Consider the following 72,089-nt stretch of genomic DNA (forward strand, 5'->3'; position numbering starts at 1 on the left):
TGACAGGTGCTATGTCAATGAACGCTAGCCTTCCTAATAGCTTACAGCTAAAAATGTCTGGATTGCTTTCATTTACTGGAGATCTTTTTCTACTTATTGAGTTCTGATTTATTAATTACCCTAGTAAAACAACACATTTTTTATATATATATTTACCTAGAAATAGGGTTATAATTGAAGTATTTTAGCTAATGATATATTGGCCGGGGCTACAACAGGTGATTAACAATAACTGTCCTGTTTAGATTCATTTTATAAATCTGGGTAGTTTATAGACTCCCTACTTTTCCTGTCATTGTCTCTGACTAGCTAAGCCTAACGTAAGGCTCTGAAGCTAAGGGGAATGGATACATGAAATTTTATGCCATTTTCACTTGAGTGCATTATCTAGGAGACCTCTTCCTTTGGTTCCTATCTCATTAATCAATACATTTTTGGTGGTAGAAACAATCAGGAATCAGTTTCCATTCCATAAAGTACTGATAGAATTTCATTCACTATCTTTAGACTGTAATTTGCACGTAATATACATTGTATATGTTTTATTATGTTTTCTCTTGAATTAATGGTCTTATACTACAATTTCCCATTTCCATTCTTGTAGTAATATTTAAGAGGCTCATACCCCTTTTCAGTCATTCAGAAGTCTGAAAGGTAGGGTTTATGAGATAAAAATGGAGGGGACTACACTGACATTAGTCTAAACATAGTTGCATGTTAATTCAGGGAGACGGATATGAACTAAGATTACTATGCCAAAGAGGAGGTATTTAATTTTTTAATAAAGGTCTTGCTTTACAATTACTTTTATATAACCTAGATGTTATCCACTGCATTTTACTTACAATACTCTGGCTTTAATTTGCAGATGTTTTTTTTTTTCCTTTTTTTCAATAGTTTTAAAAATTGATCTTGGATGCTTTATAGCATTTTTATATATATCTACACACACACACACACACACACACCCTTCAGTAGTATAATAGGGAAAGCCTCTTAAACAGGTCCAGACATCAGCTGTTATATTAGTGCTTGCTTGATAAAGCTTCTCTATTCTACAGATAGTTTGCTTCTGAGGATGCTAAGGCTTTACAAGATGCACTGAGATTTTGATAAAATCTCATCAGAGCCTGCTAAAAGATCTCGTTTATCTATTCTGATTGGCTTGATTACATTGATTAATGAAACACTGGAGAATTGTATGTGATGGGGATTAAATAATGCAATTAGTTTTAATAATTTGACTAGAAAGTAGAATTAAGTTGGAAAAAAGGAGAGCAATGTTCAGTGCACAGTATTTATGATAAGTCATAACTCCTTGGTTTACCCCCTCGGAATGGTGGCATTTTACAGCCTCCCAGCTGAATGAATGTTACAAGGAACTACAAGTCAGCAGTCTTCAAAGGTTAACACCAAGGTTAGTTTTAGTTCTGAAGAATAATGTGCATGTGTAGTTGGCTTGGTAAGAGTGGAAACCATAGCAATCATCCGAGGAGTCTTGTTAGTACTGCACTAGATAAAAAGTTGGCTTGCTGGTTACTGTACTTATCATCTTGTATTCATTTTTCATTTGCAGGAGAAGAGGTTTTGTCAGTTAAAAGGGAATTTATTTGCTCGCAAGGGGTTCAATAGAAGCAGGAATCTGATTCTGCAATGGTGTTCTATGCAACAAGATGGTGGAACAATTAACATAGCAGCTAATCAGACTCACTATAGCGCCAGCTCTTTGCTTTAGTGCTTGAGGCTCAGTTTTTGTAGAGACTCATTGAGGAGGACCCTTAGTTAGTGTAAAGTGCCATAGCTTCGCTGAAGTCAATGGCGGTATGAAAACTCACACCAGCTGAGGATTTGTTCCATTATGACCTATCTTGTGAGAGATTGAAGGCTTGTGAGATTCAGCATTAAAATCAGCATGGAGGACAACCAACATTGCCATGATTATGAGAGGCAGAAAAGTAAAGAGAAGCAAGTCTACCACCAAAAAATCTAAGAGGAATCAAAAGAGGCTAAAGGAGAGAAAGTTACATTTCTCATATTAATTGGTTACTGTCCAATTTGTGCTCAGTTTACAAGTGAAAAAGGATGGGGTTGTTTCTAGAGGCCAGTCCTGTGAACTCCCTCGGGAAATCTCAGCATTAAGATGAATCCTTTCCTTCTCACACATTCTCACTACTAATAAAGATCCTGCAGGTCAAATTAGGCCCTCAGTTATACTTGTGAAACCCTACTGTCTTCATGTACATCCATAACTAGACCTGTGTGAATAATGGATTTTTCAGTTTGCTGGCAGTTCAAAAAAATTGGGGAAAAAATCATTTTGGCTGGAAGTTGAAGCTAGACAAGTGCAGATGGGAAATAAAGCACAAAATTTTAACAGTCAAGGTAATTAACTACTGGAAGAACTTCCCAAGGATTGTGGTGGATTCTCCATCAGCGGCAATTTTTAAATTAAGATTGAATATATTTCTTAAAAAATGTGTTCTAGTTCAAACAACTTAAATCAGGGAAGTCCTCTGGTCTTTATTATACAAGAGGTCAGCTTAGATGATCACAGTGGTCCCTTCTCACCTTCTTATCTATGAATAAAGCTTTTTTTTTTTTTTGAATTTTTGACAAATCAAAAAGTATAAAAAGAAATTGAGTCAAACAAAATGTTTTGTTCCCTCTGAAATGAAATATTTTGTTTCAGTTTTGAGCATTTTTTTATGCTTGACCTTTTTTAAAATTAAAGAAAATTTCAAAACAGTTATTTTGATCTGAATATTGGAAAAATTTAATTTAGAAAAAGTTGACTAGAAATGTTTAGACTTTTTCAGAATGTTTGTTTCTTTGTGTGCTTTTAAAATTTGTTTTTTGTTGTTTTTTGTTTAGTTTTTTGCTGATGAACAATTTGATGAAACTGACACAAAGTGGCAAAATGTTTCAGTGTTGCTGAGTCTGCATTTTTTTGCTGAAAAAGTTACAGACAAAAAATTTACCAAAACCACCAGTGTAAATCCATTGCCTTCACTGGATGTGCACAGATGGGAGTACTTGGACAAGAAGGGGTAGAGCCCAGCTCACCTCCTGTAGTGCTATTGGTTTTGGAAAACTAACAGGAGTAAAATGGCATAAAAACATATTTTTGTCACAAAAGCCAGCTGATCTGACTCTGAATACTCTGAGTAGAGAGCTGCTCAATAAGAAGGTGCCTTCCTCCTCCCCGCCCCCAGCAGAACTGCACATTAAACTATTACATAGTTTGCTTCAGTAGACTTCTCTGTTAACTTATTCCATAACTTCACCATACCTCCTATGAAATAGCTTTTCTAGCATTCCTTGCTTATGATTTATTTCTGAAATGAAGATCAGAACTGTCCCCTGGTATCTGAATCCTTCTCTGATGATGTGCAGAGACAGGGTATGTTATTAACTCTTTTAATGCTGAATTCCTGTCCATAACCCTGTGCCCCTGTTTTTAATGGCTATTGATTGAAATGCATAGAACATTATTACAGGCCAGATATGATCAGGCAGCATTCGAAGTACTGTATATGCAAGCCAGATTGCCCTGGCATGGCTTCGTTGGTGTTAGTGAAGTGGTTATCTTGGAATCAGGTCTCTTGGTTTCTGTTCCTGATTCTGTTCCTACCTGTCTATGTGATCATGGACAAGTCACCTCTCTGTTTCAGTTTACCCATCTTTAAAATGAACATACTAGTGTTTGCTTCCCTTACAGGGGTGTTGCGATTCTTAATCACTCTTCGTAAATGCCTCTGGAGAGTCTTGCATGAAAGATGCAGTACAAATGCAAAGTGCTATTATCAGAGATTGAGGTCTGACTGGTGTTTTGCACACAGAATATCAATTCTAATGGGCATTTATCTTTCTTCCTAGCTAGGTGTAGCTCCATATCTTGTTTACTGTAGCTGTGCACTAAGCTGTTACTTCAAATCATTTTCCTTGAATAACCATGACCAGTAAACTGCATAACTGCTGTAATGAATACATCACTTCTCCCTTATAGTATCATTCTTAGAAAGAAGATGCTACAAGCATCAACTGCACAATTAGAATCCAGATCTGATTTTTGAGGTAGCAGGCAGCCAGGACACTGAGAATCAGATTCCAGCCTCCCCAACCCCAAAGTTTATGGGGGTTTGGAGTCATGTGTTTTTTATCTGGGGCTCTCTCTCTATTGGGAAGCAAATACTCAGAATCAGTGACCCACAATCCAATGAATATACTCCACTTTGCAATGTTAACCACTTTAAATTAGACACTTTTTAACCAGACTATGGTCTGGTACCTGTGATAGATACTTAGATGCTGTGGTGGTCAGCATGCTGGAAAAAAACTAAATAGACTAGGTTTTACCCTCACTTCCTTTTGATGGCTTTTCTCTTTCTATGTGCTCTTAGCTAGTGCACAGATGGTCTAGCAGCCAAGGCATTGGACTGGAACTCAAGAGACCTGGATTTTATTCAGGGCTCTGCTAGGTGACCTTGTCCAACTCACTTCCCCTCACTGTGCCTACATTTCTCCTTTGTCCATCTTGTCTATTTAGATGGCTAGTTCTTCAGGGAGGAGCCTGGCTCTGTGTGTCTGCACAATGGGGCCCTGATCTCAGTTGGGTCCTCTGGGATTGGCTTTAATACTCATAATACAATATTTTGGAACTATTCATAAAATAAACCCCTTTAAAACCACCTTGAAGTGAATCTGGTACATGCTGTCATGGAACTGGATTCAGAATCACAACCATTTGACTCCCACTTTTTAAAACAAAGGCAGCAGCTTTGGTCTTACCAGGCCGTGGAAACGAGCTCGTGACTTGGCACAAGCATCTTTACATGCGCGCGTATTCAGTGCAGCCCAACTAGCTCATGTTTTTATGCAGTGCCGTCACCCTGGTCGGTGAATGCAGGATTTGAAATAGACTCTTCCCCAGACCCAGTCAACTCATTGTAGAGTGCCGCCAGCCCAAATGGTTTATGAGTCATGTTCACGTGGGGTTGAAGCCCATAATAACATGAGAGCGGCCATGCCGTGTAAGTCCAATGGTCCATTTACCCCAGGATCCAGCCCTTCGACGTGCTTCAGAGGACACGAACAGAACAGGCACCCATCGAGTGATCCGTCCCTCCCATCCCTCCAAATGGCTGAGATAAGCTACCTGGTCCCTTAAAACAGGCACAGTATGGTCTGGTTTTATGAAATGTTTGGGCTTTGAGCGTGCATGCATGGCCTGCACGGTTTGCCACAGGGAGCTCGAGTCTGAGTGGGGGCTGTGCATGGACGCAAGCAAGTGACGAATACCGGAGGGTAGTCTGCATTGAAGAGAAATGAGGCTCCAATCCCTTCCCCCACACTGTCAAGAGCCCAGGGAAAAGGGCATTGGAGCATGAGTAGAGAAAGGGTGTGGCTGGAGAGATATGGGTTTAAGAGTGATTCTCACCCCGTGAATGAGGCACTTACACTGTCACACTTACACTTACTTCAATCCCCTCTTTGCCCTTCCTCTTGCTGCGAGGGAGTCAATTACTTGGCAGATGCACAGCAGCGCTCTCACTAACATAGGCTTGGGTTCAAATGCATTCCTGGCTCTGGCCATCACTTTCATCTTGTGCGCCTGGGTGCAATGCTCTGTGCAGCTCCAGCGCTGGAGCCCTCTTATCTTGGGAGGGCTTGCCAGTGTATGAAGAACTGACATTCGAGCTGCTCCATTTCAACGTGAAGGCAAATTTGAATCTGCATTCGGACATGCCACAATGCTTGTGCGCAAACAATGGGCAAACGTGAGCACAAGCAGTTGGAAAGGTAACTAAAGGACTGGCAGTGTGAACACAAGCGCAAGGATGGTATATGCCCTGGTTTTGCAGGAGCAACAGGGGTGCTAGCCTTTGAAAATTTGACTCAGATTGTACTGCAAGCTGTTGTTTGCAGGATACTGGGGTAGGCTGGTGGCAGCTTGCATGAGCGCTGTGCCTCTAGAACCACTGTGAAAAGCAAACGTGCAGCTCTTGAGGCCATGCGAGAGTAACAGAAATAAATGTTCTATAAAATAATATAGTCAACTGCTTATTTGTGGTGTCTCAGACAAATAAATGGAAGTTTAATCAGGGAAAACATGCCTTAGCATCAGCTAAACCACAAGGTTTCTTGACTAGAGCTCTGCCGGTCTGGGTCAATAACTCCGGTGCTGTTACAATTTCAGGTTCTGCGAGCAATCACAGTCCAGCGAGGGCAGCACTTAGGCTGATAGGTAGCAATCCGGCAGGCAAAAGAGAATAGCCAAAGTAGCTATTAAAAATGATCATTTATTAAGTCTCTGGTAATGGCTCATCCCTGAGTCTGGTGCTGCTGTGTATCAGGTTTCTGCTCTGTCTTTGTTCTGGATAAAGCAGAGATGATGTTAAATTTAGGAATTAATCCAAAAGGGTCTGGGATTTAATATCACCAGTTAATAACCCCAATAATCCCTCACTGGGAAAGTGAAGTTCCCTCTTCCCATACACCAATTGTTTAATTTTTTTCCCATTTGAATATATGTTCATTTCATGTACCAGGGCTAAAATAAACTTTCAAATTGATAGGAGGGCCGGAGAAAGGTTGGAAGGCAGGAAAGGAAACTAGAATTGTGTCAGCTTAGTACTGAGACAGGCATGAATAGACGCCAGTGAAGTTTTCATGGGTCTCCTTGCATTATTTTTCTGAACAAATCCAGAGTCAGTCTGAAGATAATAGGAATGTTGAGTACTAAGTAATACATTGACAGAAGACATGACTCCTTGCTGGCAGAAGACATGTGTGCATGACTTTTATGGTAGCTCGGACACTTGCAGTAAGAGCCTGGTAGTTTGGGGAAAGAATTAAACTGTCAGGAGGACAAGCTTTGATATCTCATGACTGAGGCTGGAGAAGACTATGTATGTTATGGATGTAACATATCTGGTCTCCTTTTGTAAGACATACACCTCCAGCTCTCCATGCAGGTTAGGAACAGTTGGGGGTTTTGGCACCTGAGAAGGAAATTTGAGATTCTGGGGTAAACACATTAGCTGAATGTTTCTGCTAAAAGAATCAGCTGTGAAAGTTAATAACGGCGACATTTAAAATGCCAACTTTAGGTTTCAGAGTCAACATGCCACAGAAATTAACAGAACAGTTCATCCCTCTCACAGCTAATACTGCAAGAACAAAGAAATTTTTTTTCTAACTAGTATCCCTGTAAACTGAATCTGGGATCTGAGTCATGTTGGGTTCTTTCATTTTTGCCTATCGTAATAAAGGTTCTGCATGCCACACTATACCTCAGGAACACCTATGAACAGGTGTAAGTAAATGGCTGGCACTGTAAATATTACTTATTACCAACTGCATCCCTAATGTGCTAGTTGCAGGCTCAGAAAGACTACACTATGTTGGCTTGCACTTGGTTCATGTTTTCACGGGGATTTGAACAACCATGAGAGTTGGAGAGAGAACCTTTTCTGAGAAACAAAAGCTTAAATGCTGAGCACAAGTCTGCAGCTGGGGCAGATTGCATGAGAAATTCTGCAGTGGTGGAATCACAGAATAAAGGAGACCTAGGTGTGTCTCTGAGTACATACAGGGAGCTGATCTTAAGAGTAAAAAGGCCTCATTTTAACATACTGACTTTCCAGAGCAGAACCCCAGTTTAAGATATTAAATAGTCTTCTTTCAGCACCATATCAAACAGCCTTTCGAAGTAGCAAAGTGACCTCTGGGAATGAGGAGGGAAGGTAGAAGATGAAAATAATTTCCCAGAGTTGATTGTTACTTTATAGCCCTTCTCTTTTCCTCCTCCTTATGTGACTGTTTCTTATACTCAGTTAGTTAGAGCTGCTTGCCTTAGTAACTTTAAAGCTATTGCACTGAAAAAAAAAAGTCTAAAGATAAGGCTTCATAGAATATATTCACATAATACATTCACCAGTGCACTGTGGGATAACTGAACTATCGACACATAAGCCCTTCCCAGTCATGTTTCTTTGTTCTGGCATACACCTTTTAGGCTTGTATTTAGCCTAGGGATTTTATTAGAAACAAAGGTTGTTACACTGCAACTTGTATTCCTGCTGCCAAATTGCCTCCAACTCAGGGTTCACTTAAGTCTACACCTTTATCGGCAGAAGTAACATTAGAAATGATGGGGTTGATGCAGCTAGGTGCTGTATCTGAGCCCATGGGAGTAATCACATGCTTAAATTTAAGCATGTGCTTAAGTGCTTTGCTGGATATGGGACAGAATACGCACCATCTTGCTGGTTCAAGCCCAAGCTGAATAAGGGGAAATCAGGATTTGTAAATGTCTCCAACGTCCAAACATTCTGGTAACATCCCTGTTTGTTTAAGTCACACTGTATGCTGATCTGACGTAGTGTTTGTTTTTAGGGGGAGGAAAGGGGAACAACAGAAAATGATTCTGCATTTCTGGGCATCCCATTGTTTGAGCTCTAGAGATGACAAGGTTGAGTTCACGCAACCGCTGTTCACAGTCTTGTGGAATACTTTTCTCTATTACTACTGAAGCAGGATGACGCACTTTCACTTGAACATGAGATTACTTCTGCTAGAGGCCTCCACCAGGCACCGTAACACTCAGCCATAAAAGAGGTACAGAAGGAACAATACAAGTATCAGAGACCTGGGTGTGACTTTGCGTACAGACAGGAAGCAGATCTGAGGAGTAAAAAGGCCGGGTTTGCATGCATACTAGGAACCAAACTGCAGCCTATGCCCATTCCGAATAGCTGTTCTGCTTCATGAAACCCCTTTCTTGCGTTGATGATTTTTTTTCTTTACTGCTATGAATATTTTTGTGCATATTAATTATTATATTAATTAATTATATTATATTATATTATATAAACTTAGGAGCAAATCCTGCAGCCCTGACTGAGGCAAAATTGACCTTAAACAAATGGCAGTTTTGCCTCTCAGGACTGCAGGACCTGTTTATAATAAAGCCATGGCCACCAATATGCACTATTTACATGTTTCTGCTTATACATTATGGCGGTGAGTGATCATTTTATTTCAAATGAGGTAAATCTAAGAAGACTAAACTCCCATCGGAGAGTTTTTTCTCCCATTTACCTTTCATCTGTAGTAGATTAAAAGATTCCACATAACCATCAACTGCATTACCGAAGTTCCCACCATCACAGCCATATATTCGTGCTTTCTAATTTGAAGGAGTTAGCAATAATGCTGTGGGCTGAAATTTGGCAGACTCAAGCTATCTGCTTAGGAGTGAGTTTTTCAAACGTAAGGACAAACTCGCCACGATTCCCTTTGAGTGCTTGCTGAAAGCCAGGAATGAGGGAGACAGAAGCATACTGGATGGAAGTCTGTTTGGCATTTGTATGACTAAAAGCAAACAGCTTAACACGTTAAAATGAAAATGTGTGCGACTTTAGTGAATGGTGTGAACCCCAGGCCTTTGGGGAACATTTAAAAATAAAATGTAAGCAACCAGGAGTTCCAGCTCCGTGGGGAAATAGCTGCCTTCTGGCACTGCAGGTCCCAGCAGGTTGCAGATCCTGAGGCTGTGGGAAGACAATGATCTATGGTATTCAGGCAAATGATCAGCTTGCGAGGGAAGCCCAAGGGGGTGGGGGTTGGGGAGGAGTGAGTGGCTGAATGTTGAGGAGCAGACTGCCTTGTTCACCGCTTCTGATCCTCCTGCCTTTCAAATTCCCCTTTTTGGCTGCATAGAAAATGGAAGGCACTCCAGTTCCAGGAGTGATTAACTCTGCTGCATAACCATGATTGATGGAGAAGGGGGCCGTGTTCCAGTGTTACAAGAGTTAAAAAAACAATAAAACTTTCTGAAAGGGCTCGGAAAGCGAGAGGATGAACATATTACGTACATGCATAGTTCCTTTATTGACCTAGGTCCTCTATTGTCTTCTTTAGGTGACAAGCCTAGCTCGCATTCTAGACAAACAGAATTCCTTATTCTAGTCATTTGCTGCCCTACGCCATACAGTACTATCGTGGCAAAGTGTTGGTATAAAGTGCTCTCTCTTAGCCACTTTAGGAGAGGATTTTTTACCTACTGAAGAGTTCAACAGCCAGGTTCAGCCATGGTCCTTTTAGTGCTCTCTGAAATCCATGTTAATATCATGCTAAAGAATCTGAGGTCCTACCCAATATCAGGCCCCATGAGTACACCTAATAAGAGATGTTCCAGAGGGGTAGCCGTGTTAGTCTGTATACAGCAAAAACTACCAGAGTCCTGTAGCACTTTAAAGACTAACAAATTTAATTTCTGCCGGCATAAGCTTTCGTGAGCTGCAACCCACTTCGTCAGATGCAAGAAATAGAAATCACAGATAGGGGGTATATATATACATCCACGGGTAAGAAACAACAATGGGGCGGACAAGTGCTAACAAAGTCCATTCAGTTAGAGTAGAGGAGGCCTATTCACAACCATTGATTAGAAGGTGAGAATGTGTGAACAGTGACAATTACTTCTTGTAATGAGAGAACCATTCCAAGTCCCTATTCAGACCCAGTTTGCACATCGACTCTAGTGGCACCATCACAGGTCCTAACCACATCAGCCACACCATAAGGAGTTCATTCACCTGCACATCTACTAATGTAATATATGCCATCCTGTGCCAGCAATGCACCTCTGCCATGTACATTGGCCAAACTGGACTGTCACTATGCAAAAGAATAAATGGACGCAAATCAGAGTATAGCTTCTTTACGTGGTTCTCACACCCTCCAAAGAGCTAACAGCAAATAGACACAGGAGCTCTTGCAGCTCGAGAAAATAAATGTGGATACATACATTTCCCTTTTTCCTGCTGTAAAGTGTACACATGCAATGCCCTGAGAGAATCTGATGAAAAATCAAGATGCTGCATTGCTGCCTTTGAAGAGTATTTCTGCTGGTTTCCCCCTTTTATTCAAAAACAAATGAAGCCAACTAAAAGATAGCGCATGCTGATTTGGATCCATACACTGAGCATACTTTTACCTCTACATTTTTGTCCTGGGTATAGCCAAGTGTTGGAACTGATTAATTTGGCAGTAGCCAGAACTCAGCAAGATTCTCCACATAGCTCTACCTTAATATTGACCCGAGCTGCTTTCCCATTTGACTCCTGGCAACCTTCTGGGCAAAGACTAAAAATCAGGCTGACCTCTTCAGCTTTGTGTTGATTGTGAGCTGTGAATAAATGTCCACTGAGGACGAGGAAGATATCATCAAGTTCTATTCACTTGCCAGATATGAGGATTCAATTGATGAACGGGGAGGGGTTGTTTAGCAGGGTTCTAAATAGCCTCGTAAGAGATTGTTCCTGTCCCCATTGACTCCAATGGTTCACGATGAGGCCCTAAATGATGAAGTCCAGTACACAAAGAAATAATCGTGCAATTAGAAAAGGAATCTCAAAAGGTGTGGAGGATCATTTCCAGATAGGATAAATCCCCTGAAGTTCAGATACTTTTCAGTCCTGACAGGGGCCTCAAGGGAAAACTGCAATGGAAGGCTAGGCTTTCCAGCTTCCAGTTAGGCCTGAGATACCATGGAAACAGCCTCTCCATTAGTGACCCATCACACACGTTACAATGTTCTCTTCTAATGAAGAAATGTCTTTTTCAGTTCAGCATGCACGTCTTATGCAATGGACTCTTTCAATTGAACCTAATCTTCTGCTGTGAAAAATAGATCATAGCAAAATGGTCAAATGAATAGAGAGAAAAACGAATTTTTTTCACCTTATTCGGATATAAATAAGCTTTTACTAGTCTTCACTGTAAGGACAGAGTGGAGTTGTGTGGCGATTCTAGATCCTCCTTCCCTTCTGAATTCGACACACCCTTAAACTCTCTTTCCTCCGTACGCAGACTGAGGCTGGCAGCTGTTCCTAGGGTTGCTCCTTCATGGGAGCCCAGACATTTTGATCTTCCATTTAAAACAAGACAGATTAGGGGCTGGCCCAATGGTCTAGAGTTCGGCCAATGCACTGTCGCCTTGTGGAGGCAAGTTCAGTTCTTGAGCCTGCTCATGGGCCCCCTGAGTGAACAGTAGCACACTGCATGGGGAAACGTTTGTCTCCTGGGGGATAGGGTGACTGGGAGGCACCACTTTGGGGGGAGGAAGTGACTTGGCTCACCCAGGGAGGCATTTGAGGACTGTCTACAGAGAGAGACAGAGTGTAGCCAGCAGAACAGCTGTGTGTGTAAAGTAAATGGTGAGATTCTAGACAGTTGTCTTCTCCTATAGAAGACGGTTGAGAACATTAATGCATAAGACAGGAGGGAATTATCAAGGGCCATTTCCTGATACTGCAAGCAAAGGGAGTTCACCATTGGAATTACGTAGGATTTGGGAGGAAGGAGATAGAACCCTCAGTTCCAGGAGGACACAGTTGCTGCCCATGGGATGGAATAAAGGATGCAGGCTGCTTTGCTTTGTGTATGCTGTGCACTGATCAATGGGCTAGCCCCCACCCGCCACCCACATTCCAGTCTCTGGACTGAGCCACGGAACCCCCTGCAGAGGTTTGCTCAAGGGCGCACAGAAGACGCAGATTCCCCGACACAACAGATACAAAGCTTTGGCCCAGAGATCGAGCCCCCATTGTGCTAGGTACTGTACAAGGACATACAAAAACATGTATGTGTTTAAGTGGGTCCAGAATTTGGGCCAAAACAGAGAGCAGTATGCTGCTCAGTAGAGTGAGAAAATGTATTTCTATACTTCTAGTTGGGGAGATTGAAGAGGCTCATTTATTGAACATTCCTGCAAAAAAGGAATTGATTTTATGGCACGCACATCCACCCTCAATATATATATTTATAACATTATATAAAACACATTAAAACCCCATACAAATTATAAATGATACTTTGTGCACAAATTATATAATATTAAGATATGTATACACACAGTATACTGTACACACACACACACACATCTTTTTAAGAGGCATTTAAGAGTTTTTAAGCTAACAGAATGGGATATTTACATGTTGCAATGTAAAATGGAGTTTTCCCAAAGATTTCCATATATACACTAAGTGAAATTATATCTGTGGCAAAATAGAGCTTGATTGTTAATTCTGAACCGTGTTGAAGTTGCAACCCTTTTTGCTTTAATTTAAATTGCTCTTTTCAGTGTATTTATATTAGAATTTGAAAACAAATGCAGTTTCCCTCCCCCCCCCCTTTTTTTATTGTACTGGGTTGAATGCACATATATTATTATGGCCCTCTTTTTGAAATTTACAAAGGAAATGCACACTCTGACTATATCGTATGCACCAAATCAATCAAATATCCTGTGTTTTCTATTCATTAAACCCCTAAAGCACTATGTGCAAATTCCCTCACTTTAATTACACACCTCAGGGATGTGCAGGCCAAAAAAGGAGGCAGTCAGACAAAAAGCCAGGTCTCTGCCAAAAGGAAAAAAAAAATTAAACTGGTAAACATTTATTTTCAGCAGGGAAATCTGCTATTAATTCATATAGTGACTTTCCCCAGCTGAAATAATGAGGCAAGCCAAGTGAACCAAATGTTCACAGTGAGCAAACATGAACAGCAGGAAATCAGCCCATCTCCTATTTACAGGTTTAGTCTGTCAGCATTTGTAGAGCATTTGCACAATCCTCTTGTAGTCAAGAGTCAAAGTGTACCCCACTCCTGCCTGTGTGATAGCATGTTTTGTTCACGGTAGCCTTCAAGACACCCAGATTTGACATTCGTGCTAGCACTATACTCACCAGTTGCGCTTTTTATATTTGTGGTAAAAATGCTGACCCACATACATTAATTTTAGGTAACAGCAAAGTCAGAGCTTCTCCATTATGATCAGCATGAACACTTTACCATGCATTTGGGGCCTGACTCTGCATTCCTTCTGCACCCCAAATTGCCATTGACTTCAGTGGGAGTCTGACATGCAGGGCTTTTGCCCTAATCTATTTAAATAAGTTTTGCTTTCACATGCATGCTACATCCAGCTCATATGTCGGATCTGACAACACTTACATAAGCTATCCTTACTCATGCAATTTATTTCATTAAAGTTGCTGGGGTTACTCCCCTGGATAAGGGTTTCCAAGATAAGGTTCCTGGTCCTTAATAGGTCACAGAAATGTAATAACTAGCAACAATATTTGTCAGAAAAAACAGTTCTTCAGAAATAAATTCAACATTACTTAAGATTGTAAACTCTTTGGGGCAGAGACTGTCTTTTCATTGTGCATGTGCATAATATGCCTAAACAATGGAGCCTGGATCCTTGATTAGGGCTTCTTGGTATTACAAGAACCCAAATAGTAAATAATAATAATAGCTGTACTGATTTTAAACACTAGAGAATCTCATCAGATCAGAAAGCAATTCAGCTATTACATCAGTTTAAATTGCAAAGATTCTTCCTATAACTCAATATTTATATTGTCCTTTACACTTGGGAAGTCCTGTGGGATGACATGACAAGTCTATCTAGAACACACTTGATGGCATTTTTTCCCAGAGTGTTATGTAAAGAATGGGCTTCCCTTCATGAGTTTTTAATGCCTGCGAACAATCATTCAGATTATAATCTGAAAACTCTTCTAGAGTAAAAAATAAACAAACAAAAAACCAAAAAAATACCCGCCACACTTTTAACCAACGAAGAAAACTTGTAAGGGTCCAATCCTGTGTGGTGGAGGAGTACTTTCTCGATTCCCATTGAAGTCAATAGAGTCTTTCACAGCTGTCCATGCAGGATTTTTCCATAAAAAGCCGAACAATGTGGAATATGTTTTTAAGAGCCACATTCCTGAGGTTTAAGTGTAAAGTAGCAACAGTTTAACTAACAGAGGCAATATCTTCCCCAATAGCAAAAACAGAATAAATACCACCAACCATGGTTATAAATGAGTCTATTGATCAGTTCCTGTGAAGATTCCCATTATCAGCACAACACTGCAAATTAAATAAGTATTTTAAAAGAAAATTGTTAGATTTAATTAACATTATTGGGGGAAAACTCCAAATTTTGACAAAAGTTAATTAACGTATCAGAATTTAAACTTACTCCTACTATAGTTGAGATCATGGCAGGATTTCTGATGTCAATAGAAGGTTTTAGCTTTCAGCACAAGTACCTAAAGGGTAACATCATTGTTAAAGTGCTGCTCTTTCAAAATCAAAATTAGCATCTACCAAAGCCTTTCCTAAATACATTTTTAGCAGATATTTTATTCATTGCACACAAAAATCATGTATGAGGAATCTTTTTTTCCTATTCTATAAGAAACCGCAATGCCCTATTAATTTTGACAGACAACTTGGCATTAGCCACTTTAAAATCCAACATGGGATAAAGTTATGGATTACTAGTCTTTCTACATTTTTGTCAAGAGATGAGCATTTTGCCAGATTTTTTAATAATATGCCAAGAGCTTTGTCAGTCAGTTTGTTTAGCTCTGCATGGTTATGCCAGTATTTTTCAACCGCCCTACTGTGTGTTACACTGCCCATCACTGCTTTCCTAGCTCCACCCCTGCAATTAGACAAAGTCAACATAGCAATCATTCTGGGCAGCCCTCAGGTACCTGCAGCTATCAACAGTTCAGATTCACAGTCCTGATGAACAAGCTTTGCTTATTCAATGAACCACTACCTCAATTAGGGCTTTTTATTATATCTAGGCAATTTATCACAAACACAACAGATAGGATTGATAACACTAAACACATTTAAGTCATCACCTAAGAAGAAAAAAAAAAGCCAGAAAGAAATAGGAGCAAACATGCAAGGCAGCTTGCAATCAGGAACCAGTTACCATGCCTACTGAAGCCTGTGCTAAAGAATGTGCTGGCTGACACGCAGAACTCAATGAAAAGATGAAAAAAATGTGCAGGCAATACTAGTTTGGCAGGGGTAGTGGGGAATCTGAGACAGAGCTGCTGGTATGGAAGGATCTCACTGCATGCAATTTGCAAACATGCCAATTCAATGGCATGTGATAGACACTAGATGGAATTTAAAGGTCTTAGAGTCTTAAAGAGCTGGGATAGCACAAGAAAACTCTGGGTAGTAAAAATGGCAATCCCGTTCACAAAACTGTCACAAATTTAAATTTACATTAGAGGTGCAAGGAAGTTGTTTAGAGAAATTCACACTCTTAACAAGCCATCTCCTCCAAGCTCCCCTAGAACAATCCCTGGAGTTACCTGAATTGCACAGTATCTTTGCATCTCGGTGATGAGTTAGTCTGCAACAGTGGGCTGAGTTTCCAGAGAAATTCACATGGCTTCCAGCATGGGGTCTAAAGAGCAATTACAATGCTACCGAACTCATAATGCAACTTCAGAGGGATCTAAATTTGAGTGGGATTTCCCAGGTTTTTCTTGGTGGGTGGTGGGACTATTGGAGAGGCGGGGTGAAAGGAGGGGAGATTGAAAGGTAAGGACTGAGTGACGGAGGGCGAGGATATGCGTGGTTGGACCAGTGAAAAAACAAAACAAGAGCACTAAAACCCTGCACAAATGCCACCAGAGTTATTTCTGATATGCACTGCATGTCCCATGGATTTCTTTCATGTCTTTAACACTACTTCATCCCCCAAACTACTTTTATATATCTATTTTTTTGATCAGATGATAAAGGCTGGAAGTCAGGACACTGGACTCAGGCTCTGGAAAGAGTTTTTGCGGGAGATGCAGGGCTTCATTTGCAATGAAAGAGGTGCCAGGGCTCAAGTAATTTTTTTACATTCATAACTGATGCAGCAAGCCCAGAGTGCCGTGGCTATGAACTGCCGAGCCTAGAGGTGCTGGGGCTCACCCCTTGCAAGCCCTGGCACAAATCAAGCACTAGGGAGATGAGCAGCCTACTCATTTCTCAGTGGCTGGGATTTTTTCAGACAAGACAGTGTTGATCATGATTATGACCCAGAACTGGGCCCAAGCTTCAGAGATTGAACTTGGATCTGAACTTCTCCAAAGACCGCAGTGATAAGAGCCGGGTTTTTGTTCAGCACGTTACCGAGGAAGGGGCCAGCCACAAAGTTTCGGTCCGAATCTGGATCCAGACCCCAAAGTTCAGGTGTGTTTGGATTTGAGGTTTTGGTTCAGACCCTTCTCTGCTAAAACTTAAGGCCTGAGCCTCAGATTGTGTAAATTGATGGAGCCACTTGACGTCAATGGAATTATACCCATTTCACAAAGTGAGGATCTGGCCAAATGCATTTCACTAAAGAGGTCCGAGGGGTAAAATCCATCCCCAAACCAGGGGCCTGGGTGCAGGGAAAGAAATACTACGTGATCCTGAAGCTTCATAGCAACCCATGCGCCACAATGAAATCTCCTGCTCAATGTGCAGCAGCAGTAGTCAAAAAGAAATAAATAAAATGGAACATTCCTAACTGGAATAGCATGCTCAGGTCTCAAAAAGGCACAGCAGAAGAGACAGGCAATGAAAATGATCAGCGGGATAGAGAAGCATCTGCAGGAGGAGGAGGAGGGATTGTTCAGTTTAGAGGGAACGTGAATAACAGGGAACATGAGGTGATAAATAAAAGCATCAGATTTACTGCTGAGAGTAAAAGAAAAGGGGGACAAAAGGAGGGGGAAACCAAAGTAAAAGATTTAAAACTGATCCAAGGAAACGCTGTTAAACAAGGTACAATTAACCTCTGGAACTCACAGCCACAAGATCCAAAAGCATAGCAGGATTCAAAAAATCCCACTATATGGGTAGTGAGATCATCCACACGCACATTAGATAGGATACAAAATATGAGTAATATAAACCTTCATAGTTAAGGGCATACGTCACACATTAACTGGCGGCGGCTAGGAGAAAACTTCCCCCAGGCCAGGTTATTTCCTAATTGTCAGTTACAGCGTTTCTATCACTTCCCTCTCAAGCTTCTGTTGCTGGCTGTGAGCAGTAGCTGGAGTAGCAAGCCACTGATCCTGTCTGAGATGACCCTTCTGATGTTTTTATTAATTTCACCTTGAGATAGCACGTTTACTCCAAATGTAAATTCTGCACCTGGAGATTTGATTGTGTTAAAGTGAAATTTTTTTTTTTTTTGAGGACATCTTTTGTTTTTTTCCCTGGCAATCCCATGAATTTTGGACCTCAGCTAGTCCTTCAAACCATGCTCCCTTCCTGGTCTGCACCCCTGCGGGCAAAAGGAGCTGTGCCATGTAGTGTCTACACATAGGAACCCATGAACTAGTTACAGTATGTCCTAGCCCCCTTAAGTTTCTGTATGTGGTAAGGGGAACCCACTAAAGAATACAACACGGTTAAAACTGGGCATTAAAATGCCTCCTGACTGTTGTGGTGCCAGGCTCTCAATGATCATCACAAACATTTCACCAGAACTCACGACAGGGCCTGTAATTCATGCTGTAAGTTAAGGCCCTGCTTCAAAGCCAATGGAAAGACACCGAGTGGTTCCAATGCGTTTTGGACCAGACACTCTGCCAGAAGACAAAGTATAAACTCATTCGCGCAGCGATGGTTACAAGGACAACCCCTGGACTTAAAGGGTGCCCCTCCCCCTCCCCCCACCCCTACCTTTGGAGGTCATCCCAACATGAGTTCTCGCTCCCTGAAACTTTAGAAGACAGGCGACTCCCATAGGCCTAGTTTGACTTCTATATATGGGGCGGCAGGATAGGGGGATTTAACCAGGGCTACGGGGTGGCTAATACACAGGATCCCCCAGCTGGGGGGGAGGCCCTTAGAAGCCACAGCTGGAAACCACCCAGCCTCTAGGGGCTCAGGGTAGGGCCAGGGCTGCCCCACTCCCACGGGTGGGTTTCCTGGTGACTCAGTCACATGGTGCTGCCAGGCCTCCTCCCTGCTCCCACGGCAGCTGGCAGAGTCGAGACGGTCAAGTGACCTCGGAGGCCAGGCGACCTGTGAGCTGCGCCCCCTGGGGAAAGGCAGGAGCAACAGCCGGGCGCTGCAGGGCGGGGCCGCTGCTTTCTGATACGGAAGGCAGCAAACGTATCAGACGCTGCAGCCAGTGATTTGGAGTAGCTAGAGACTCTGCCTAAAAATTCTCTCTGACCAGAGTTTTCCAAGAGTGCACACAGCGCTCACAGTCGGGGCCAGTTTTTCCTGTCCGGTTGGTCTCCTTCTGAGGCACCACAAAAAAGTGGTAGGATAAATCTAGCCCTTAAGTAAGTTCCTAAATGGAAACTGAGCTCTTTTGAAAATCTGGGAGCGATTGGAGAGCTGAGCTTCTGACAATCTGGCCCTGGGCTTTTTTGAAAATTTGGCCTCATCTCGATAATTATGTGCTGCTATCAGAGGAATTTCTCCACGTCGCTTCATTGCCTGTCCCGCCATACGTGACATTCTGAATCACTGGGCCAAGATTCATTGCTATGTCGCTGGACACAGCAGTGTGTCTATGTGAGGTGTGGGGGGCGGGAGCATGGGAGCCACCGAGGAACTGGTTGTGGCTCCCTGATTCTAGGGCCCATGTCTATGCTGGCTTCAGTATGCTGTAGAACAGTCTTAGAGTTGCTGTGAGATACACCAAAGATCCATCTGCCCACCTGGGGTTGAGGGACGTGCACCCTACAGTACCACCTATGCCAGGGGTTCTGGGAATGGGGTGATGTAGAAGCCAGCCACGCCACCTCTAAAGCAGCTGGGGAGATCTGGCAACTTCCCGGCCCCTTTGAACTGCTGGATCGGAGGGGAGAATCTGGCTATTGGCATCTCATCATTTGACTCAAGGATTGGCACCAAGCCTCTTCTGCTCTGGACTGATTTCAACCCTGTATTTTACAGTTTCTGATGTCATAATGTTTTGTCACTTCATGTCTCCACTGACTTTCATTCAGTCCCCTCTAGGCTTGGAAGCTTGGGGGACTTATTTTATTTATATAAATAATTTAAAACCACTGAGGGAGAGAGTTTGCTCACTGGATGGGCTGTCTCTCAGCTCGTTTCTCCCAGATTTATCGTCCTGAGACACGTTCATTTAGTGCTGGTGGAAGGCATCAAATTGATAGCAAAGATGGCTGAGGAGCCTTTCTGTAGCCACAGGATAGATACAGCAGAAGGGCAAGCTTCCAGGAAATGTGGCTCAGTCTCAAAGGCCCAAGCACAAAGGGGGAAAAAGGAATTTTAGTCCCTCTGTCGCGGTTTAGCCTTAGGCTTTCTGCTGACCCACCTAAAAAAGGCAACACGCCTTGACGCCTCGAGAGAAAGGATGGGCTTGCGGCTAAGGTAGTGTACTAGGACAGCTAATTAAGGTAGCTCTGTGGCCTCCATCACTGTATAACTGAGCATCGCATGATCTGCAATGTATTTACCCTCACAAGTCCCCTGTGAGGTAGGGAGTTTCTCTTATTTCCATTTTATAAAGAGGGAACCTGAGCACAGAGAGATTAAGTGAGTTGGCCAAAGACACAGGAAGTCTGTGTTGGAGTGGACACTTGGAGCTAGATCTCCCACGCCCTAAACTCATGCCCTGAACACTGGATCATCCTTCTTCAGGCTTTAATTCCCAGTTCTCTCACAGATTTCCTGTTCAACTTGGGTCCTGATTCAAAATCAATAGAAAAATGGCTAGTGACCTCAATGGGCTTTGGATCATGCCTGTATCACTTTGCTCCTCAATTCCCCATCAGTAAAATGGGGTTGATATTATACTCTGCCTCCTACATTTTACCCGCCTTGTCTATTCTTCACAGCAGGGACTGTTTCTTACTATCCTTTTGCACAACTCCTAGCAAAGTGGATTCAACTTGAACGAGGCCAGGTCCTGTAGGTGTTATTGTAACACAGTTTAGAAACAATCAGAAATGCAGTTTTTGCACTATACTGTTATGTTTAACCAGTAGGTATGTAGGTAGAAAACTAGTTGGCAGTCTCTTACAATAGGCTCCCCGGCGTTTGGATCAGAGAGGATAGCCTTTTTCAGAAAAGGCACCCCGAGCTGGATGCTCCGAAATGAGCATTTTAATTAAAGCTTTTAGTCTCGCCTGCATTTCACGGTTTGTACGTGGTGACAAGTGTTTCCCTTCATGTGTGCTTTCAGACTGCTGTGCCTAGCAAAATGGAGACAGCCATCTTTTAATGGATATTGCGCTTCTGACAATAGCCAAGAAATGAAAGGGGAAGGTGAATATGTCGTTGCAAACTCATGCCATTGCGCCTAGATACTGCAGTACTTCCTGCTTCGTAAGATTGCACCATGGCATGAGTTGCCTACGAGTGTCTGGGCAGAATGGATCTGCCTTAAATGATAATTTCCTGGCTTCCATTGCAGCCTGTCAGAAACCCGTCACTCAGCGCAACTGTTCCACCCCTCCACCTTTCCCTGTTTTCTTTTTGAACAAGCAACCTGTATTGAAATGTCTCTATGAGAGATTTGACAAACGAAGGCCCTGATCCCGTTCTGAGTGGAGGCATGGCGACATCCTGAGATGCTGGAGCTGAGAACCGCAGTCAAAGCGGATAGATGCTAATATACCCCAGCGATCTGGCCGCTACCAGTGCAGTGACTGGATTAGGAGAGCTGCTCTGTATTTTCACACTGTCCCTTCTGCCCTAGGAGTGATCCACGTCGCCACATTCTACATATGCATGCTGTCCTCTCTGCAATAGTAGTGCTGACCATTGCTCTCTGGTGTCCTTTCTGCACACGTTCAAAGCCCCTTCAGGGTAACAGCACTTCACTCACCCATGGCTAGCCTGTCATTTCCTCAGGCCCCATTTTCATGCTTGTTTCCGCTGCGGTTGGCCTTATGTCTTCTCACCAGGCTCTCCTTCCTGCACTGCTAGCCTTCTGTCCATCCACCACTGTTTGCTACAGTTACATGGTGCTGGTATAGCAGCCTTTCCTTGCCCCTGCTCTGTTAGCTTAAGGAGCACCATCATAAAGGGTGTAGATCAGGCTTCTCATTTTAGGTTTTAACCAAGCACACACCCCCGATTTAAGAAAAGAAAAAGAAGTCAGTGTTTATCCAACCAGCTCCAGAAAGAGGTGCTGAATCTGTGTTCATTTCACCCCTCTGCCAGTGCCGTTTATACAGGCGATGCCCCTCTTCCCTGACTTCTTTCTAAGGATATGTGCACACTGCATCTGGGTGCAAGTCTCCCAACCCAGGTCCACAGATTTGTGTTTGCTAGTGCACTAAGATCTGCCTAGGTGTCACTTTGATGTCGTGGTTCTGGCTGGAGTTTGGGCCGCGAAGCCCATCCCCCCATCTCCAGACTTCAGAGCCCCAGCCACAATGTGCACGCCGCTAGTTGGAGTGCGCTAACACCCGCCCCGCTATCACAAGTCTGTGGACCTGGGCTGGGAGGCTCCCACCCACATGCAGTGTAGGCGAGCCGGTAAGGTAATGCCGACTACAGGTTCCGAGTGCGCTTTTAACAGCGTGCTTTTTGGAACAGTGCTACGTAAAAGCGTGCTAGGGAATGAAGACACAGGCCCGAGAAACCTGCATTTTGGGACATCTGCTCTGAACTAAAAAAAACGGCTAAAAATAAACTCCAAAAAATGAAATTAATAAAGCCCCCAAATCCCTGGATGTAGGCTATATGTACACGCTAGCACATGAGATATTAATCAGCGATACCACGGCAGCAACCTTGCATGCAGTCGTTTTCACAGAAAATGGAAGCTTCATTTTCCACTGAACATTTGGAATGGGGACGGCCATAAGGTGTGTGCGTTCCAGGAGTCTGCGTCACTGGAACCATTGACTTCAATGGGAACAGGATCAGACCCAAAGCCAACTAACATTCAAAGGCATGGCCTCTGTTTAAAGGGTGCGAGTGTGTTGGGGAAGAGGGTGGGTAATGCCAATGTTTTGAGAATGGGGTTGGCTAAAGTGTTCTTTTGTCATTAAATAATATTTAAACTAACCTACACGCAGACCAGCAGATGTAAAGTGGAAAGCAAATGTATTATACATCACTGTCTTGGACATTAGTTCAGAAGCTGCCGACTATCATTCTCAACATCAAAGCCCTTCCGCTACCAAGAGCTTGGCAGAGAGGATCAAGCACTGGCTATTTACCTTGTGACCTTGGTTCAAATCCAAATGGAGACTTTCATTTAGAAGCAGTTTGGTGGTCTCAGCTCAATCGCTCCTAGACAGTTCACCGTATCACAAAAGCACCATCTCTGGTTTAAACACCATTTGGCAAGGCTGGCATTCTCTGTTCAGAAGAGACCCTTGGCTAAACTAGCACAGACTGAATTACATCTCATATGCCATCCTAGAGATAGCCGTCTTCGAAACTGGACTGAGGAGCCTTAGAATAGAAGCCTGTGGATATTCTCCAAACTGGCTTGTGGATAAAGAAATCTGTTGGTAGAGCTGCTACTTTCAAGCCCGTTCCTTAAGCCAAAAAAAGAAAATAAAAGCAAATCACAGCACAGGCTTTTTAAGGATTCAGGCTCCCAGAACAAGGGTGATAACCTCGGGGAGATCAAAACACATTTTAAATGATGATTGAAATAGCTAAAATGATCAAGGTTATTTTCTTTTTAAAAGCCATCTTCTAAAACCGCTGGCCACATTACAGGTTTAAGTAAACAGATATAACTATTTTCAAAAAGTCCTAATAGGAATGCAACTGCCAAAAGAAGGTTCAAGAAGGAAACGTTTTCTTTGATAAATAATATATATTAGTTTTTTATTCACGTTTAATTTTAAGCACATGAGAAATTCGACTGAAGTGGAAGAGATTAAGCACGTGCTTACATTTAAACAAGTCTGTAAATATCTGCAGAACTGGGGCCATAAGACGCCTTATACACATAGTACTAGTTGTGGATGATATAGTGACCCTAAGTAAGAGACAAACAAATCAATAATGTGGTCATCAGAACAAGCTAAAATAAAATGTGCATGCTGTCCCAAGAGGTAATGTAAAATATTCAGTCATCGTGTACTTGCGAGGTATCTTTCAGACCAGCAGATAGGCTAGGTAGCCTAGTGGTCTGAACCTCAGGTTCAAGTCCCAGCTCTGCCACAAACTTCCTGTGTGACACTGAGCATGACCCTTAATCTCTGTGACTCAATTTGCTGTCTGTAAAATGGGGATAATTGCAGAGCCGTTGTGAGGATCAGTCCATGAAAGATTGTGAGGTGTTCAAATACTACAGTAATGGCGGCCACGGAGACAGGTGACATATCTTTACACTTCCATAGTGTCTTGCATCTGCTGCTCTTAAAGTATTTTACATTCATCACTTAAGCCTCACAACACCCATGGAAAGAGGCATAATTAAACTGACGCACAGGGAGATGTAAATAACTTTCCCACAGTCACACAAGTTAGTGGCAGAACTGGATCCAGTCCTAGACTCTAACCATTAGACAACGCTACCACCCCTCTTCACAGAAAAAGGCTTTGTAGAAGTGCTGTATTGAACTTAAGGGAGTTACATCAGGGAAGAATTTAGACTCTTGTTTCAATGTAATATGCATTCATATTTAAAAAAGTACAGCAATGGATATAACAAATGGCATTAGCAACCCAACATCTACAAGCAGATCCATGTAAATAAACCAGTCCCCTAGAATTATCTAAGGGAATTTCAGAGAATGCTCAGTACCTTGGAAGATCAGACACTGTGTCTTATCTTGTGACTCAATATTTCCACCTGTAAATAGCTTTATGCAGGAGGACCACTCTGAGGTTCAAAGTTATTCACAGGTCTAAATGTTTGCGGGATTGCATGCTGGCTGGCAACAAAGGTATTTCTCACTCTCCGAGGAGACAGAGCCTGATCCAAAGCCCACTGAAGTCAGTGAGAATCCCTCTGTTGACGTCAGTGGGCTTTGGACCATACTCCGGGTTCGAAAACCTTCTGGGTATTGTGTATGACCAGATTGTTAGACTTAATGTTGAGACACCAGTGTTTAAAAATAGCTTCCGGGGGCTCTGATATTTTCCACACCACCTGTGTGATGTGGTGATATTTACACACAGCACACACACAGTGAGAAAGTAAATCGCCCCGCACAGGCAAATATATACATATATAATACCACTACAGAGAGTTAAGGATAATATGCTACATAGAGGGCCCTATCCTGTGAGGTAACGAATGCCCTCTGAGGGGTGCTGCACACCCCCTGCTTCCATTCCCTTCAACCAGAGCTGGCCAGCACCTCTCCAGATCAGACCTTTTTTTGTCCACATGGCACTTGCTGACATTAGCGAGGGTTCTGAACCAGAGGAAGTTGTACAGAGCTGGCAGAAGGCTGGGACAGGGTCTAATTTCCCCTCTGTGCATGTGAAACTTCTATTAATCTTAATGGGACTGCCACATACGTGTCAAGGGAAAAATAGATAGGTGTGAAAATAGACTTGGCAAATGAACAAATACTCATTTGTTGTATGCGGTGATGTTGTAGCTGTGTTGGTCCCAGGATACCAGCGAGACAAGGTGGGTGAGGTAATACCTTTCACTGGACCAGCATCTGTTGGTGAGAGAGACCAGCTTTTGAGCTTCCACAAAGCTCTGAAGACCTAAAGAAGAGCTCTGTGTAAGCTCTAAAACTTGTCCCCCTCACCGACAGACCCAGGCCCAATAAAAGTTGTTACTTCACCCAACTTGTCTCTAATATTAAAATTGTTCTGTGAGCTGAAAAAATATCAGGCACTTCTATTCACTGTAACAAATTTTAAAATTCCCAGATCATATCTTCCTTTAACTGAACTGCAAAACAGTAGTGGTGTGAGACTGCTCATCTCCCATAAACCTTGTCTGATAAATACGAAAGCATTGAAGAAGACCCAGTAATGAATTAAGTGCTGTCCAAACACATTTTTCATTCTACTTCTCGCTAACTTTCCCAGGCATTATGAAAACACAAAGATTTCTTTTTATGCTCCATTCTGTAGCCGATGGAAATATTGAAACATAAGATATGGTGAATTATATCCTTCCACTGGATTTGTTTTGTAGCAGTTGCAGACACATTTTAAATGCTAAAAAGTAACCAGACTGGGATGAGGGCGGGGTGGGGAGTGGGGGAGGAGGCGGAAATTTGAGTAATTATATCTAACGCCCACACCAGTCAATGTCTGAGATAGAGTATCAACCTTGTTTCCTTTACAGTGAAACTAGCAGATCCAGCTTTGCTATGTTTGGGAAGCCAGGAGGGGAAAAGATCAACTCAGAATGTTCTAAATAATGGAATAATTTGAAAATTTACCGTAAATGACCTTTGCTCTTTGGAATTCAAAATGGGTGTGTGTGAACTTTTTCCTTGTGTTTGCATCTTTTAAAAAAAGTGTTATAATCACCTAGATCAATATGGAATAGTTTGTAACACCAACATTAGGCCCAGAGTTGCCCTTAGCTCCATGTGAGAGAAGGAAGCTGGACCAAACTGAGCCAATTGTGGGATGGGGTGGGGGATGCTAGTGTCCTATGGGAAAACTGATTTTTTTTTTTAAGCCAAAAAAGAAGATCAAGCCATTTTTCAAATTTCGATATCTAGCAAATGGTATGTACACCTTAGGAAAACTCCATATGCGTGTGGCTCAGAATTGATATGTAAAACTAAGGCCATCACTAAACTTTTACTGATGTGAGGATCCGCACACACTGATTTTGCTTAAAAACTGATCGTATGATATAGCTCAGTGAAGAATCCTATGAAAAAACCCCCAAAGGCACAGCTTGTCCCATTACTATATATACCAGTAAAACAGGACTTAGTTTTATGTCTCAAACAACAACACACTCAATAAAGCGTTTGTTCTATCTATGTTCACTCCCTCATTCTCATGTTACTAGGCATGATAAATATGATGACTAACCCAAAGAACAAAATGACTTGCACAAAAATTTAGTGAATGAAAACACTCTTATATTAAAAAGTCCTTTTTCCTAATAGTCTTATAGAGTGAAATTGTTATCTGCTGAGAACACTATAAATAATTTTCACCTTATCTTTCTTCTTAAGTTATTTACCACATGCAAATTCAACCAACCAAACATAGGAAGAAGAGAAAATAAGAAATTTGGTCCCCTGCTTCATGACGTAACATGAGATGTGTGGGAACAAAAGGGCATTCCTTTATACTTGTATGCAATCTGAACTCTGTTGCTTTGAAAGCTTCTGAAGTCGTCTACAAAACTCCTACCGCCTCTTCTTCTAAAAAAGTAATTAATATATAATCTCAACAATGGCTTACGCAAACACCCACCTCAAATTCTTTCTTGTGATAAAATTGGCTGAACCAGCCTCTGAAATACAACAGAGAAAGCACATGGCCCCCTTACCTTAGTTCAGCAAGCGCTTGCTGCACATCTCTTTTAAACCTGCAGCTGTTTATACACAAGTCAGCTGAGCAGAATGTTATAACTGACCAGGGTTTCTGAATAATTGCAGTGTCATTGTAGGGTTTCTTAAGATCATCCATTGTTATGTTGGCTGACAGCTATTTTTTTTTTTTCTTTAAAGGATTTATAGATAAAGGGCCCAATCCTGCAAATCCTTACGTCATCAGTAGTTCTTAATTACTTCTGTAGTCCTCAATGGGATTACAGCACGAGAAAGGATTGCTCACATGAGTAAGTGGTTGCGAGATTGGGCCTTATGTTTTCTTTCAGAAAATGAAGAGGTTTCACACTTGGTGATAAAGATAACAGGGGACTCATTTGATCAAATCACTCTAGCATTTTTAATATTACATGGTTAAAATAGCACGTATAATGAGTCATTTTTAATGAGTGTCTGCACCTGTTTATATAGAATGCACCTAATAACAGCTAAGCACAAAGAACAAAAAATGACGGAGTCAAATAAAGATAAATGCAGGTTTCCTGCAAGATCTTGAGAAAGGCTGATCGATTATGGAGGGGTTGGCGGGGAGGAGGAAATCCCTTACCTTGTGGTATATCATTAGACAACCTGATCGGAAATGGACACCCGAGTAATCCTCATTAATAAAAGCAATGGTCAGCTAGTAAAATTGTGACACTCTGCATCACAGAAGTTTCACATGTAATTAGCTTTCCTCCTGTAATATAGAACAGCTGGGGAGAGTTTCAAAAGCATCCCCGCCCCCCGACATTTAAAAAAAAAATCGAAGCGGAAAACAAAAGAAATAAAACAACCTGACCATTTCTTGCGTTGTCTTGTGACTATTAAAAAAAAAATGCCTGTGAAGTATCACTGCTATGTTTTAGTCTAATGCTACTTCTATCTTTTATCCTTTTTAATTAGAAGGCAAATTCTCAGACCTCAGGCCTAATCCCTACACAGTGCAACAAAGCCCAGCAAAGTCTTTGAACACTGCCCAGCCAGGCAGCACAAGCCCTAGTAACTGTTGGCAGTGAGGGCAGGACTCTGACCCTCATCTTAGCCATTCTCTTCCAGCTCCTGATGCTCCCTGCCCTTCAGAACCCTGGCTGTTGTTCTTCTGTTTAGACTGAACAGACAAAAGGGGAAACAATGTGGGAAACCTAGAGGATTGGTAGGTGGGGTGCGGGAGCTGGTGACGGAAAGGAGAAAGTAAATGGAGTTTCACGGGAATGGACACAGTGGGGAGAATTGGATCACCAGATTATGTCTTTAGGTTCAAGAAATTTCTTCATCCCTCACTAAATCTTTTCATGGACAATGCCACTTTTAAACAATTGTTGCATTTCCAATTACTACAGGAGTGTTCAAACAAATGGCAAAATCCTTAATGAAAAGTTTGCTCATATTTTAAACTTTTGAGATCAAAATCCACAGGACAAATAGCCTTTACACCACTTTCACTCAGACACTTCCATCTCCAAATTATTTACACTTGTGATATTTCCAGTTCAGAGCAGGATTTGTGCCAAGCCAAGCAAAACGCGCAAATACATGTAGATACATGAATTTTCAGAGCTAGCGGGAACATCGCAGAATAAACGTTTTGACTCAGAAAGGCTAATGTCAGGCATGCCAATACTAAAAAGGATTGTCTGCATTCTATTACTTTGGCTAACTACAAATCATTAAGCAGGAAAACAACAGATGCTGCTGCTAGGATTGTAATATCTTCCAGACTGTGTTTATACCCGACCACGTAAGTGTGGGAATTCTTGTAGGATGGAGGGATACTGTGAATATCACGGTGTTTGTTTGATTACATGCATATTTTCTGGTATCTGGCATACCTATGGAGGCATTTCAGAGTGAAGTATCTTTATAGATTATACCGAGAGCAACATTTAGCACCAGTCTCGATCAGACTCTGAGCATAATTCAATGATTTTCCCTTTAAAGTTTTAAGGAACAGTTTGCCCCAGATCCTCAGCTGGTTTAAACTGGGGGTAGCTTCTTGATTTACACCAGCTTCCTGAACATCTGAGGGTCCTTTGTATTATTTTTTACACTACAGGGGTAAAGTTTGACTCACGGACTTTCAATGAGACTTTGCCTCCTCAGAGCCTAAGCCACTTTTGAAAACGGGACATAAGTAATTTTGAAAAAAATTACCCCAAGTGCTTAAAAATCAAAAACCCTGCTTGCAACCATTTAAATAAAGGGGTAGTTTTTAAAATGATTTAGTTACACAAGTGCCAAAGCGTTTGTGGACCCTCATCAATTGATTTAAACCTGGCTTACTTATACTGATCTAGCTTAGTTCAGTTACCAACTGCCAAACGACATTGGTATAAGCCATTTTTAAACCCATTTAAGAGCATCTTCATAAGGCTTTGCACTGGTTAACTTAAATCCATTTAAAACCAACTTTAGTTCAGCTGGTTCCACTGACAAGGCTGAAGAAACATTTTCATTCCTGCTTCATTGATCATGTATTTTTCTTCTGCTACCTTAAATGCTAAGTGTAAACTGTGCTATGTTTGAACCACACTGAAGGAAACAATTTTTTTTTTTTAATCATCATTATTTAGCATTTGTATTGTGGTAGCAACTAAGGTCTGTAACTAGGTTGGGCCCCAGGGTGCTAAGCAAAACTCTCATGGCAATCATTTCAATGCTAGGAATATTTTTGGTTCTAAAACAGAATAGTTTGGTTCCGGAGATAAAATACACAGTGCCGCTCTCTATACACTTAAATGACATAGCTCATCAAGAGGAGAAAGTGCTTCAACCTCCCTATGCCAGAATGGGAATACAACAGCACAGCCCGGAGGGAGTTCTATTTTTCACCTGCATTTATGATCCTTAAATTCTATCTGTCATGGGAGTCAGATTGTGGCAGACCTTTGCGCACGTGGAGGGCAGATGCAAGGACACCGGTCAGAATTGAAATTCCTGGGGAAGTGCAGGGCACTGCAGCTTTGCATCATCTCTTTGGTGTACAATACCCCAAAAGGGGTGGAAAGGGACTGCAATTTTAGCATTACCCCTGCACGTACATCTACTCAGGGAAGAATACTGGGAATCCCTATTCCTCCCAATGCCTCAATAGCACAAATCAGCCCCTAGATATTTACAGAGCATCCCTGACTGCAGCACATAGGCACTGCTGTCTTTTTGTGAGACAAATCTGGGAGTTATTTACACTCTAAGTTGTGTGATACAAAGATAACAGTATGCAACTGTGGCATTCACATGTTGGAGAATGACTCTGCCTTTCGCTCAGTCTGTGCTTTGCATCTGACACTGATAGGGCCAGGCAAGAAATGGGTTTTCCATCCCAGGAGAATTTGCCATTTTGAAAATGTTTCTCATTTTGAATCAGGACAGAAAGTTGGAATCTCAAAAACTGTTCATGAACCAAACATCCAAAAAAGGTGTTTCAGGTAACACAGAATGTTTTGTTAGTTAGTTTTGAAATACTTCATTTCAGAGTTGAGCGTTTGTCGTGTAAACGTACTAACATTTTGAAACAAATTTCAACAGGAGAGACGGCAACTTTCCAGTCTGACAATCTTTTTGTAGTAACATTTTTCAAGTTGGGTGTTTCGTCGATCCCAACACTGAACCGTTTTGGTTTCGACCAATCAGCATTGATCGTCGAAAAACTGTTTAATAGAAAAAAATCCCAGATATCTCTAGTCCCGGATTCAGCAAGGTATGGAAGCACGTGGCTAACCTGAAGCTTCTGAGTAGCGCTGCTGATTTCAGTGGGACTGCTCGATGCTTAAAGTGAGGCACATGCATAAGCAACTTGCTGAATCAGGGCCTAATTCAGCTCTCAACTACGCATGGACATAACTGAATTGCACTCAGGTAAATGAGGCCCTGATCCAGCAAAGCCCTTAAACAGATGTCTAATTTTAAGCAAGTGAGTAGTCACATTCACGTCAATGGGTCTCGTATGTGCTTTGCTGGATTGGGGCCAAAGCACAGAATTTGGCCTGAATAACTAAAAAGATTGGGCAACTGTGTTTCATTATATAATGCTAAAGTAGAAACTGAATAAAAGGCTAGCTTGAAATAAAGATAATTCTGTGCACTTGTTTTTCAGTATTTTATGGTTATATTCAATAAGAATGTAGGAAAAATGTATTATGTGCCGCTGCAGGCATGTTGCTTGCATGTTGTCCAGAGTGGGTTATTTTGTTTTTGTTTTTAAGATGGTCAAAGGCAGCATTTTGTCTCCAAACAGATTTTTTTTTTGTTTTAAATGGACTGGCAGACAGTTTAGGAAAATCCTGCAAATCTTGCTCAAACCTGCTCAGCTCAGATTTACACGCAGCCACAACAAACTTTTGCAGGAAAAGATGCTTGCTTTAAACAGGCAAATATATACTCTCTGCAATCAGGGGCTATCCTTTACTTTCTTAAAGAGACTCCATCTCATTATCATTGTGTGCATGTGTAAATTAGTTATTTGCACAAAAGAAGAATGAGCAGATGAATAGTAACATCTCAGACTTCTCTTTTATTCATTCAAAGTAAGAAATCCTAAAAGGTGTGTAAACTAGTGCAGAAAATAGTCCAGAGTATAACTTATCGCTTAACATCATTAAACCAAAAGCAGTTATAATTTTCCTTTCATATTTCCTTAACATGCAACTGAACAATACTATGTAGTGGTGTGTATTTGTGTAGTGGGGGATGGGGGGAAATGCAAGTCTTTTTTGTATTCTAACTACATGCAAATTTTCAAGTGTTTTTCCATGTCATTAGTCTTAATACTGAATGCTGTGCACTGTAAAACGATTAGAATTAACAGAGCTACAGATAAAATCTTTATATATTTCTGAGAAACAAACATGAATAAATAAGACCTAATTTTCTTCGTGTGAAACGATCAGTTACTGTACGTTTATACTATTTCAGTCTTCACAACACAGGCTAATGGATGAAGTCCCCCTACCATAGAGTGTAAAGGATCAAAGATAACATTCTTTTCTGTCTGGTACACTTTGTGGCCCTGCTTTCCAACTGCGGGATGAAAGGAATTTGCTAAACTGTTGCCGTTTTGCAACATCTGCTATAATTCCCCTAAATCCAGATTTGTCTGACACAGAGAGGTCCTGTTCTTACATCATTGCCATGTGACAGTATAACACCAGTCACATCCAGCTTGAGGATTGCAGCTTCAGGCAATGATAATATGAAGAAAACCCTTTTTTTTTTTTTTGCCTGGGGCACAACACTTGTAGCGAAGTATTATTCATCTGGCCAATTTAAATCTTTTCTCAAAAAGGTACCCAGAAACATATGCAGTATGCCTTTGTAAAGGGCTTGAGTTGCTCATAGGCAAATGACCTGAACCAAGAGTACAAAACTCAATGTCCTGATTAATTACAGCTAAGCAGCTCTGAGATCCAGAAAAGAGAACGCTGTTAATCCTTCACCCTGTCCTACATTCTTAAAATAGCCAAAATATTGCTGACAGTTACAACAACAAAATTGCCAGTGATATAAATGTTTTGGACCACAGCTTAAACCTGAGAGAATGATAAAATATTTGTAAATACAGTTTCTGGGAGCGTTACGCCACTGCATCGGTTCTGACTCAACAATGGAACAAGCTCTCCGTTTCGGTAAGGAAATATTGCTAGAAAAAACAAACAACAACCCTTCTCCCCTGCCCAACGAAACCCTGTTTGGTTTGTCTGAGTTCCCCTTGCACTGAAAACCTGCAAGTTTCAGCTCCGCCACGGCATTATTGAAGAGTTCCAGAGGGGTAGCCGTGTTAGTCTGTAGACAGCAAAAACAACGAGAGTTCTGTAGCACTTTAAAGACTAACAAATTTAATTTCAGCAGGCATAATTTTTCTCGGCATTATTGTTCCTCATTATTCCTCATTCTGAGCAGGAGTAGTCTGAGTACACTAAGACCACTGAAAATCACCCCTATATTTTAACTAGGGAAAGCAACATCCATCTTGTGTATATTTATACAAAGCACTGTACACCAGCATCTATTTAGATAGATGTTCAGGGTACAATTTTACTGTTACATAATCCTTCACAATGATTTTCAGGCACGATTTTGAAAACTAGGTTCAGCTTCAGGAGACAAGATTCAGGTTCTCATGGAATTTTCTCACAAGAGAGATGGCTTTTCATTTGATTTGTTAGTAGAGAAGTTCGTATTCCACCAATTTCAATAGTCACGTGCATCTTGGCAGGGATGAGTGGGGGGCGGCAGCCTTTCTACTTCTACTGGGTGCGGGGAGAAGGAAGGAATTCATCTGATGAAGGAGGCAGAACACTAGCTGAAAGGGATGGGAGTTGCTGAAATAAAAAAGATATGTGCAATTCCTCTCTTAAAACCCCCTTAAACCCATTGAAATGTTGTCGGAAATGCAGGTAAGCCAGATGAACTGAAGCTCTTTTTAGGGACGGTTTAGCGTATCTATCTTAGATATTTATATGTCCATCATGTCCATCATGAGAATAGCCGAACATCTACTGTCTTTGATGGACTTATTCTCGCACCCCTGTAAGGTAAGGCAGTGTTGCTATCCCCATTGTACAGATGGGGAACTGAGGCACAGAAAGGCTAAGTGACTTGGGTCACATAAGAAGTGTTATGGACCGGGCTATGGGTGGCCTTACCCAATGGGCAGGAAACTGGCCTAATGGTTGGAACAGGGGTGATGAGGCCTAGTGATCAGAGCCCAAATCAGGAGCTGAATTACCAAGTCCAGGAGCAAGACAGAGCCAAAAAACAGAAGTTGGCGGTCAGAACCAAAGTGTCATCAAGAGCAGGAGCAGGAAGCAAGAGCAAGGAGTGGGAGACCAGGTTCAGGAAAAGACGGGAGGCGGGTGCAGGAGATCAGTAAACAGGAAGTGGACCAAACACAGCTGCAGGCCTGGGACACTATTGGGCAGCCAGGGACCCAGGCTTGCTGCAGGATTTAAGAATTTGCCTACTGGAGTCTTCAGCCAATCAGGGGGCCTGGTTCATTAGATGACTCAGCTGAGGGCAAATAAGTCCCACTGTGGGTCCCTGGCAGGAAGACTGTGGAGGAGCAGAGAGTTGAACTATGACCTAATCGCTTCATCTCCTCTTATATGCTAATAATCTGTATTATGTAGCCGTAAAAAGGGGCAAAAATCCAAATTACCAAAAAAAAACCAAAACCAAATTGCAAATACTTTGCCCATAAAAAGGGGCAATTGCTAGGCAAGGTTAATGCAAACCAAAAGTAAATTTTATTTTCAGTTCAAAAGACACTGATGCCTTTCCCCATTTCATTCTCCATTTCACAACACAGTCACACCACGGGGCCTCACCTTCTCGGGAGGAATTGGCGTGACATAGATATGCAAAGCAAATTTGTCGTGCAGCCCTGAATGATCTTATCACCACAGACCATCTAAGATGGTTATGCTGCTGTAAGTACATGTGGTAGTAGAGAACCGATTGTCTCAAATAGAAGGTCTTGCTGGCAGTTCCCTCTCATTTATACAAAGAGAGAACCAGTTCTGGCTCCTTTGCTGATCCCAGCTGTACATTACAGGGAGAGAGGTGATCTCTCAGGGTAGGTCTACACTGCCAGCAGCATTGTCAGCAGGGCAGGGTCAATTCCGCGGGATCGATTGATCGGCAATGGAGACCCACTCAATCAATCCCAGAAGTTGACGGCATTAATCCACCCCCGCAAGAAGAGTAACGCTGTGTCGACTGGAGGGTATTTCCCATTGGCACAGCGCAGTGGGGTAAGCAGACGTTAGTAAGTCAACGGAGATAACCAACCTATTCTACATAGCTTGCGTATCGCCTGTCGACTGCCACTGAAATCCACCAGCAGCATAGACCAGGCCTCAGGTAACCAGGTCCCAAACCATTACAATAGTGGGATCTCAATCTCAAGGCAGGCGGGCCTGCGGGCGCTCCTCTAACACAACATAATACAGTGTAATAAATGCAGTGAAGCAACTAAGTGACTTGATGTTGCTGGGTGCCATAGTTCAGAAGCTCACGACAAAGGGAGAGAGCTATATATTAAAGAGAGAGGATGGAAATATAGTCTAGATAGTCACATGAAGGTAAGATTTCTCCACTCATTAACAGCATCGCGTTTTTAATCATATAAGGTGAAAATCCATGCCTACATTTTTATTCATTTACTAGACATACTTTCTTGTTAAATCTACACTCACGATTCTAACTTATTTCCCCCTTCAGCAAAGCACTTCGTGACCTCCCTAAATTTGGCTATGCCCCCATTTCATTTCGCTAATGCCCCTTGAAACTGTTAACACTTTCCCCTGAATACTTTCCTAGTGGATGCGAGGCAAAAAGGAATAAAGGCGACTGTCAAATTGATTAAGTGAAAGCTCATTAGAGAAAGTAACAAGAGGTAAAATCTGCATATGCATTGCAGAAATGTGTCTGATCTTGCTAAGTTGTGAAAAGACAAAATGAGCTGAAACCTTCCTTGGCTGTAAGTAGTTCAGGGGAGCTTGGGAGGGGGGAAGGGGAAGGTCTCTCCAACAGTGTTATACTAACTATTCCTACTTATAAATACGCATTAAAGCGGCCACTGCTAGCACCACTTCAGTTAAGGGGCTGTCAGCGTTTTAATGACGGACCCTGTTTTACAGGGGTTTGTGTCTCAGCTATAAAATTTCATTCTCCGTCGATCCTTGACATACACGACCTCAACTCAAACCTTCACTGGAAAAAAAAAAATTCCGTTTAGCTGGTGGCTGCATTAAAAAAAAAAGTCTAAGAGTGCAGAAAAATAAAGTTGATGCTAATTATGTGTAGTGTGGCAGCCCCAAAACATCATCATTTTTCAAATTAAGTTGGGCAATTATTAGCCAGTTAGGTAGAAGATCTCTTTTTGGTTTTAAACGTTAGCTGGAAGAATTATTAACATTTGAAAATCAGCCAGTTTAACTTGCCATCGAGAGATATATCCGCCTTAACGAGGGATGGGTTGGAATCAATTATCGAAACTGGATTGAAACTTTCTTCATGTGTGTGCGTGCGTGAGTGCGTGTATTTCTTCTGTCACAGCTCCACAGCGCAGACTGGTATTACGCTATAGATTATGAAGTTTCCATGGAAGTCTTTTGCTTACAAAGTTAACAACACACGGCCTACATTTCAGAAGAGTGATTGGTGATTTTGAGTGTCCAACTTATGACACCTTATAGATGCTTGGTACTAATAAAGCTCTTTCAACAAGCTGGGCACCCAGAAATCAAAGCATTCAAAATTGCCAGTCACTTTTGAACAGGCTTATATTTTTCAATAGCCTTAAATATGCGTTTTGGGCCTGCTTCCATTGAAGGGCAATGGGAGTTTCGTTACAGACTTGAAAGGTGCCAGAATCAAGCCCTACGGAAGCACATCAGCTATGAAGGAGTTATTTGTATCTATTGTGTCCACTCTCAAATACTTCACTGGCAGATTTCTCTCCCTCTCTCTTTTTTTAATATCATAAAAAAGAAGAAAAAAAAGACAGAAAAGGAAGTGTCTCACAAAATACCAGGCTAAAGTAACATGATAGCTCTGACCTTAATCCACAAAAGACAGATACTTCCCAGTTCAGCCTAAAACTCAAGGCTGACATTTCTCCTGACATAAATATGCCTTTGCTTATAAGAGACCTTATTAAAAAATGTTGAAAATATGAATACATAAGCTTGACATTTATCACTAATTTAAATAGGAAAACGTATCCGTTTGCAATGCAGACAACACATCTGCCTGAAAGTTCTGAAAGGAGACACCAATCGTGACAATTCATGGCAGTGACTTTCTTTGGAATGTGTAAATTATGGTATTACAACAAAGCTGTGCTTTCCACGGGGGTGTTTTGTAGCCTGGTTCATAATATTATGTATTTCAGCAGATCCTTGTAATTACAAATTTAAGTCTTAAATCCTCAGCTTTTCTTTATGTTCTTAAACTACCCATAGGTATCTTCACTTCCAGCTTAAATCAGACCCAAAATACAAGGTGAAACAGGGTTGGTTGAAATTCCTGCACTTTATAATGACATTTATGAAAGCCAGTTCTGGGGAGAAATGTTGAACGGCACGATCTCTGGCATTCCATTGAAATCCGCTAGAACCTCCAACGAGCACAGAAACTGTTTAATTAAAACCAAGGAGCATGCTAATAAGAAAGGATATCATTTTGCTATTTGTATATAATTTATTTATTTGGTTAAAAAAATATAAAAAAAGAGAAAGGGAAAGACGGACCAGTAAGCCAGATAATAGCCCTCCATGGCGATGAAATAAGTATACGACAGAAGAAAAGCACAGTAAGAAACATAATGTTAGTAAAACACTCTTAATGCTACACAAGCTGGAGAAAATGCGACTTTGCATTTGGCCTGCAGCATCACTAACTGCAAGCAATTGAGTAAAAAGTGCACCTTTTAAACTAATACCTTGTTCTGGAGATAGAGCCACATCTAGAAGCCTGCCTCATTAATATGCTATCGTGGTCAAATAGGAGATTAATAGCAAAGTCACCTGCTAAAGCGACAAGGAACCTGTTGATTAACAATAAGTCTCCAAAAATAAGATACCAGGCTGCAAAGCAAAATTGAGTCCAAGGGCAACAAGTGCTTCTGTAATTTATTCCTTCTTTATACAAGGGCATAAAGCTCCCTTTATAACCGTGTTTTCAAGGCCCTGCTGTGAGCTGTAGGTGTGAGCTTTTCAGCTGATTTATTAATTTTAGTTTCAATCAAAGTGTCACCTGCAGACACAAAAATGTAGGCTTCGCCACGGAAAATACAGTAAGAGAGAGAGAGAGAGAAAGAGAAAGACCAAAGGTTTAATTCCAAGAAACTCTGCCAGTAATTTTTTTACATGAACACTGGATGGCCTATTCTCTGAGGAGCCAAAATAATTCCCAGCGACATAATTAAAAAAATCAAAATTAAACATTTTTGTCATACTTGGAAAGTCAGCCCCAGACCCGGGAAATAGCACTAACATGGAGGCTGCCAAAACAATCAACCCATGTTGTCAGGAGGGGGACATTCTCCCCAATGAATTGAGTGAACAACAAGTCCACTGAGCAAAATGTGCAAAAAATTCTCAATTAGTTGTCTTTATTTAGTGAACACTATGGGGTCCTCAACTGCACTATAGAATTATGGCAGGAAAGCTGGGCTCTTCACTGGCTTATTAGCATTCTCACAGGGTTGGAGTGCTGCTGATAGCAGACTGTTGCCTCCAAGAGCTGTTGGTGGGACCCCTACACTCCTTGTGCTTTGTCCTTTTGTTCTTTCCAGCCAGCAGGAAGTACTGCCCCATGTTTAGAACATTCTGGGATACCTTCATTCCATTCACAGTTTGCATAACCGACGGGGCCAATGTCTTTGTCAGTGACTATGAACATCACTGTTACAGGTTTAAAGGAGAAGCAAAAGCCATACTTGCCATTTTTTAAAAAAAAGAAGAAGAAGAAGCACATTTAGAAAGTGTCCCCTTCTTTCCAAATGAACAGCACAGTCAATGGAATAACAGGATTGGGGATGCAGAAGCTAAATGTGCTGTGGTCCTATTAAATCACATTGGAGGTTATCGATACCCAGTTACCACATTGGAGCAAGAGAACAAAAAATGGGAGTAAATAAAAAGTATCTTCCCCTAAAATTTTTATCTTAATTTAAAGGTAAAAGTGAATTTTTAACAGCAGCAACAAAACGCACTCTCATAGCAAATGTTAGAAATGTCTTTTCCAAGAAAGAGGGTATTTGCTGCTTTAGGGAAAACACTATCATTGACTAAATTAACAAGTTGTCTTATCAACTGCCATAAGCCTTGAAGTCTAATTAATTTAGTGCTGATCAATAGCCTTGAATGAGGCATTGATTTCTGTAGCTTTTCAGGGCAGAAGCAGAATGGCATTCTCTGTTACGCGCATGTTTCTTTCATGAGAACCACACATTTGAGTTATTAACATTTACTCCCCCCGCCCCTCTGAATGTACACATGGTATTTTAGGAATTAATTTCCACAGAGGAGTAGCTTTAAAATTATTTCTAGATGATAAGGAACATAACAGGAGCTAGCTTTCAGAGTTATATTCTGCCATAACAAATCACTTTCTGAATGTAAGGAGTCAGGAAAGAGAATCTGAGACCAGAACCACAGCTGGTGTAAATGAAGTCAAGGAAACGGCACCAATTTACACATGTGAAGATGTGGCCCTCTGAATATATCATAGGTGCCCCACTGCCATGCCAATAAGATATTTATTCATTCAGTGATATAGTGCTTTTGATAAATGGTTGAAAAAGTTGCAGTATCAGCCAAAGACACAGCCTGTCGGAGCAGCACAGCTAGTGCATGACTGTGGATGTGAGCAGATAATTATGAGAATACAAGAAAACAATTGGCATGGTATATTCAAACTGCAGTAGTTGTAGAGGTACCATAATATGAGTAAAACCATCTACAGATTTGCCTTTGCAGACTCACAAAAACAAAAACATGGCCGGCTTTCCAGAGACAAGGGAAACTACAAGGAAAACTGCTTAAATATCTAGATCTAGAGATGGATGCTATGGGGCTAATTAATCTGGTGAGCGTTTCCACTAGTTCTCCTTTCACAGGCAAAGCAACTCTATGTTCTAGCTCCTCTCTCTAGTGCAGCCATAAGGTTATGGTCAGATTAAGGTTTACTCATCTTGATGATCAGTTACTCACGCAAGCAGTCCCATGGCAGGCGATGAGAATAAGGGCTCATCCAAGTGATCATAAAGAGCTCACACCTTGACCTTTAGCGAAACAGGATGAAAGCCACCAAAATCTCAAGGCCCCAAGGATGGATTTTCCCAAATGCACACGTTCCCTTGCAAGTCATTAGGTTTTGTGTTCCTAAGTCACTTAGGCACGTGGGACAATCCCATCCCTAATTCTCCTATTGCTATTTGTGTTCATTTATTCATAATCGTGGAACTAACAACGATTGCTTTGTCACATCGTCACTCTGCTTGTGTTACAGCCCCTCACCCCATTCTGTTTCTGTCTTGTCTACCTACGTTGTAAGCTCTTCAGGGCAGGCGTAGTCGACCTGTATGTGCTTGTCCAGCACCTAGCACAATTGGTCCTTAGACACTATCATAATCAACATGATTACTAAAAGTAGTAGAATCATTTGTGACTCTTTGGATGCTGATGTGCCTCAGTGAATGGGGACTTGTCTAGGGCAGGGAAATTTGCACAAGTGTTAACTTCATTCAACCCCTACTATAGACACACTGCACTAGTGGAAGCTCACTGATTTCCAGGACTACAGCATATCTCTGTTGGGAATTAGCACTGGTGCAAAAAGCCCCCCACATACAGACAGAGTCCATCTCTTACTCATAGTTATGCCTCTTGATATGAAACCCCATAAGGCCCAGTTTGCCCTCACCCACCCTTTGGCCTCCAGGGGAACTGGGAACAGAACTGGGCATGGGGGCTAAATTCTGCCCTCAGCTATGTACATGCAGCAGCTTCCACCTGAAGTCATCCCATATTCACAGTGGCATAACCAAGCTCAAGATCCAAGTCATTAGGCTCTCTCTCTCCCTTTTTAAAATATTATTTAATTACCAAGTACGATAAACAGAAGAAGAAAAAAAAAAGAGAAAGAGAGAGAAAAATCCAAAAGACTTGGCTCTTTATCTCATAAAATTGGTATAAATATGGGGTAGCTTCCCCGATATAAGTGAAATCAGAATCAGGTTCATAATACTCACAAATCAGATTACATTTCAAACATCCAGTAAAGAGAATAGTCAGGGTCTTGCAACGGCTTTGCTTCTCTTCTTAATTCCACTGCCCTCCTGTGCCAGACACACTGCTAGATTGATTCCTTTATTAAACACTCCTCGTTACCTAAAAAAGCAGTACAAAATAGATTTAAAAAACCACTACACACCCTCCATGTAGAAGAGTTAAATTTTAGCTTTACAAAATTTGGCCCCTTTAACTTAAATTAAAAAAACAAAAAACAAAACCCACAACGGTTCCACTCTTAATCTGTTTAGGGGCCTCCATGTGTTTCCATAGCACTTTACAAAAGATCTTTATTGAAGAAAGGATTGGACAAACTTTCCTTATATGTGTGGCCCTAGTCATTAATTGCCCCTATCTTCTTTATTAAGGCCTTATTCCTATGTAAATACCCTTGCATAATGTTACAGGCTATTGTTAGACCAGCGCCAGTCAGTCGCCACTTATATGCATTTTTATTTCAATCCACTGCGCAGAGAATGAAAAGATGTCTGGACTTAAGCTGTTTACCAACTGGGCCAAAGCTGCAGAGTGGCAGAGCTGAAGAAAGCACCAAGTAACTGCAGGAACATGCTTTGACAATGCAAGGAGCCATTTTCAGTTGAGTTATTAACCTACCCTGAAACTCTTCTAATCTATCCCTTTTTTAAAGAACAAATGTGCTGAACCAACCATGAATGAGCCAGAACTATTAAGAGAAAAATCCTCTAAAGGACTATTGAGCGCAACATAGGTTTGTAATCATTTTGTCGCCGTTGCTTGCTACCAACATTATCGAGGCTGATAATGCTTGCTCAGTTGTAGCGGATTGTCTTGCAATTAAACGACAGTGCTGTACTGTAAAAGAACATGCAGAAACGCAGGAGATGCCGAGGGCTTTAAAGCCAGCCGCCACTAAAAATGTGTGGAAATGCTCATAAATTCCACATGCACCTAGAAAACTGCACCAAAAATCAGAATCCTAACTTAAAAACAAAACCATCTTCAGGCTCATTCTTTAAGGCAAATTTGTCAATACGTATTTTATACTTCGTGGATCCTCTGGGCAATAAGACATCATGAAAATAAAGGAGTTCCTCCCCGTTTAAAAAAAACCCCAAAACACCTTACAGAAGTGCTGCAGGCTACTATCTTTGCAGTGACTTAATGGCACCACAATCTACATAGCATAGTAATAGCCTTAAGAAACTCTTGACTATTTGCATGCATATTAGAATCCAATGAGTGCTTAATAAGTGCATATATATGACAGAGGAAACATCTCATTGCATAGTTAGAACTACAAAAAAAAAAAAAAAAAAAAACCCAGTGAGGAAGGCAAAGTCTCAAGTTAATTACCATCACAATGCAATCAAGTACAACAGTCATAGGTGAAAACCTTTTCTATTAAGGCTGCGAGGCTCAACCTTGTCTCCCCAGGTCAGCTACAGCACTGATAACCTTTCCAGCAGACAAATGCATGTAAAATTGGCTCATCTAATTAAAAGCTCAGGGAGGTGTAGAAAAATACCAGCACATTGAATCTGGGCAAATGAGTATTCCCTCCAGCTGATGAAGCTACAATGTGTTGCTACTGTTTGCTTGCGAAGGAAACTGAGTCTCTTAACATTTCAATAGGTTAATCAATTGACAATTAAATGGAGAAATTGGTTAACCCTGCCACGATTAACATGACACTCCATTAAGTACACTTTCTAATTGCCACAGGTGTGAGTGAGAATTAACGTCTATGTCAAAGCATCTAAAACAGGTTGTATTACTTTTTGTTGTTGTTATGAAAAGGACAGAGCTGAGAAGCTTGGTGTTATTTTTATACATTAAGGAAAGTGGGGAAATCAGTCATCCAATCTATTTTCAACCAAGAAAGACTCCACACATTTCTACTTTCTAGAAAGGCTTGTAATTTTAAATCATCCGATTGTTTTAATTATTAACTTTTTGTGACAGATAAAGAAATTAAAGATACATAGAGCGTGCGATTAAAGATGTATCTATCTTGAGGCAACATATCCATAGGCAAACCAAACTAGGGATGAGGAAATCAGAGGAAGCCAAACCTTCATCTATCTCTATAATCAAACCTTTTCAGAGGTTCAGATTTAAAAAAAAAAATAATATTTACATGCAACTGCAATTTCTAGTTTTGGCCAGGTCTTCTGCTAGAAGTTCTAGTTGATAGCTAGAGTGAAATCTTGGCCCCACTGAACTCAATGAGAGTTTTGCCACGGACTTCAGTGGAGTTAGGGTTTCATTTCCCAGAGAAGAAGGATGGCCCTGTAGTCAAGGGACTGAGATTTAGGCAATATGGGTTCAATTCTTAGTTCTGCTACAGACTTCATGTGTGACAGTGGGCAAATGATGCAGCCTCACAAAAAGTTTCAGATTAAACCAGTCAGGTGATCTCTCTGCACCTCCATTCCCCAACCATAAAATGGCAATAGTAATACTTCCTGTCTGTCATGTCTGTTTAGTGTGTAAGCTTTCCAGTCTTTCAATAGGTGACTAGCATATGCAGTGCAGTAACTAGCATGTTGGGGCCCTCAGGTGTTCCTGAAATACAAATAATAATCATGTCCTTCATCTGGTTTCCATTGGTACCCATTAGTTTCTGTTGGAAAACCAGAAGCCCCAGAAACCAGACCTTTTGCTCTGTACAAAACATAGTGCCAAGGGGAACCAGCTGAAAAAATGCAATTGGAATTTCCACTTGGGGGAGGATACTGAAGTGCTGGGAGACCATGGGGAAAGCAGTCAGGGTGCGATTTCCTCCTCAGATGAAACAATCTCTGCAGATAAAGGAAGCTTTTTGTTGTAAGATGTCCTAAGCTGTGTTTGTTCTGCTGCTGGCTGGCTGTTCTCTCCAGGCATGGACAGGTTGGGGATCATGCCTTTCCACCCCATCTACAAAGAGGTCTATAAATGAGTAGTTGGGCCAATGGACTGGAGCCCTGCCGAGGTGAATCTGGCTCTATCGCTCCAGCACTAAGGCAGCGTCATTGCTAAGATCTTAATTTTCCCCAAAAGGCTGTTTTTAACAGTTACGTATTGAAATTTTTATGCATTTGGGGCTCGACCCGAAGGCAACTCAAGTCAATGGGAGTCTTTCTGTCAACTCCTTTGGACTTTGGAACAGGCCCTTGTAGTTCTCACCCGTCCCACAGAAGTGAGCTTACTCCTTTGGAGCTCTGAGTGGGTCCAAGACCATTGCGGCTAAATTCTACCTCGACCTTAGATGGGTGAGCAGTGGAGGCAGAGAGTGCCAAGAGTCCCCTTCCTACCACCGTGGCTGGCCTTCAAAAAGATGAAGCAGAATTGCAATCTCTGCATTCTGGAGAGCACAAAATGCTGTTCTCGGTCTATTTCTGTGTGGGTATATGATGCCCTTAGAGTCATGGAGATGTTTGGGAGTAGTCAAGGCCAAGGGCTCTGCTTCCCCTTGCTGAGAAAGCCAGCTACAAGTGGGACAGTAAACTGAACCCATAAAGCATTGTAGTAGTGGGTTTGTTGCCTCAGCATGCCTAAAAGCTGAGGTAGAGCATCCGACATTGCTCCTCCTGGAGCACCGTGGCTCTTCACTGCCTCCAGTACAGACCTTTGCCTACTAGGCATGGTCAAGCCCCACAATAATAAATTCTGTGGCTTACAAACTCCACAGGTAAAACCAACTGAACTTGTAATCTCTGCAATCCCAAGCGCTTGTGATCTCTTTAACTCTAATAGTTCAGCATCATTAATTGGTTTGTTTCCTATGAAAAAAAAACATGTTAAGACAAAAGGTTAAGGTCACAATTTTAAGTGTTCAGGAGCTAGGAAATGAGACATTAAAGGTTTTCGCAATAATATTAATTTAGCTACATTGCACATATGCTGTCCTTTTGATTCCAAACATGTCCCTAAGATATGAATGTCTTTATGGTTAAATGTATTACTCGCCTGATAAATAGGATTCGTAGCTTCATTGAATTTAAGTCCAGAAGGAACCATTATGATAATTTAATCTGACCTCCTGAATAAAACAGGCCATAGAACTTCACCCACTGACTCCTTCAGCAAGCACATCAACTAATCACAAGATATGGGGATGAGTTAGTGTTGCTATGAGAATCTATTAACTGCTTCATTTCCCTACTTTGGGGCATTTAAATCCATAGCCTATATAGAAGAGGCAATGTGACGACTACTCTTTTTTGTTTCTGCAAACAGAGCGAGTGAAGCCAAGAAGCCCCCTCCCAAAAGGTAGCTAGCCATGGTTAAGAAGATACTAAACATGTCTACTGAGAGTAAACCAGTCTTTGTTAGTAGCCTGGGATTCCCCCAGTCTGAGAAGTCAACATTAGTTTCTACTGCTTCTCATTCTCTTTAGGGCAAGAAATCTAAATCGGAGCCTTATGGGGCAGGGACATAGGTGTGGAGGAGAAGGGATCTTGCCACAGGGGAGCTTAAACCACCAAAACCTGAAACAAAGACAGGAGAACGAAGGGCAACTCTGAGGCTGCAACAAATTGTAGCAGGAGCCATAGCAACTATCTCCAGTATAGGGGAGGTGCAAAGATGACCTCATCTCCCCCACCACCACTGGATGCTGTGACAAGTGGACAACGGACCCACCACTGAATCAGACCCTCAATATCTGATATTTATACCTGATTTTGATAAGTGAAGGTCTCTGATGCAAAGTTTTACTCCTGTGGGAATGCTGCACCACCACACAAGCGCAGAATTAATGTTCCCCGCAGATTTTACTCTTTCCCCACAGAAAAATTGATTCACATGCCACTCCTGGGCAATGGTCAGAGGGGTGGAGGCACATCTGGTTCAGGTGTTGGGAGCATCTGGGGGAGACATAAATCACTGCCTTGGGGGGCAGGCTGGGTTCTCTCTGTCCCTCTCGCTCACTATTGCGGTGTGCTCAGAGCCAGGGAGAGGCAAGACCAGGGGGAGGGAGGGGCACAGGACCTCCTCTTCCCCTGCACGGGCCACTCCTGGGGCTGGGTCAGATCCATCTCCGGGAACCTCCCCCAGCACCAGAGAGTTCTGCACACACACCCCATTTCCTGCCCCCATTGCTCCTTAGCAGTGGCGTAGATACGGGTGGGTCTGGGGGAGCCATGGCCCACCCACTTTGAAAGTATGTCCACCCAATCAGATTTTAAGCAATTCATCCTGCGTTTTTACCAGCCTCTGTTTCGCTTGTGACACAAGGCTTGTGCTCATCCGTGTCAACCACAAGCATTGCCAAAAAATAAGTTCTGACTATGCCTCTGCTCCTTAGCCACAGGGGGAGGGGTCATTGTACAGGGAGCTGTCTCCCCAACTGCCCAACCCTCATGCATCCAGACCACCACACACACCCAGACTCTCTCACCAAGCCCCCTCACACACTTGAACCCCCACCCTGCTGAGCCGTACCCCTGCATCTGGACCACCCTGAAAGCCCCCCCAGACCACCACATCACTGAGCCCCAATCAGCACCCGGATCACCACCCCATCAAGCCCTACTCCCCCAGTACCTGGACCCTTCACTAAATCCCCTGCACCCAGATCTCCCAGCTAAGCCCCATCCCCCACACTCATCCCCCCTCTGCTGCTACCCAACCACCTTCATTCAGACCCTCTTGCGGATCTCATTCCCCCTGCATACAGAGCCTCCCAATGAGTCCCATGCATGCAAATTCCACCCCCCACACACACACCCAGACCCTCCATCAAGCCACCTGCACCCACACAGAACCCTCTCACCCCACACCTGGATCGCCCCACATCAAGCCTCTCCCCACTTGGATTCTGCTGGGCTGAGCATGCTTGCCCCACACCTGGATGAGGGGGCCAGGGCTGGGTGGGTGGGCGTGCGTGCGAGATTCTGTCTCTCTTGCTCACTGTGGAGCCAGAGACATGTGCTAATATACATAGTGAGGAATCTATTTATCAAGAAACATTTCCTGAATCTTGTTTTGTTTTGTTATCTGTATTGTTATAGACAGAGTTGCTGATGGGTATTTTGGAAATAATTACCAAAATAGTTGAAAATGGTGTAATTATATTGTTATTTTGACAAATAATTTTAAAATATTACGTGCAGAATTTTTAAATTTTTGGCACAGACTACTCCCAGAAGTAGACATTTCTATCACAGCAGGAAAGACAGAGATGACACTGGAACTATGTGGGAAGCAAGTCTCCGCAACTGAAGTGCATAGTATTTTGGGGTCGTACTTGGAGCATTTGCAACATAAGAAAAGAGTTTTGATGGAAACATAGGGGATTGCTTCAGAAGTCTAGCATCATATGTGTGCAACATCCCCAAGGGCTCCTTCGTCAGTGGCTGGTCAGTCGGCTCATGAGTGAGGATGAAAATGAAGCAATGGTGTGAAGAGAAAGAACAGGCTCAAGTTCTGGACCCACTGAAGTCAACACGAGTTTTCTCAGCTTTTGCAGGATTTTACTCTGATACTCAGTGTGCAAATGCTTTCATGCTCTGAGACGGGCAAGGCCAAACAACGCAATATTTCTCATTATAGCTAAAAACTAAAGAAAATCCAACACTGCTGGACCTTCTGGGGTGGAAAACAAGGTCTGGTCATGCTACTACTGAAGTCAATGGGAGTTTTGCCGTTGACTAATGTGGGTGCAGCCTAACATATAGTTCTAATTGCTGTCACTTTCTTTCTTTCTAATTATAACTCAGTTTGGTTAGGATTTTCCTACAATCCCTCGTTTCCCCTAAAGCAAACACCGGAGCACATTCTAACCCCAGTGGGGACATTTATTAATAACTCCCTTGGCAAATAAGAAAAAAAATCATTATGGTTTATTAGCCACTAACATATTTCCCCACAGCTAATTGATAAAGCCAATCAGACATTATGGGGCAATTAATTTTAAGATGAAAATAAACATTGGAGCCAAATCAAAACAGGATCATGTGGAGTATTACACCATCTTCAGGGTTTTTGTGCAAGTCGGCAACGAGAAGAAGAGAAATAATCTGCATCCATTGTAAAATGAGAAAATGAATGGGGTATGGAACAATTGATTCTTCCTTTGCACCTCCAGGAGGTACAGTGGTTGCATTTTTCAGAGGGTCTTCTGTTCTGAAAGGTTCTGCCAATTGGAGAGACATTCCTTCTATACAGAATGGGGATTGTTACTGGAACTGGTTTTATCTCTTAGAACAGCCATCCATATATTTTGAAATAAAATAAATGCTACCATGTTCTTAAATTAAATCCCGCTCTTAAAGCAAAAATTGAAATATGATTATTTTAAATAAATGTATAAGAAAAATGGAAAATCAGACTAATGCCTGTCATGCAGTCTCCACTTTTAAAACATGAATGAACAATTTGGAGACAGAAAAGAAATGTTACTTAAAGCAGCCTTGCACCACCATGAGGTCTTGGGTCAAGGACTGTCTTTTTGTCCTGTGTTCATACAGCGCCCAGAACAACTGGATCCTGGTCCATGACTGGGCTCCTAGGCCTTTCTGCAATACAAATACAAATAAGAAATAACAATGAAAATTTAACAGCCCAGCCACAAAATCTACTCACCAACCCTTTACTAATAGAAAGACAATAGTGGGGGAAATGATATTTTATTTATTAATCAACCAATATTACTTACCCCCATCAAGCAGGGCAGAAGAATTTTGCAAGGCTAAGTTGAAATGCAGAAATGAAAAAGCAAAGTAGGATGATGTGAAATATCAGGACAATGCTAGAGTGAGACTGTGTAGCCCAATAGATAAAGCCCTAGCCTGGGCGTCAAAAGACTTGGGTTCTAGGCCTAGCTTTACCCCTAGCAAGCAGGGTGACTTTCGGCAAGTGACTTCATCGTTGTGTAGCTCTGTTTTCCCATCTGTAAAATGGGGATAATGATATTGACCTCCTTCATACAGTGCTTTTACATCTGCTGATGAAAAGTGCTATGAAAGATATTATTATTATTACTACTCTAATTTTGAACCAGCATCAAGTGTAAGTTTGTAAAATATCCAGTTACAGGACTTATTTGGGTCCTATGTAAATAAATGGTGGATGATAAAAGTGCAAGGAATCCATGTTTTTTGCGTTAGTCTTACCTCTGTCTGATGCAGAGAACCTAATGGTACAAACTCCCGAACAGCCCAGTGTGTGTTGGAATATGAGGCCAATGTTGATAAATTCAATTGCCTGACCACACTTTGGTTTGTTATGAATGTAACACAGGGTCCGGTCCGACCCCGCGGTTGTGGCCCTTCCTCGGGCACAAGCTCGGAGGAAGGCCCTGCACCTTCCTTCAAGGGGATTGTTAGAGTCTGCAATGAATTTATCACCCCAGCCCTGAGGCAGGGTGGGCAAGCAAGCAGTGTCCTCTAGTCAGGAGACAGGGGACAGTAATCACTCCCTGGGTGGCGAGGACAAGGGGGAGGGGAAGGGAGGGGGACACAGGCCCACCCGACTCCACTGCATCCTAGCCCAGGGCCCTAGTAGTGGCAAAGGCATTGCCACTGAGTCGGTAGGACTCCCACCGCAACACGCCGACGGGGCTTGCCTCGGTCTCAGCAATGGCTATGGCTGTCCCTGGGCCACTTCCTCTCCGTATCCCCAGGTACCTGTATCCGCCGGGTCCTCGGTGTCACTGGGGTACACAGCCCGGGGTAGACCCGCCAGTCCCTCCTCGTCCATGGGTGGTAAGGCAGGGAGCTCCTCTGCAAGGGGCAGCTCCTCCAGATCACAGGACTCAGGGGATGGCTCAGCCTCAGGCAGCTCCTCCAGGTCCTGTCCCATCTCTGGGGGTTTGGCGTCAGGCAGCTCTTCCAGGTCGGGTCCGGCCTCAGGGGGATCTCCCAGCCCTCAGGCTCAGGGGACTCAGTCCAGTCTCTGGGTCTAGGGGCCTGGCCCAGTCCTTGGGGCCTGTAGGCTTAGGCCAGTCTAGGGGGTCCGAGGGCCCTATCCAACCCTTAGGGGTTGGTCGCTTGGGCCACTCCCAGGGTCCTTGCTCCGGGAGGCGCTCATTTGGGGCAGGTTCAGGCCTTTGTGGCAGCCGGCAAAACAGCACGTCTGCCTCCAGTGGCAGCTTGTCTCCCTCTGAGCTGTGGGGCCTACTTTTTATACTCTTAGCCCTGGCTAAGGCTCCGCCCTCTGTTGCCGGATTGGTCGGCTGGCAGGACCTATCGCCAGCCAGCCTCCAGGTTGCCGGGCAGACTGGGCTGCCAGCCCTTTTATTGTCCGGCCCCTGTGGCCCTTCCTCGGGCCCAGGCTACATGAAGTATACGCAAGAGACCAAATAATCAATATCTGTCAGGTTTTCTGCTATAAACCAATATTAATACGGTACAGGAAAAAGGTTCAATACAATATCAGTTTCTGGGAAGCTGTCTCGTGCAGCTATGTTACATTCCTGTTATGCAGAAGGTGTGCTCCCCAAGATACCCATTTCAGCTCGTATTATAGATATGATGGCTTTACAAGTTATATATCACTTTACACGTCACCAAAATCCAATTCATCAGTTTGTCCTACTTCCATAACTTCTTGTTTTCCATAACATTTGCTCCTTCCTTATCTTTGTTTTGGATACTAGCATTCCAGGTACTGGGCCATGAAGGTACCTCCCTAGCTTGTACTAAGACATAGAATGAATGTATCTGGATTTTGACAAGTTTCCTATCTGCTTATGCCAAATGCTTACTTCAACAAATACAAGGAGTTATGGGATACTTAGTATAAGTGAACAAGATTATGGTTTAGGCCAGTTTAGGCTATATCACTGTTACAGTATTTGTGCTTAATATTATTGGTGCTTAATGCACACTAATATATCTATATGTGGATAATATATATTATTAATATGCGATGGATGGCTGGATCCTAACCAGCATATACCAGTCAACACCACTCCATAGGTCAATGTTTATGAAAAGGGTCTCATTTGGCATTCTTCCTCCACTTTACATGTCTGAATCAGCTATACCATCTCAGAGTCCCCTCCAATCCAAATGAATCATTTCTTGCAGAAGGAGGACACAGTGTTAAGATTTCCAGAGGGGTAGCCGTGTTAGTCTGTATACAGCAAAAACAACCAGAGTTCTGTAGCACTTTAAAGACTAACAACTTTAATTTCAGCAGGCATAAGCTTTCATGAGCTTCAGCTCACTTCCTCAGATGCAGTTGGTAGAAATAATACAGCAAATAGGTAACATATATAGGAGGCAACATATACATATAATGTTATCTATGCCCTTGGATAGGCATGGGGGGGGCGATGAGGGAACGTCACCCAACCCTGCCCTGCCCTGAGCTCTGCTCTGCTTTGGCCCCACCCCTCAGCCATGGCTCCGGACCCCTGGTTAGCTATGGGCCCCAGTTCCCAGCTGTGGCCCCAGTCCCAGCTGCGTCCTCGGAGCCTGGCCCCTGGTCACAACCCCTGACCCCCACCTCAACCCGCAGCCTCGGTCCCCCAGCCCCTGCCTCGGCCCACGGCCTGGGCTCCCCAGCCACTGTGGTTATGCTCCCTGCCTCAACCCCCCCGGCCCCAACCCCGCTCCCAGCTGCATCTGGGGTGGGGGGTGGGAGCCCGGACAGGGGCAAGAGGAGGTGCAGAGTAAAAGTTAGGGGACCACTGTGGTAAAAGATACGCTGTAGTTTAACCACAAGCCATAGGCTTCATGCAGGAATCACTGGGTGAGGGTCTATGGCATGTGCCATAGGTCAGACTAGATGATTATAATGGTCCCTTCTGACATTAAAATCGTTGATGGTAACTAACTTCCGTTTCCTGTGTAATTGCAGCTAAACTGCATTAGAGACTAGCCAACCATAATTCTCTTCCCCTGTAAAGGAAAATATACTTCCCCAATGCTGTCTACTGCAAATGAAATTGCACTATATTTTACTGATTAAACTATCATTTTTCACCAGGGGAGGGGAGGAAAGGGGGAGAATTTACAACACACGATTTCCAAATTGGTCTAATAAACAAACAAGAACAAAGTTGCCGGCCTGCTTTCCCATTATTTTCTCTGATGGCAACGCACAATCAGAAGGGCCATGACAGGATCATCTGTCTCTAACTATTCTGTCTATGTTTTTCCATGTACCTATCACCAACATATCAGAGCACCATGTGACCTAAAATACCGTTACCCTGTTGCCTAGTTCATTAGTATTCAAGATTATTTTGACCTAGAGGCAGGTCTGCAGGTGGCCTACACAAAGTCACATGGCATTTTCTTGCCAATTCCCATAATATTACTTTTTGCCCTGTGGAAACCCTGCTTCTCTCCCTAGTTTCTCACAAGGCACTTCACAGGAATTAACAGCAGCACAGAGGATGCCTTTATCTTGTTTCCATATGAGACAAGTTGCAAGAGCTGACGCCAGAGGCTAGCAAGGTGTTGGCCCAAATTCTTTAAGTCTCTTTAGACTCTCAACAACTCAGATCTCCCATGGCTTGCTAGAGAGGTCAGCGGCCCCAGAGACTTGGGAGAAGTTACTGGGTCAGCTTCTTCAGTTCCTTTGCTTTCCAATAGGCCTTGCCAGAAGTCTAGATTGCTCAGTTTGTGGTCTCGTGGGTCAGGCAACGGCTGTCTCCCTGTCCATTCTTGCACAACATAACAATCTGCTCTCCGCTCGCTGGCGCTTTGGTCTTTGCAGGGAACTTGGGGTTCAAGCCATGTTCCAAGGGGGATGAGAATAAGGAGGAGTGCTGATTGCTGGGAGGATCCTTAACCCCCAGGTGCTGCAAGTTGTGTCAGGTTCCTGGCACGCAGGTAGGCAAACAAGCAGGACTGCATCCTATTTAGCACAGTCTTCGTGGTGATGATTTTGGGGTCGTTTTGCTTGGAAAAGCTCCTCCCATGCTTCTCCAAGGATAGACTGCAATTAAGCAAGCTCCAGTGGGGGAATGGGAAGATATGTGTCAGCCCTGTTCTCCATAGACCTATCAAATGAGCTCAGAGGAATAGTTCTAGCTGCATGAAAGATGGAGCAGGGCAATTTATCCTGGCACCTTTCTCTATACACTTAGTGGGCAAAGGGCAATTGGTTATGCACAGGGATGGTTGCCTGCTGGTTTAACGGCATTTTAGAGAAGGGAATAGCTTTTGATGGCTGTGTCTGGAGCTACATGGGGGCAGCCAGGGCTATTGCCACTATTGTCTATATCAGTGTTTCTCAAATAGTGTTCCGCGGAACCGGTTGAGTTGAAGGGTTCCGCAAAAAAGCAGAATCGCGCCGCCGAAATTAACAGAAATTGGCGCTGCCAAACAGCTGTTAGCACGCCGCCGAACGGCTGATCGCGGCGCCGAAAACAACTTTGAGAGCCCACCGCTGAAACCAGCCTACACCGCGCTGCCGAAAAGAGGAAGATTTCCTGGACTTTTTGGCAGAGAGTATGGCATGGCCACGCAAGGGTTCCGCGGCGAAATATAATTGAGAAACACTGGTCTATATGCATCAGGCACCCAGACAAAGCTGAGATGGTGTTTTGATTGCTTCTCAGCATATGTCAGGAGCCAAAAGGCTGAGAAAGAGTAACAGTCTAGATGCTTTGTGCTAGGTAATTGCTTCTATCCTTTTATTCCCCTTTTACCTAGGGACTGTGAGAGTTGGATTCCCCTGTGAACATCTGGATCTGTGGGCACAGCTGCATTCATTGGGAACAGAAGCACACAGAGAACCAGGGGCCAGGCGCACAGCGGGATTCAGAGTCTCCAAGTTCCAGATGTCCTGGCACAACAACAGCAGGGGACATTATGGAAGCAACTCATCCCAACATTCCTAGCCTTGGAAGGGACTTCTGGGCTCCACAGGCCCTTATCATTCACTTTGTGGGCAATGATCGCGTTACTCACCCAGAGGTTAGTTTGCAGGTTAGGGTTAAACGGGACATGTGGTTGTCGGGAGAGCATTATCCAGACTCTGTTGCTGTGTGGTCGCAAATACTCCCAGGAAGAGTTAGGTGAGGATGGAATATTACAAATATTAGCATTAGGTAGTGGGCAATGAACGTATCCAACACTTCTCCTGTTGCAGAATCCCTGGCTAATTGGCCTCTCTAGTGCTATGCACCAAATACAGGTTTGCACTAGGTCAGAAAGGGAGTTAGGACTGCTGTTGGTGACTCTGATGATGGGGACAGGGCTGTGTACCAAGGACAGGCATGACAGAGGACCTACTTCCTTCCACAGGGAAATGAAGGGTGGGATGATCTTACCCTTGTCCACCTCTGAAAAGTAGGGCATTGTTGTGCCCCCTGATAGTTGGGGTCTATGTGAGGTTGATAGCACCACCTGGGACGCAGAGCAGCATTTTACTTTCCAGTTAAAATCCATCTGCTAATAGAGTGGCAGCCAAAGGTCTTTTAATCATCTGCATCCGTGCTGTAGCATCTCGGTTGCGAGAGTGGATAGGCGGCACTCAGCAATACCGAGGGCTCATTCGTAGATTCCAAGGCCTGAGGGACCATCGTGATCATCCAGTCTGACCTTCTGTGGAACACAGGCCATGGAACTTCCCCCACATAATGCCTAGAGCAGAGCTTTTAGAATTAATTTTAAAATCATCAATGATGGAGAATCCACCATGATCCTCGGTAAATTGTTCCAGTGGTTAATCACTGATAACAATTTACACCTTATTTCCAGTCTGAATTTGTCTAGCTTCAACTTCCAGCCATTGGATCGTGCTAAGTTTTTCTCTCCTAGATTGAAGAGCCCATTATTATGGGTGCTGCCCCTGTAGATACTTATTGAACTGTGAGCAAGTCAGCCCTAAACCGTCTCTTTTTTAAGCTAAATAGATGGAATTCTTTGAGTCCATCGCTATAAGGCATGTTTTCTCATCCTCTGATCATTCTCGTGACTCTTCTCTGAACTCTCTCGAATTTATCAATCTCTTTCTCGATTTGTGGATGCAGTATTCCAGCAACGGTCGCACCAGTGCCAAATATTGAGGTAAAATAATCTCACGACTCCTAGTCAAGATTCCCCTGTTTGTTCAATCAAGAATCGCATTAGCTCTTTTGGCCACAGAGTCACATTGGAAGCTCGTGTTCAGCTGATTACCTATCATGACCCTCAAATCTTTTTCAGAGTCCCTGCTTCCCAGTATAGAGCCTCCGAGATGTATGGCCTACATCCTTTGTTCCTATATGCACACATTTACATTTAGCCACATCAAAATGCATAGTTTGCTTGTGCCCAGTTTACCAAGCGATGCAGATCATGCTAAATCAGTGACCTCTTCTCTTCATTATTTATCATTCCCCAAACTTTGTGTCATCTGAAAACTCCATCAGTGCTGATTTTATGTTTTCTTCCAGGTCACTGATAAAAATGTTAAATAGTGTAGGGTCAGGAACCAATCCCCAAGGGATCCCAAGGGAGACACACCCGCGCTTGATGATGATTCCCCATTTACACTGCATTGACACCCAATGCAGCACCAGTACATTCAACTAATAGCTCTCCACAGAACACACATTTTGCTGTATCTCACCCAACTATGGATGGGAGAAAAACCTAAACGGCAGAGCAAGGAAGTGCCTTCTATGGAGAAGATGGAATTTCCATGATGGGCACAGAAGTGCTTTCAAGCAACTCTCTCTCAGCAGTCTCCTGCCTCACAAGTAGTCACTGCTGATGGTGAAAAATGACATGTAGTGGTGCCTAATGGGAAAGTACCTGGCTCTGGTCTCCTCCACGGGGTCCATTCTCCAGCTTCCATCCCAAACTTTGCGTCTGGTTTTGGACTGGTTGCTCAGCTGTCTGCCCAACTTTTCTGTCCTCAGGCCTTTTTCTCTCATGGTCTGTCTGTGTTCTAGTCCTCGTGATGATAGTTGGTGTATTTCTTCAAGCCCTGGCTCCTGGAGTCATGTGAATCGGTGAGAATGTCAGCTTTCATTTAAAAAAACAGAAAAAGTTTCTAGTCCTTGAGGTTGTGAGGAAAAGCTTAAAACCATGACCTGAGTGCACCCTAAAGGATCAGAAAGAGCCCACTAATAATTCATTTGTTTTAAGTCTCCAGATTTTTAAGCCACTCTCATGATTTTGTGGGGGGTCTGACGTGGTTTTTGAATGCTGGGGGTTGGCAGTACTGAAGCCCACACCCTACTTGCGTGTTCCAACACTTTATTGGGTGTTGATGGAGCTCAGCACCTGGCTGGATGTGCTCAGCACCTGTATGGATTGGACCCTGGTTGGGTCCCCCCTCAAGAGAAAGGACAATTATTGACTGAATTGCTGCAAACTGAGCCAAGTCCTAAAGCATTTACTCAAGCAAAACTCTCTTGGGCTAAATGCCGAGAGGTACTGGGTATCTGCAACTCCCACCAAAGCCAGGGGTAACTCCTCGGGTGTGACCCATTGATTTGAAGGAGCATTTCACCTGAGTAGCCTGGTTCTGAAATATCTACATCCAGCTAGTTACTTACACGGCCCTCATCACCAAGGTACTTAGAGACTTAACTCCCATTGAAATCAATGGGTGTTGCTTGCCTATGGACCTCTGTGAATCTTATCCTAAATGACAAGGCCAAGGAGCACACTGTGGTGGAGCTGGAAGCAGAACATAGAACCCTAAGCCCAGAGCTTTTTGTTTGTTCAGCTACATCCACAACAAACAAACATCCCCACCCCACCTGGGGAAAAAAAGACTTAAAAAAATATATTTTAAAGTTGCAAAGTCAAGCACTCAAACGTTAAGAAATGCCAGACTCAGGATGTCCATACAAAACAGTGGTGGACTGATGTGGGGGAGGAGGGGTCCAGGGCCCCTGGGCGCTGACCTATGGGGTGGGGCACCGGCCAGGCCTTTCACATGAGCCATGCCGGAGGGAGTGGGGCTGCAGGGCTGGCTGGGAGCATCAGAGCAGAAGCAGCAGAGTCTGCAATGCATGCACCGTCCTGGGGCATGCCTCACGCGAGCCCTGGGAGAGAGCTCGGCAGCGTCCCCTGCAGGCAGTGCCGCAGCTGTGCTGTGGGGAGAGAAGGGGCAGGGGCTGGTAGGGCAGAGACCTGAAGGCAACGCCGAGCCTTGCCGCTGCTGAGAGCAGGCTTCGTGCTGGGGGCTTAAACGCAAGCATTGGCCCCTGGGCACCGGAGACCCGTGGGAAGCCACTGATGCAAACTTATTTCGGCTCTCCTGGGGGTATGTTCCAGTTGATCCCCCTCTCCTTCCTTATCTCCCGCCTTTGCTCCTAACCACCTCCCAACCCCACCTGGCTCCTGCCTCCTTCTCTCTCTCCCCTCGGCTTCTATCCCCCCATCACATCCACTTGGCTCCCACCCCTCCCCACTCTGCTCCTGTCCAACCTCTTTCCTGCTTGGCTCCCATCCTCTCCCCTTCCTTGACATTTCTTCCCCCAGCACCACTCTGTCTGGCTCCTGTAGCCCCTTCTCCCCTGTTCCTCACCACTCTGCATTCCAGTCAGGATGCTTCTATCTTCTTCTCCCCACTGCCTGGGCATGGTGCACTGAGAGCACCGGAGAAACAGTCTCCCTGCTTTCAACTCTGGTATCCAGTGTGAATTGCAGAGAGAATTCTGCTCAGCTGCTACCAGCCTGGGCTGCAGCATACTCAATGGGGATGGTGCACGTGGTACAGAGCATGCTCAGTGAGGACAAACTCTTTGGAGAATTTAGCTACGCAGCCTCTAACAAGCCTCGACTGAGCATGTGCAAAGTGACATTTTTTTTTTTTGGAGGCTTATAACTTGGCCAAATTTGGTCAAATCTTCATAGCGATAGCCAAAGGCAGACCCTTGCCACCAGGGGAGGCCACCTGTCCCTACTCCAAAGTATCAGGCTGCCAGAGCTTCTCATCAAAGTGGTTGCCAAAAATTAACACAGACATAATGATGTATTCCCCCTCCCACCCCAGTCTTGTTCCTAGAAACTGCTCAAACATTTTGGCTGAAACTTTCCATAAAATTTCAGTCCAATGTAGACCCCTGGCATGGAAAATTTCCACTTCAACAGTTTGGCAAACTTATAAGCAACTGAAAACAGGGTCTTACAATGGGAAATGTTGGGCAACCTTAATGAATGCCTGTAATAGACACCACCTGTGGGCCATCTGCAGGTTTTCTGAACCACGCAGCTGCCGGTTCCCAGCACAGACCTCTGCCACTTGAGCTACAGGACTCATTATTTGAGATCAGGAAATTCAATGAGGTTCCTCTGCATCCCCCCCTCTGTCTCTGCTCCTGTTCCTGGGATACATGGATCTCGAGGCTGTAACTACCCGACTTCTTCACCATCAAAGAGCTTCCTGGCCTGTGCGTGCAGGGTGGGGGCAATATGTGGTGCCTTCCACCACAGCACTGCTCACTCCTCCTTCACAGGCCCTGTCTTCCCTCCCCCCCGCCCGCCCACTGCACCCAGGGGAGATCAAAAGCCCCCCCTTAGGGTGTTGAATCCCGTTTAGAGGGGACTCCCAGGGGCAACGGGAAAGCAGCGGACCTTCTCCCACCCATCCCTAAAGGATTCAGGATTTTGTGCAGCACGTCCTCCAGCACACTGGGTTGCATTGGACTCTCCTAGCTAGACTCTCACAAACAGCTTTGGAAGACCCATATAATGGGTCCCCCTGTCCGCTATGATGCAGGTGACAAGCCTAAGGGTAAGAGAGGACAAAGAAGCTGCCACACTTAGCCTGGGCTACATTTTAATGTCTTAAGTAGCTCAGGGTTGCTTTGTCTTCTCTTCTTCAGCAGCAGCAGTCACCCGGGGCTGAGGTTTCTCTGTTTTACCTGGCATGGTCCTCGGATCTGCCTCAACCAAGGGGAGCCCATCAATCGTTCAGAAACCTACTAACCAGCCACCCAGCAGAGCAATGGCTTATGCCCATGTTAAGTCACGTGATTGTGTCTCAGGCAACTGGATGGAACCTGGCAATCCAAGGGTGTGATGCGTACCGATTCCTTTCTCTCCTTCCTTCAGACTATTCACAGGGCTGCGGCTAACCCAGCTCCTGCTGCTCCAGCCATAGCAGCCTTTCATTGCATCCTCTGCAGGTTTCCAGCCTCTCACCGCACTTTATCTTCAAGCTCCTCACCCTCACTTCTGCGGCTCTGCTTTCATCTTCTCCTCTCATTCGCCACATGCTTTCTAGTCTTCTCTCCTTGCTCTTCTCCTGCACTTGGCTAGGGGGGCGCAGAGGAACATTTGAGGGCGGCATGGCTGGGCCAGGCCAGCCCCCCACAGGGAGCGGGGAGGGAATGCCTCCAGTCCCACACTGCCCCAAGCTCTGTTCCAGGCCTGGCCATGGCCTTCACCCCAGCCCCGACCTCAGTCCTGGTCGTGGCGTGTGGCCCCTACTCCCAGCCTTGGTGCCCGGCCCTGACTGCTGCCCCATGACCACGGCCCTGCTTCTGACATGGCCCCACTCCTAGTCCCAGCTGGACGGGGGATCATGGACAGGGGGAAAGGGAGGCATGGGGGAAAAAATTTGGGGACCACTGATCTAAAATCTACAGATTCATCCTAGCGATACTGGACTGCTCTAACTAGCACCAGCAACTGAAGCAGCCCCCAACTGGCCCTAAGACTGAGGGACCCCCTCCAGTTTGGGTCTTGTGCTTACCACAGTTTGGTTGGACCTGTGGATCTAGGCCACTGTTCCTAATCTAAACCTCCATCCACATTTGTAGAGGTATATTACTGCCGCTCAATTTGGGACTGAAAATTCTAATCCGAGAACCACTTCAGAATTATAATAAAATCTGGATTGCTTCATTTAGCCAAATTATTAATATTTTGTAGTACTCCTGCACTGCATTACCATCTCAAAAGAGATTGCATGTGATTTAAAATGCACTGTATTAAGGAAATCATGTTTCCTACTTTATGTTACTGATTTGAAATATTCTATTCTTAACCACGTTGCAATCATATTAGATAATTACTTAGCTCATTTTTCTATACGGGTTTGGTAATTCATAATTGTCTCAGAGCAGAGAAAATGTTTCCTTTAAGAAGGTTAAACAAAGAGTTTATTGACATTAGTGAAGATTGGTTAAAGAAAACATTATTAAATAAAAGGAGCTTTATTTAAACACTAAATTAATCATTTAAAGGCAAATTAGAGGTCGTAACTCCTCCTAAATAAATAATGTTAAACAATAATTAGATACCCATTTTAGATTACAGGCAAGCACTTGGGTTCAGTGGGCTGAAAAACAAGTTTCTTCTCATCTCTTTAAATTTGTTCAATATACATAATTAAAGCGAATCACTGGCCTTCTTACATTTTTCCTTCCAAGATTAAAAAAAGATTCTGTTTGTAACTGTATGTCATATTTGCCATTAGATGATAAAACATCTTTAAAGCTTCACTTTCATATAAACAGAAGAAAAGATGTGAGCATTCGGAGAGCTCTCCTACAGTGGAAATCGATTCTCCTAAGCTAGTGGTTACAGTTATCAATCTTATCAAACGGGCCAATGCATAAGTGCCCTTAACCACTTCCATTTGTATGATCTCTCTTTGCCAGTGTTAACCTTTCAGACATTACAGAATTTGCAATATGCACTCTCTAGGCTATAATTACACTCTCAGCTCTTTCTCTTTCATTAGCACTCTTAGTCATCTCTTAAGTGCCAGATAAAATTAAAAGGAACGGTCTTTTTTATTTCATTAAAGTATTATTTTTTTAGGCTACAAGTACCATGTTGCAGTTGCCTATGAGTATTAACAAACCTTCCCCTAGCATCCTGTTTCAAAGAAGTGGTTTGTACAAGGAATCACGCACACAGCAGAAACACATCTCTGCCCTGCTGGGTTTGCACTAGGTCTTCTCAAAATGATGATGGCTGTTGAGTGTTGACAGGTACCTTACCACTGTACTCCAGAGTCTTCAGTAGGTGTTGCTAACGCTGGTGCCAACACTCTCAATCAAAGCACTGGGAAAATTTATTTATAGCGATACAAGAGTTAAAGGGGTTAGATGAATGAAATCTGATGTTAGCGCTGATGATAAATAATGACAACACACAAAGCTACCTCGGCATGGATAGCAACATCAAAAAGCGTCGTCGATTCACTTTCTGTGAAGGGATTGTTCTGTAAGGAAAAAAGAGGCGACTCTGGAAAGGCTACAAGTTCTAGAATTATTTTGCTCAAGTCTATTGTTCACAGTCGATGGCTCTCTTTTACATGTGGAAGTGTTAGCCTGCTTTTAGATTTGCTACATTTGGTTTCAGAGAGATGTTAATGTCAACAGAGTAATTCCTCTACTATAGAAATAATCCCTGTTTTACAAATAGTAGTTTACACTAAGTGATATCTCACGGCTGATCATGGTAAATAATTGTGCAATCTGCATTGTCTTCAATTCAAGGCGTTTTCCATACCCCAGTTGCATGCAGTACCCATTTTATCCCCCTTTTTTTTGTCCGTGGCATAAAGGTGTATACAATTTAGCATTATAATATTGTCTATCTATAGGGTCTTTTTTTTCCTCTTGATACAGTCGTTAAATTCTTATTAAAATGGCTGAGACCAGAGCTGTTTATAACCAGAATGTACACCACATGAGAAGCACATCTTTTTGACAACGGAAAAATCCAATACTGTAGATTTCAGTTCAAATCCAACATATTAGGAAGAATAACCTCACAGAGAAAAGTTTCTGTGAACAATCCCGATACTTCTCATTAGTGGAAAACACAAAGGAACAGAACAGGACTTTCCTGATTATTTTAGTGTTTTTTTTCTTTCGCCACCAAATTTACACACAAAAAGAAAGGCACTTTGTGATTAAGGTTAATCAAGTTTCAGTACAATTTTTTACAAACTGGAATCACACTAATCTTTTTTTTCTTGCTCTAATGTGTGGCTGTTGAAATCCTCAGCTGTGATAAATTAAGCTACTTATTAATCTAATTATCGTACATTCATCCTAGAAACTTTCATGTGACTTGAAAAGACTATTCAACCTTTTCCCTCCCCTCCTAGAAAGGGCTCAACCTTGCACCAATTAAGATCATTCTGAAGTAATGCTTTAAAAAAGCTTTCTTTAATCACCCAGTGGAACATGGGCTGATGGTAAGCAAACTAAAAGCGATGAGAAAAGTTTAGGTTACATTCAAGTTTGTACATTTCAGGTTGAGAGAGGGTATTCCTCTCTCTTTTTTTTTTTCCACCCTCCCAAAATAAGTCCATGTAATTATTTAGCAAATAAAGTTGCCAGTGAAACTGCCTCTATTCTTCTACTTACTAAGGCAACAATGTGTAGCGTTGCTTGAACAAACCACATGAAGTCAAACCCAGCATTTGTATAATGGGCACATTTTGACTCCCAAAACCATACAGATCACATAAGGTTCTTCTTCTGACTTATCCATTGATACTAAAATGTCCCAGTCCTAATGTAGGTTCAAACTGGGATTAAAAAATAAGAAATATGTTGTAAAATGTATCATATCTTAAACATCCATTCATTGCCAGATGCCTTAGTTATTTTTTTTCCTTAAAAACCACATAAATGGAGCTATTTTACATTCAAATTAAACTAGGTATTAATTTGAATGCAAAGTAGCTCAGTTTGTGTGTGTAGTTTCAATGACAGGTTTACCCTAAGATAGAATTTATGAACAACCCAATATGGGGGAAGTCCGCTGCCATTGTCACCCACCCTCCATGCCTAGCAAACTTGCTAACTGTGAATAGTTTTTGAAGTGAAGATTAAAAGAGTTGAATTATAAAGTATAATTACATTTTATTGAAACTCTAGAAATCAGAAAAAAATTCAGCAGGAAACTTTTAGTGAAACATGATGTGTTGTCATTATCATTAAAAGATAAAAGTTCCATACTGTTTTTATCTGTTTATTTGGAAGCAATCCAGCCTTTGCAGTTATGCAGGAAACAAAAAATTGGAATGCAGGAGTAATTATTAAAACTGTGTGATTTGTTATCTCCGCTACTGTCTTTCCAAATGGTAATGCGATATCAGCAGCTGCAGACCGTCGCTGATTTCCTCTATTAGTAAACAAGTGCTTTGGAGACCTGTGTGAGGCACTTTAAGCCCACTACTCCCCGAAGTGCTGTCAGGCTTAACTACTAATCCATGGTATTTCAGAGCACTGGAAATTCATCTTTATAAAACCTGAACAAAAAAGGGAAAAAGCCTGGAGGGCATGAGCTCCCTCTGGTGAGACAAATGACATGTTCATTTATTAATGAAACAATAACCCTGGAAAGAGGATCAAAGCACATTCCATCCTCACTTTACAATCCCCAATTTTCTCAGGCCATACCATTTAATTGAGCCATGACAATGGAATACTTAATTGTTGAATTAAAGTTTGAAGAAGCGACTACTTCGGAATCAACGTTCATTTCTGGATTATGACAGTATAATGTAGCTGGCTCGTAGCTAGTGGAATTTTATGTTCTCTACTTTCGGGGCTCTTTTTCTATAGAGATAGACAGATTTTTTTAAAGGCCTCTTCTCCCTAACCAAGCACATTCTTTCCCATAAAGTAACGGCAGCTTTCCACTACTCTTTGAAAGTTGCTTTAGGAAACCCCAGTGGCTGGCCTAGTGCAGAGTTCTGACCATTGTGCTTAGGGGAAATGCAACAATGGCCAACTTCTGCAACAGAAAGAGAAACTGAATGGGAACTGCGCCCTGGAAAGGGAAAGGAAATGACTGGTCTTTTGCCTTTAAACTCTGAAGTAAAGAAATGCCCAATTTCTGGAGCTGGCCCTTCTCGCACGCTCTTTACTAACTCTATGGTTTCAAAGAGAATGGGAACCAAAACAAAGTCATCCTCTTCATTTTAATGGGCATTTTCAGGAGGGTGGAGCCCCAGCATCCTTGCTTGGGAGCACAAATCGGAGTACTTATGCCTTTAACAATGAACTGCACCCACAGGCTATTAGCCAAGATGGTCAGGGACACAACCCCATGCTCCAGATGTCCCTAAACCTCCAACTGCCAGAAACTGGGACTGGATTATAGGGGATGGATCATTCACAAGTGCCTTGCTCTGTTCATTCCCATTGAAGCACCTGGCACTGACAGCTGTTGGAAGACAGGATACTGGGCTAGATGGACCATTGGTCTGACCCACTATGGCCATTCTTATGTTCAGAGGCTTCAGAGAGACTACTCACATGCTTAAAGTTAGGCATGTGGTTAATCACCTTCCGGAATCAGGGCCAGAATCAGGTGGTAGAAGCAGAAGCACTCAGCTTGACATCCACAATTCATTTTGCAGCTGCAAAAGGGAGGCCATCCTTCTTAAAACTTACCTCTGGCTCTGAATTGTAAATCTGTGTTAACTCACTCACAGGCGTAGTTTGATCTATTCTTCTTAAATAACAATCCTGACATAGCCTGTCCTATGTATATTTTACCTAGTGTTCTGTTTTCCCAATTTTTAAAGTGTCTCTCTTTAAACCCTCCCTAGAAGTTGCAACACGCGTTATTTTTTACTGATTTCATATGAGGTTAAAGAGAAACTCCTATTCTCACTTAAACAGTGAGCACTTGGATGGTCACATATCAAACTTCCTGCACAAGTCTTCCTTCACTCGTCTAATTGTATGCCTAATTGTGTTTGAGACCCTGGGTATTTCATAAGGACACAGTAACAGAAATGCTGGAAATCAAAAGCTTTCCCGAAAGACCAGAATAAGTAGTCAGAAATGAATGCATGCATTATTTGTCTCTGCAATTGCATGCTGTGTTTAGTAGGTCTCATCATATACATATTGCTTGTTTTTCATTACATGCTTTCAAAGTTCCAACTGATGACTAGTTTTGTATAAATAAGCTTGGCAGAATTTGGCTTTTAATTTTTTATAATTTCAACAGATAATATCAGTGTTTATTTTAAGCATTTTGTTCATGCTTTTATCTGTTTAAATTAGGGGGGAGGTCAGACAATGGGAGTGGAGATCAGACAATAATTACTTAATGACCATAGATGGTGAGATTCAGAAAGGTAAAGCTTTATAACTGTGAAAACACAAATTGTCAACATCACACGTCAGAATACACCAAGTAAACTGCTTTAAGTCACACTCTAAGAAGTTCTCAAGCAGCATTTTTTTACTTTGTCTACCTGTAAATTTCAATTATTATTGATGGAAATATTTTTTTGGTCAGTTTGTGTGTGTACGGTGAAATCGACATTTACTGACATTTATTGATAAATTCTAATCCCCGCAAGGTTATGTATTAGTAACATTTAATGATTCAATATGCACCAGAGGTTGGGGATGTCATTCTTTCTTACCTTGTTCTATTTTAAGAAACTTTCCTTTTCTGGATGCAAGTAAAAGAAGAAGTTAAAAATGGAAACTGGGCCCTTATGCCTGCTGCGTTTAAATGAATATATTCTAATTAGACAATATAATTTTCTTATGAGGTGTGTACTAATAAGTATAGTACTTTGCATTTACATGATGCCCATTATATCAGGATCTCAAAGCACTTTACAAACACGAATTACGCTTCGCACCATCTCTGTTTGTGTAAACTGGTCAAGTCACTTATCTAAGGACAGACTGTGACCAGCCGAGCAGGAAATGGAATTCAGGAATCTTGCTTCCAAACTCCATGCTCTAACCACTAGACTGCATGCATTCCCACTATCAAGACTCAATGCCCCCCATTGCTTTCACAGCGTGGAGAGAAGGGGGGGAGAAGGAAGAGGGTATGCCTTGGTATCGCCTCAAGATGGCCAGGAAGAAGGGGGAGGTGTTGGGGGAAGAGCAACTCTACGTAGCATATTCCATCAGAGCCGGATAAATAATGATGGCTAGATTGTGCAGAGTACATTACTGCTGCCTTGCGCCTCACTCCTCCCCGCCCCAGAGCTCTGGCAGACCATGGAAGTGGTAGGTCAGTCAATGCAGCATGCCACTTTTATAAGATACGCCAGTGCTGTGGGGAGCAGGAAGGAAGGAGCAGCCTGGATCTAATGGGGAACTCTGCACAGGGCTATTCTCAGGCAGTTCCTGCAGATCTTGGGTCTATGCAATAGTTGTAGGTCATGTCATCTTCCATCCCATTGTTGGCTTGCCAGAATGGAGGGGATAAGATGGCGGACCAGTGGCTCTCAAAGGGTATCACGTCTCTTACATGCATCATTTCCCATTCAGTCCGTTTCACATGGGAAGGGAGCCCTGGGTCCTGATAAAGAAAACAATAGTTTGGAGGACCAGCCCAAAACGTGAACTGAACTCCACCTTCGTTAACATTTGGCCTGGCATGGCTGAGCACTCCCAGGCCACTCCAGACCATTTGCGCACACTGTACAGTCCACTCTCCCTTGCCCTTTCTTAAACACCCTGTCGATGTTGTGGTGGGCTCTCAGGGGATTCCGTGCTAGGCCGATCCCCAGCCCCGATGGTCTCTAACGCTTCCCAAGAGCCAGAGATGCAGAGACTATTCCGCGATGCCTCAAACCTGGGGAAGCTCCAGAGAGCATGAGCTTTTAAGAGAGCACCCCGCATGAGTTTAGCAGAGGCTATCAAGCAGGTTCAAATCTCATCATGGAAACACAGCAGCAAAATGAGGGGTGAGGTGGCAAGTGAGGAAGGAAAAAGACCCCTGAGGGAGAGAATAAAGAATAGGAATCATTGGGTCTAACCTGGGTAAATCAGCCAAAGAGCTGACTGTGCTGAGAAGAAAAATATCAAGGCAAGAGATGAGGTTTGGGGAGTGAAGTGATGGTGGAGGGAAGTACCTGGTTTAACTAGGTTGTGTGGTGGAAAAGGAAAAGACGGAAGACAGAGAAAGGGGTGGGGAATAGAGAGGGGGGGAAGATGTCAGCCTGGATAAGTTCAGAAAACTTTGATGAGTATCCAATCCAACCCACTGAGGTTCACCCACCCACTCCTCTTCGTAACGTTGTGGCCAGGCTGGGGGCTGCACTCCACAGTTAATGCATAGAGCTGTGCTTCCCAGCATATTATAGCTTCAGACGATGTCCTTTGTGGAGCAGCTAGGACTGGGAGTGGAGCCAGCCTGACACAGCCTTGCCCTCAGCGGAGCACGGTGACCGTGGGGAGCTGGGAAGAGGCTCTTCGTACCCAAACGGGGAACCTGCCACGATCTAGCCTGAACAGTTGAAAAGCGTAAAGCAAAAATGGCCGGAGAGCAGGGTTTTGACACGCAGTCAAAGTCGACTCTCACTTATACCCAAACCTGGGTTCCAGTGGAGTGCGGAGCATCACAGAAGGCCGGCTGGGCCCACAGAGCTGTATAACGGGGCAACTGGACTGTAATAATAAATGAATTCTCTCTCATTTTTATTTTAAGCTATTTAGAGAGAAAACGAAGTGCTCAATAACGACCGAGACAGAAGGAGATAATCCACGCCTCCTGAAATCAATGAGAGATTGTCCGTGGCTTTGACAGGAGCAGGACGGAGCCCACCCTACGAGCAGGAGACAAACCACACATGCAGTCCTGCAAACCTTTTACTCACACAACCAGGCCTTCTGATTTCAATGGCTCCATGCCCCTGAAGTGAGGGGGTTGAGGGACTGGACCCTATATCGCTTACCCCTCTAATACGTACTTTTTGATACTGAAATTGAGATACCAAAACAGACTGGATCCATAAACTCTTTGATGCAGACGACACTGAGTCTGGGTAAAAAAACCCAAGTCTTATTGAACAGACAAAGGATCCACGTTGTCTGTTACTTTAAACGGAGAAAGCAACAGTCTGCGAGGCTTTTTCTTAGCCTGGAATAATGCTGTTGGCGCAGGACCAAATTCTGCTCTCAGCTAGCAACACTTGACTCCCAGTGGGTCAATCTCACTATAGGGCTAGCAGGTGTAACTCAGTGTAGTTACACCAGCTCACACCCCCTGCACACTGGGGCCCATTCAGTTCAAAGGGGGGTTGCCCTCACTCATCTAATGGCAGAATTTGGCCCTGAGACGTTCGTGAAACATTGTTTATAAAGGGCTGTCCCACTGACGTCAGGATCAGGCCAATTAAGCACCTATATACTACAGTGACGTTTGCCAATATAAGGCCCTTGATCTAGAGATGATGGCTAGAGAATTGAAAGGTTCCATGGCTGGAATAGCACAGTAATGATTCTGGCCCTTGGAGTATAATCGCAATGTTAACCCGAGTAAATTAATATTAGACCAGGCCATAAAGTCACTCCTCCGTTTTCACCACAGAACTTACTTACCCATTGAGAAGCTGCACATGAAGCTTCCTCAAGCTACTTAGCTTAACAAAGAGAAGGCTAAGGGGTGACTTGATCACAGTTTATAAGTACATAGATGCAGAGCAAATATTTAATAATCTAGCGGAGAAAGATATAGCAAGATCCAATGGCTGGACGTCAAAGCTAGACTAATTCAAAATAAGTGTCACATTTTTAACAGTGAGAGTGACTAGCCATCGGAACGATTTACCTAGGGTTGTGGTGGATTTTCCATCACTGACATTTTTAAAATCAAGATGGGCAGTTTTAGCAAAAGCTCTGCTCTAGGAATTACTTTGGGGGCAGTTCTCTGGCCTGTCTTATACAGGAGGGCAGAGTAAATGATCACAGTGGTCTCTTCTGGCCTTGGAATCGATGAATCAATGAAATCTGCAGAAGGGACTTGGTCAGATTTCCCCCATATATGTTGGAGTTTATGAGAACTGATCACCTACCAGAGTTGTTTGAAAGGTTTGGTTTATTCATTCCTTCTGGGTGAAGTTCAGATCACCACCCGACAGCCCTAGTAATCAGGGTCTTGGCAGGTGTAGAGAATGGGGCCTGTAGACAATGAAATCTACCCTGGAACCTGGCATCAGAGCAGGGGGATGCCCGCTGTGGCTGCTTCTCTAGCCTATGATCCGGAAGAGAAGTTGCAGCCCTTTGTGCTCCTTGCACAAGTTCTGTGACCCCTGATAGCGACACCCAGTGCCCCTGTCCTGATATGCCCTCTACATACACAGGTCTATGCAGAAATCACCACCATGGTCTCCTCGTGTGGGCCTCTCTAGGCTACAGCAAATCTCACCTTCCGCCAGTTCATGAAATGCAAAGACATGCTTGGAACTGCTTTATCTCATGCACACCCAGGTCCGTCTAGATGCTAGATAGAAGACGTAGGATCATGTCTAGCCGACTGGAAAGCACTTGCAGGTGCACATGAGAGGGAAAGAAGTACAGGCAGAGCAGCTAGTCCGGGAAACCAGTGAGCACCATTGTGCTACTTTTCCGTACTCCAGAGGCTTTGGAATTTGTCAGCATGTGGGTGAGCAATGGAGGCACCTGGGGCCAGAGCAAGCGCTCTCTTTCATGGATCCAGCCCATCTTTGGAGGATTGGGGCCTAAGTGATTTTACCCAAGGTCACACAAGGAGTCCTAGATGCCCTCAGTTCCAGGTCTGTGCCTTAACCTCAAGGCCATCCCACTTCTTGACTGTAGCACGTTATGCAGAACTTTCACATTATTGAACAGAGGGACTTGGACGAGGTTTTGGAATTCTAGAAAAAAATGTTTTCTTGTACAAGTTTCCAGTAATAAATTGAACTGGGTGAGCAGACTCCAAGAAGAAATATTTAATTATCCTTCCCACCATTATGAGGAACTTCTGCCACTCTTCAGGTTATTATACAGCAAATAACCAGTTTTCTAAAGGACAGAACTGTTTTAATTATATGACAATGAATGCATAATGATTATGTTTGTTAGGAATGAATCACAAGACAACAGACTTGATATTGCTGCTCTAGTTAGTGCATCTTAATTACTTTTTCATTTATTTTGCATATAAAAGCTATTTGCTAATTGTCTTTGCTGTAAATATGCAAAATATAATTAGTCATTCATAATTCTTTATGTGTTATCTAACTGTACATTTGTTACTGAGGAACATATATTAAAGTTTGAATATTTAATGGGCTTTTGTGGCATAGAATATTTTTGTACAAAGTTTTTAGGAAATATTAGAGACAGAATTCAAACCTTCTTTTAACCCCCTTTCCTGTGCAAACTAATGTTCTTTAGAAAGACTAGATATTGATCAATTTAAAGCTAAAGGAAACCTCTTTCTATTTTCTAAATAGGCAACATAAATCCACTGCTGATGATATGAAATGTCTCATGGTCTCAGATTAAAACCAGACAGATTATACCCTGTTAAAAGTATTGCAAGTTGCTTCCTGCAATGTATTTTAAATCATAATAGTAGAACAGTAAATGCATTAAAATCGTACAGCAAAATTCAAAATCTAGAATGGAATTATTTTCGGTGTGTGCATTTTAATGTGATAATAATGTCAAGTATTAAAAAAATCTGACGAGGACAGAGTATTTCCTAATTTGAAATGATAGAAAGAGGTTATAATTTCTGTCCCATACATGAATTTTTTTGTCAGTCTAATAAGCATTCTCTTGCATGGTAATAAAATATTTAAACCTTGATGTCTGCATTTTGTTCACTCTTTATTTTTTGGCACTTGTTGGCTGTCACCTTCATTTACATTATTTGCCCTGAAATGGACAATGAAACAGGTTCATCTGAAACACTCTGGATTTCTTTTTTTATAAAGGCTTGGGCCAGTTTCATTTATAATTAGCACTCAATAAGGCCTACAGTCCCTAGGAATGTTTTACATTGTGATTAGATTCATTACAGAGATTGACTGGTTAAAATGGGCCGTGTGTTTCTGAAAGTTGAATTAAAGCACAGGTCTCAAGAACCTCAACAGATAATCATATATTATCTTTTCACTTGTCTCCATGAAATGCTGCCAGTTCATTCTACTGATGCATGTCACATTCTACATTTTTTCATCTCAAACATTTGATTTACTATCCAGTTGTACTGTTAATCCGATGTCATGACACTCCTATTCACTTCTGCTTTTCAACTGAAAGCAGCTTCCTATGAAGATAAAGCTAGGTAAAATCTATTGTAAAGGAAAGAATAACTTGAATGCGGCTATCATATCGAAAAGAAAACACACTCCTCTACTCTTCACCCTTTAGACATTCTGAATACTTTCCTTAATGATGAAGTCAAATAGAATAGCCACTGAGAATACAACTCATGGTTATTTTTTTTTCCTCAGAAGTAATCCTGATCTGTAATTCTGTAATTGTTCTTATTTACATTGGGTAAATCTTTTAAAACTAACATATATAGAAATAGAATGACAGTAGGGTATGAATTAGAAAAGAACCAGCTAACATGCTTTAGTAAATTGTGATATGAATAAATCATACATATCCCTACTTATCAAGCGAGTATTTAGAAGCAAATTTAAATAATGCTGTTTAATGCTAGCACTTGCATAAACTCACAACTGTCAGTTACATTTTTTCAAGCAGTTGACTACTTGAGCTAGGGATTAAAAAAAAAAGTATATTTTATATATCTAGGATAGCAAAGAAGAAAAGTGATCACCAGTACTTCAGATGAAATTCCACAGGCACACAGAAGCTATGGGAAAGGTATTTAACCAACCAAAATTTCAAACTGAAATCCTGATGTTTCATATCCCAGATGGGGCTCTGTCTGAATGAAAAGGGAAATGTTTTGTAGGACAGACATCATCTCAATGGACAATCTGCAAAACTCGAAATATTTCCTGGATCCTATTAACAGGATTTTTGTCATAAATATATTTTTCTGACTGTGTATATACACAGAATGAGTAAATTGTATGGGTGTCCAACACAAAATGTATTGAGGACAGCTTAAATATTTTTCTACCCATTCAAGCTTTCATAGCACTCCACCAGAAACCATAGTAGCCGGCTTGTATATTGACATATTTTCAAGGGGTGCCATTGCTTCTCTGATGAGTGCAAGCAGAACATTCATCATTTGTGTTTAAAAGCAATCAGAGACACAAGAAGAATCAGGACAGAAAGTTGCCATACATTGGCAATATAACTTTCTTCTGTGTGGCAGAGAACTGATTAAACTGGAAAAACAGAATTTTGCCTTTGGTAGCAAAGTGGATCGCTATCTTTGTCCCTTTAGAAGAAGTTTGAGTGGATAAGCATTTT

The 72,089-nt window shown here is 42.8% G+C and overlaps 1 long non-coding RNA gene across 1 annotated transcript; it reads right to left on the minus strand.

Annotated features, from left to right (window-relative positions):
• Window positions 1-6,079: 6,079 nt before the first annotated feature.
• LOC137157708 (uncharacterized) lies at window positions 6,080-42,547 on the minus strand. Its single transcript, XR_010921204.1, has 3 exons — window positions 42,446-42,547; window positions 41,071-41,209; window positions 6,080-6,373 (listed from the first exon to the last, which is right to left on the minus strand). It is a non-coding gene; the product is annotated as an uncharacterized lncRNA (long non-coding RNA).
• Window positions 42,548-72,089: the final 29,542 nt, after the last annotated feature.

Source organism: Emydura macquarii, unplaced genomic scaffold (assembly GCF_026122565.2).
Source record: "Emydura macquarii macquarii isolate MOO-44397 ecotype Brisbane River unplaced genomic scaffold, CSIRO-AGI_Emac_v2 contig_1551, whole genome shotgun sequence".
Classification (NCBI taxonomy): Eukaryota; Metazoa; Chordata; order Testudines; family Chelidae; genus Emydura; species Emydura macquarii.